Source organism: Gossypium raimondii, chromosome 6 (genome assembly GCF_025698545.1).
Source record: "Gossypium raimondii isolate GPD5lz chromosome 6, ASM2569854v1, whole genome shotgun sequence".
Lineage (NCBI taxonomy): Eukaryota > Viridiplantae > Streptophyta > Magnoliopsida > Malvales > Malvaceae > Gossypium > Gossypium raimondii.
Genome location: NC_068570.1, coordinates 15,768,999 through 15,841,087, shown reverse-complemented (window position 1 = coordinate 15,841,087; position 72,089 = coordinate 15,768,999). Strand labels below are relative to the sequence as shown.

Sequence of the window (72,089 nt, the reverse complement as noted above, 5' to 3'; positions counted from 1 at the left end):
ACAGTACTAATACGTTCACTCATTTTGAAACACTAACTTTCTTAGCCTCTCTAAATTGTTTCTGCTATGACTTATGCATTCTAAGAACATTTTCTGCCTAATTTATAGCCTCAGCCCAAACTTGCTACTGTAGCAAAATCGCGTTCACGAGGGCGCGATTTCACAATTTCTTCCCAAATAGCATCCTGGTAGAGGCGATTTTATACTATTTGCTCAGAAACGTCAAAAAAATTATTTCTTACATGACCTACTGTAGCAAAATCGCGTCCACGAGGGCACGATTTCACAATTTCTTCTCAAATAGCATCCTGGTAGAGGCGATTTTATACTATTTGCTCAGAAATGTCAAAAAAAATTTATTTCTTACATGACCTACTGTAGCAAAATCGCGTCCACGAGGGCGCGATTTCACAATTTCTTCTCAAATAGCATCTTGGTAGAGGCGATTTTATACTATTTGACCAGAAACGTCAACTCGAAATAATTTATTCTGGGACCTAAAAACCCTAAAAAGCCTGAACCCTAAACCCTAAAAGCCAAAAAAAACCAAATGTGAAAAATGCGTCAAAATCGCGTCCCCAAGAACGCGCCACGTGACAGGGCATCGCGTCCACGTCAGCAGGTCGTGCTGACGTGGACGCGATGTCCTGACACGTACCCTGGCATCGCGCTAACGTGGACGCGATTTCCCGAAAAATGGCCCATTCTGGTAAATAATCAAAAAATCGGCCCATTTCGGTAAATTTTGAAACAAAAACGACTTTTTTTGGTAAATTGCCCGTGTTTTACTTTCCATTTAGAGAATAGGAAATTTGAAAATAACCTACGTGATGGGACCATATTGGGTGATTTTTTTTCCCTCCAACTCCCATTTCCATCCCATTTTTATTTTAGGTTTATATATATTAATATTTAATTTGATATTAAATCGATTATATGATTAAATAAATATTTGAAAAATATATTTTAAAAAATTTTTAGATAATTGAAAATAAATTCAAGTACTAAATTAAATATTAAATTCAAATATCAAATTAGAATAAAAACTTTTACCAAATTTAACATTGTATGAAATACCATATTAACCTATTTATTATATATGTTTATATTTGAACTCGATCTGCTTCAAATATGATACAGATTCAACTTCATAAATGATTTTATAATAATTTTTTGCACTCCTAAAATTTTACAAAATATTTTATGTTTAAACTCTACCATCCCAATTTAAAATTGAATGAATTATACATTTAATCACTTATATATTATTTGAATTACGTTTTAGTCACTAAACTTCAATATGTTATGATATAATTACTAATGTTATCAATTTGTTACATTTTGGAATCTAAGATGTCAACGCTGTAACAGTAAACTGACGTGATACGTTATATCACCATTTCAAGAAACAAACTTGTATTCAAAATAATGATAAACTGTCCGGCATTAGGAATATAACAGTTGAGAAAAATTTAACACAACAAAACCGGAAAATTTTAAGTTAACTTTATGTCTCGTAGAAGTCGAGCAGCCATCGAGCCGTATCTTCTTGCGTGCCATTCATTAAGCTTCCCATCAGGGAGTCTTGTCACCAAGAGATCATCAACCGAAGAACTACTTTCAGTCTCGTTAACTTGGTCGTCAATTCCCCAATCCGTTTTCTCCTGCTTCTCTGTGCTAACAGCACTGTCTGCCGTAACAGGTGGGGGCTTTAGTCCCATAATGAAGAGTTGAATACTCGGATGTTGGTACTTACTGTCCATCTGCATGAAATAAGTAAGAGTTCCGAAACAAACAAAGTTAGAAGAATATCTTATCCGAGGCTCAAACCTGTCGATAGAATCAAGAATAGAAGAGTTTTGACATGTTTCGCTAGAAAATAAAAAGGCGGGGCGTCCTTGAATTGGTCATCAGAATATCAATACACATTTATTAACCAAAAATGATCGTGCCGGCTGTTCACAGCAGTGGCCTCTGAGTTGACATCAAGAACGACAGAAAATAAATCTTGTGCGTTTCATTTCACATTCAAAAAGTGGATAAATTGTGTACCTTGGCTTTTGAGACAATCTTCACTTCAAAGAAATTTTTCCAGGTCAGAAGCATCTGCTCATGGACACTAGTAGAACGGATCTCATGACCCAACTAAACAGAACGTTTAAAGCAACAATGAGTTCCATCGCTGAATAAATCAATTTCAAACGGAAAATCAGAAAAGGTATCATACCATAATTGTGGTTTTGGGGCCTGATAATGCGATTATTGTCTGCAATAAAGGTCCCACGAGATGCTCCGCGTAAACCTTAAAAGGCAAAATCAGTACACCACATTTGCAACTATTCCACAAAAAGCGTTACGTTACTACAAGAATATATGCATCTGGAGAACTTACAACATCTGTACCAATAACGTAGTCAAATGGTGGACCAACAGCTTTTATATGATCTTCATTTCCCCAGTCCAACTCCGCGACCTTAATTGATCCAAATGAATCTAAAATAATCACGCTACCAATGTGAGATAGAGTACAACCTGTCATTAATTTCTACAATAGCATTGCTAGGTAATTGTCAAATAATTCCGCTATTACTTAAGCCAAATTGTTCAGTCAAGATTTGTTATGGCACATTGGTGGGCAAAAGAAAAAATATATATGAAAAATGAATCGTGTAAACTAAATTAGAAGAGCTGAAAAAAGGGCACCTGAACAAGAATTCATCTGCAATATCCTTGAAGTATTGCGTTCTACATTTCTCCTCAACAATGGCACAACCTCGATTTGGTCTGTAGAAACTACATCACATCCCAGCAATGCCATTCCTGGAAATCACAGTGGAGTCAGATTCAGCACGGTCCGAACAAATAATGCAGAATCATAAAAGACCTCCCCTATAAATATAACCTGACCATGAGTGTTAAATGTACAGAATTAAAAACTCACCAAACCCCGCTACTCCACAACCTGCTCCAAGTTCAATAACGCGCTTTCCTTTAAGTTTAGACGGGCAAAACCTTCCCTTTCTGCAATTCTTCTCCTAAACAATGAAAGAATTTTGCACCATGAATTTCAATACAGAAGAATAGTTGGAAAAATTTTAAAAATACCTTTTGTGGTGTAAAACCGTGAGACTTTCGGGTCAAAACAAGCAAAACCTTATAAACTGGGTACAATTTTTCACAATTGGTACTAGATCTATATCGCCAACATGAAATGTGAAAGCTAAGTGCTGTACCATCGGAAATATGGGTGTATTTAACTATCAACATCAACTTAAACTCAACTCAAAAAAAGGCCTCAGCATCAACAACTTGAATATCACTAACATAGTTAAAGAGCCACAATAAAGACTAAAATGAATACCAGAAATTTGGCAAACACCATTGATGTGTCCCAAACTGTTGTTCCTAAATGTTTGGAATTAGGATCCTGCCACAATTGTAGGAGACAATAAGATAACAACAACTAAAAACCTGTAAAAAGGAACAAAGAAGTACTGCACAAGAGAAAAGAAGAAAAATTACCTGAGAGAAGTGTAGTTGATGACCCAATACTTCAAAAGTAATTACGGATGTACTTGGAGAATTCAACCTAACACAAAACATTAACTCTATATTTAAAAATTAAAAAAACACCCAAAATTTCTTTTTATTACAACAGAATGCAGGAAACTAATGATGAATGGTTTTTTCACCTTTCAGCCTCCATTTGATCGACGATAAGCAAAATTCCAAGACTCGAACTTTTAACTCAAGACAATCTAAAACTTCCAAATGCTTGTTATTAACTATATTAGTTCTTGAATCCTTGATTACCGTGTGAATCAAAGTTCCTTTCTTTCTGGGTGCGTGAGATTTTGAGTTTCAGACTGCTATGCAATGAAAATCGTAAGCCTTTCCCCTTTTACTCCATGGTTATGGATGGGGCTGGCTGGCTTTGTTTTAGCCAATCCCAGGCTAAATCAGCCCACTCATTCAACTAACAATTTGGGTTCCTTATGGCCCATGGATTTTGTGATCTACCAGCCTATAGCTTTACTTTGTCACTAAAACAAAAGTAATTGCAGCATATATTCACAAATAGAAGTGCTCATGGGCCAGGCAGCCTGGCCCGGCCTGATAGCCCGCCCGAAATATGGGAGGGTTTGGGTAAAAATATAGGCCCGAAATATGGGCTTGGGCAAAAAAATAAGGCCCATTTAGAAAATGGGCCGGGCCTCGGGCTCCACTTTTTGGCCCGGGCCCGGCCCGATATAATAAATATTTTTTAAATTTTTTTAAATTTTAAAATATTTTTAAAATACTTTTTTTTATTTTTAAATTTTAAAATATATATTTTAAAATACTTTTTAATTTTTTTTTAATTTTAAAATATTTTTAAAATACCTTTTTTAATTTTTAAAATAAATTTTTGGTATTTATTAAAAAATGGGCCGGGCCGGGTCGGGCCCGGGCTTATGATTTTTTTCTCTGGCCGGGCCTAGGCAAAATTTTAGGCCCATATTTCCGGCCGGGCCGAAATTTTTTTATGGGCCCAGCTTGAACCCGGCCCATGAGCACCTCTATTCACAAATTATAATATTGATTTAAAATGATTTTTAAACTTTTAAAAAATTTAATTTATTTGTAAAGCATTCCTATCTTATCAATTAGAAATTTTCATCTCTCTAGCAGAAACATTGAATGCTACATTGAATATAATATAAAACATATTCAAAATGCATGAATCAAATATTGAATGTTACATTGAGTATGATATAAAACATATTCAAAATTCATGAATCAAATTTTAAATGCATGCCCTTATCGCATAATTTAAATTTTAAAGATAATTTTAAGATAAAATAAAATATGAAGTTCACATTTCGTATCACAACTCGAGCTTCTTATGATTTGAGCTTGGTTATACCTCAACGCTATGATCTAATAGAATTTATTTTTCTTTTGCCCATTCTATTTCTATACGCAAAATATAGCAATAGATAAGATAGGTATCTACTAGAGGTAAAAAAATTCGGCCCGGGTTCTAGGCCCGGGCTAGGCCCAGCCCGAAATATGGGCCTGAAATTTTGCCCCGGCCCAGCCTGGGAAAAAAATATTAGCCCGATCCCGGCCCGGCTCGGCCCATTTCTTAATAAATACCAAAAATTTATTTTAAAAATTAAAAAAAGTATTTTTAAAATATTTTTAAAATATTTTAAATTTAAAAAAAAATTAAAAAGTATTTTTAAAAAATTTAAAATTAAAATATAATAAAAAAAGTATTTTAAAAATATTTTAAAATTTAAAAATTTAAAAAATAAATATATTTATTATATCGGTCAATGTAAAATGCCTGGCCAAAAAGTGGTGCCCGAGGCTCGCCATTTTCTAAATCAGGCCTCGTTTTTTGCCAAAGCCCATATTTCGGCCTATATTTTTACCCAAACCCTCCCATATTTCTAAGTAGTCGTCGGGTCCGAGGTCAGTCACTCGCCCATGAGCACCTCTAGTATCTACCATTGCTAAACAAAACATTCAATTACCACATAATATTATCATATAATTTGAGTCGCATGCATTTAAGTATCGTGCTAATCACATAGTGTATTACTATTGATACTAGTAACAACAACGAGGAGAAGGTGGAGGAGGTAGGTCCAGTCCACTCGTACAAGGGAGAAAGTCGGAAATGGAAAGGTAGAAAGAATAAAGATAGGAGGGTAAAACTAACTTCAGGACAAGAGGAATAAGAATAAGATCCTTTTTCTCTCGTATGCTTATGTAACACCCCTCGCTCCACCTGATCGTCGGGTCCAATCTACGGAATGCTACAATTGTTGCCAAAGCAACTACAATCGAATAACATGTAATGTAAACATAAATCATCCAAACACAACCAAAACAGATCATAAGTCATCATATACAACCTTTCTCGGGTCTATACGAGCCTATGTATACTCTAGAATTAACCATGAATCACATTAGGATTAATTTGCAACATTTTCAAAATTTCAAAATGATGTCATGATGTGAGGGGTTCCTCATTATGCCGTGGCCCAAAACTCAGATCTCATCGCGACAACCATTGCTTGACGTCATGACATGAACTCTGTTTTTGGCACAAAATAAGCCTTTTAGCATCTACTTCAACCAACCAAATCATTTTTCACATTTGGTGCACTTAGCACAACATTCCACCTTCATAAAACATGCCATAATACATACCAAAGAACCCACAACATCATTTCAATTGAATCTATCCGACATGTATTCATTTGAACAACAAAAGATAATAAATTTGCTTAATCAATTCAATATAATCATCAATGAATTTTACCATTTCTTACCATCACATTTACTACCGCATTTCATACTCATCTTATAATTTTAAATGTCAAAGACAAAGTCACACAAGTTACCAAAACATACATTCTCACATTTGAGCATTAACACTTTATGTTTCAAACATTAACCAAGTCCAAAGCAACTATTCATCCAAAGTAAACTCATATAAATATAACACCTATGACGTCGTGTGCTTATGTGGCATGCCACATAGGCTACTATGTTGACCTACAGTTTGATTAATGGTCAACTCACATTGACCATTAAAAGTGGGTTGATTTTTGAAAAAATCGTAACGTTAAGGGTGTCAATCAAAAAATAAAAAGGTTAAAGGCACAAAACCAAAAGCCCCCAAACGTTGAGGGTTTTTTTACAATTATGCCAAAAAGAAATGTGAGTTGGTTTATAAAGGCATGGAAAAAAAACTAATTTTTAAAACTTGGTGAAATTCCTTATGGGCAATTTTCAAGTTTGACCCTTTTTCAAATTATTCCCTTTCCAATTAAAACACTTTTTTTCTTAAATATTTTTAAATCTCATTTTATTTTTAAAATTTGTTTTAAGGCGATTACTTTTCAGACACTTAATATTAATTTTCCAACCTAATTTTAGACCCAATTATTATAATATTTTATCCTTCTTAGTCACTTCGAATTTAAGTCCAGGACCTAAATCGGCTTCCCGAACCACTAACCTGAAACTACTATTAGATCAAATTTTGGGATGTGACATGTTATGAAGTTGAAAAGGTAGCTTCTCACACATATTACGTGGTCGGATCATAATACGAAAAGACGACTTGTATTAATAGATGAACCTAAACATGTCCTTAGTCTAATCGAAAATGAGCAAACCAATTAAAAGACTAATATGTCATATATCAAGTCCAATTAGAGAGATGTTTTATCTTGAGTACCAGGGCGGATGACTCCCAAAAGATAGAAATATAGATATAGTTGTCTAAACTGGCAGTACACCGGACAAGACCCAAGAAGAATAGATCCTAGATTCGTTTGTGGATTTATTCACTTGTGGCATTCATCAGTATTGTCACATCCCAAAAACCAGGATAGGAGAATGGAGTAAGTAAATTGGGGGTTAGTGAACTAGAAACCGTAATTAGATTAAATAATTAAATAATTAGGAATTAATTAAATAAAATATTAAAATAATTAGAATTAATAATTTTAGGTTAAGAAATTAAATTTAGGTGGTCGAGAACTAATTTGGTTAAAATAGATTTTAAAAATGAGGTTTGATTTGAAAATAATTTTGAATTTGGTGTTAATTGAAAAGTAAGGACCTATTTGAAAAAGGGGGAAAATTAGAGGTGGTTAAATGGGCAATGACCCAATTTTTAAAAAATGGGTTGTCTCTTTAACAACCCCCATGTCTCTTTCCCTCCTATTCTTCATCTTCTTCAAAATTTTGTCAAACACTAAATCAGAGTTTTTCTCCCGAAATTAGTTCATCCTTTTTTTATTTCTAAACTCTCTAAACACAAAATCTCTGTTTAATTTTGAAGAAGTCATGTTTTCATCCTTAAAATCCTCAAGAGATCTTCATACATTTTAGCTTGAATTAGCTCCATAGTTCATCAATTTTGCAAAAATGAGGTGAGATTCTAACTTTTATGATTAAACTAAGTGAGTTGTTATTTTAATTCAAGATTTAAATGATTTAATCAAGATCTTAATATATCACTTGATTTTAAGTTGATTTTGGCTTGAAAATGGTAGATCTCATATTTCTTGGCTAAGCTTTGGTTTTAAAGTGATTTCTAACTCATTTTGATCTAATAAAAGATATTTAATCTTAATTTGACAAATCCTTAATGAATTTAAGCAAATTGAATGTTTTCACCTTTTTAAAAGATCATATAAACTTATTTTTTGAAAAATTAAATTGATGAAATTGGGTAAAATTGATGGTTTAGATATGTAATTAGATGATATTTAGGATGTAAGAAGTTGAAATTCAAGCTTAGAATTGAGAATTTAGTGGTTAAACACCTATTTCGGCAAAACTAGTTAAAATTTCAGTATAGAGGTTAATAGGCTTTAATCTATGATTTTGGAATGATTTAATGTTGTTTGTTGATGTTAATAATGCCTTTGTAATGTGTTTGATGTGTATGAAAAGTGTCAATTCATTTAGGAGCCTCTACAACCATGGATAAAGGCAAATAGAAGCTTACTTGAGCATGGTAGTTGAAGCAATTGTTGCTAAGGTGAGTGGTCTGATATACTGCGTTTAAACTCTATTACGCAGGCTAAGGTAACATATGTGAACCCCTACTTAATTAATATGTGAACCTTGATTTCTTCTGGTGCAAACCATTGCAATTTTTTTTAAGTGTAGGGTATGCATGCTATGCGATTTTAATGAGCCAAATGCATGAATTAAAAATGTGCATGTAGTTATAGGAATAAAATAGGCAAGTCGTAACTATAAACTATGTAATTTGATGTGACAAGTGTGTGAAATTGTGCACTTAAAGGTTGCGTATGTGTGCATATTAGTAGGTGTGAGCAGTTGCATAAGCTATTGTACTAATAAATAGGTATATATATAATTTAAACATGTGGGCATGATCTTGTTATAAATATAATATGTAAATATAAGTAAAAGGGTCCTGCTATATACATTATTAAACCTATATATGTGTGGGTTTTGTTATATATAATATATGCGTGGATTTTGTTATATATACAATATATATGCGTGTAGGGTCTTATTATATAATATATATGTGTGTTTAATGATTATATATGTGTATAGAGGAATTGATTTATATCATATATATACATGTATATGACACTTGGAATGTGCTGAAATTTGATGTGACAATGGGGTTTTAAATAGATATGTATATAAAATATATATTTATGAGTCTTGTTATATATATAATATATATGTGTAAAGGATCTTGTTATATATATAACATATATATGTGTGGATGAGTTTTGTAATGTTTGCGAATTAATATAAAAATAATATAATTTGCCATGAAAGTTATATTATTTGTGAACCATGCTCTATTGTGAATTGTGAATTGCGAACTATGTTATAATGTGTGATCTCTGCTTAATTGCGAGCCCTATTATACTGAATATTCTAAATGTGTTAAAGAGATATGTTGGCATGTCATAAGATTGTGAGTCCTCACCCTCATTCTTGGGATGGGCATTGTGCCTAGAGATAGCGTTGGAGAGATAAGGGAATGTCAAGCATAGCTCCATTCAACGGAGATAGCTAAGGCTCTATGAGTCATAAGTGTTGGAAAGTGTGAGCATCCGTGCTACACTTATACCGGAGACAGTGTAGGGCTTTTTGAGTCCAAAAGTGAGGCGTTATAAGGAGATCTGTTTATCCAATGTGTGGTGATAGACTCCCCTATATATTTCATAATCACAAAAATGTCAATTTATCATTATTTAAGATATATGAGTTACAATATGGTATAGATGAACTATTATATTGTATGAACTATTATTATGCATGAACTGTTATTTTATGCGAATTGTCTATTCTATGTGAACTGTTTAATTTGTGTGAACTGTTATTTTGTGTGAGTTGTGATAAAAAATTGATCATTTAAGTATGTCTATTGCACCTAACCTGATTGATGTGTTTATTTGTAGTATGTTTAAGCACCCACTCAGTTTTCATAAGCTCACCCACTCTTTTGTAATATTGCAGTGACTTATTTTATGAAGAGGTGTAAGAGTGAGTCATCCAAGTGATCTAAATCGAGGCTATACCTGGGTATATCGTTGTGTTCCCAAACCCAATGAGGAAGGCAATGTGGGACCAAATTATGGGATCTAAAATTAGACTTAGTTGTTAATGTCGGGTTGTAATTGGACATTATGGACTCTTTAATTGGTTTAATTTGGAACTTTTGTTAGTGCTTTAGATAGATGATTGAATGGTAGATTATGATTGTTTGATGAATGCTTTGATTAATTGATCGACTAACTCGTAAGTACAGGTGGAAGAGCCGTTGGAAATTGAGGTAAAACTTAGATGTTAAAGATGTGTTTTAGAAAACAATTGAATGTTTAGTATGCATGACTGTAAAATTAGACTAACTATGTAAATTGTTAGTTACCTACAAACTTATTAAATGACAAATTTTATGAAATTCTGTGTAATGATTTAATTGATCTTCTGAAACAAGACTTATACGTAAAATCATATAACACTATTTTCAAACCTTGTGAAAAGGAGTTTTTCGATATTTTACTATATTACGATTTAAATCTAATTATATGTTTTTAAACAAAATGGTTTTTCAAGTCCCTACAAATAAAGCCCTTTTAAAAATACCCTACCGCATGCATGTATGTTTAACTAAAGTTTTTGAGGTAATTTTTTGTTAAATATTAAATTGTGAATTAGTTGTTGATTGTTGATCAAAGTAGCGTAACGTGTAACACCCCAAATTTTTGGGCCTAGAAGAAATAGGTTTTGAACAAGGGAATAGTTAGGAGACTGCACATAAATATTTAGTTGTGCAAGGAAATGACATAAATGAATGTCTGCTTCAGTGGTTAAGTGATTTCGGTGTGTATAGGAGTGTTTGAGAAGCCTGGGTTCAAGTCTTGGCTTTTGCAGAATTTTTAGTTTTGCTTTTAAATGAATCTGGACATTGGCATACAGGTCATATAAATAATAGTGCTTGTTTTATGACACAAAAATAGCTTGTGGTCTAGTGGCAAGGTGACGTGTTGTTTAACTGTGAGGTTGCGTAATGAAGTATTTATTTTACTGCTTGAGCTGTGTAGGTAGTGGAGTTGGACTGAAACACATCAAAGGGGAGTTTGAATGGAATTTGAATGGGTTGTTGGGGGAGTTAAGGAGAAATCGGTGGAGTGATTCAAGGAGGGATAAGGGGAGAGATACGAGGAGAAAATCAAGGAGTTGTTTGAGAGGAGAGTTGTGTCGTTTGGGGAAACTCTAGCTTGAGAATTCGGCTGGGGGTATGCTTGTACCGAATTTGGTCATTAGGCATGGAGGTAATCGGTGTTTGGGGTTGTTTTTCTTCTGTCTGTTTTGGTTTCGGTCAGTTTCGTGTTTCATCTATTAGCTTTTGGTGCCGAATTTTGCAATTTTTAGAAATACCTCTCGGGTTTGTTCGCTTTCCTTTTCTGCTTTTCCCTTCTCCTTTTCTCTGCTTGCCGAATACTCATTCCTCTTCCCCTCTCATCTTGTTGCCAAATCCTCCCTTCTCTTTTCCCCTATTCTCTTCTCTGTTGGCCGAATCTCCTTTCTATTCTCTTCTTTTTCTTTGACCGAATATCCTTCTCTTTCTGTTTTTGATTTCTACCTTCCATTATTTTATTTTTGACCGAAAGCTATCTCTCTTTATTGAGTGTGGTTCAACCGAATATCACCCTTCTGTTCTATCACTCTCTGCGCTGATCTTCTCTTCGCTGCTTTTGCTATCCCAGTGCTGCAAGTGTTTCTGATTATCGGTAAAGTATTGATACTCCTCACTTTTTGTTTAAACCGGTTCTCTTCCATTCTTTTTCTTAAAACCGAATACCCTTCTTGGCCAGTTATATAGCCGAACTTAGTTATTGAGATCATTGTTTGTGGTGCAGATAATCAATAAGTGTGTGACCACTTTTGGTTGGCAGTCTTGGAGGAGTAAAGTCGCCCTCTTTCAAGCAAAGAAAGTATGGTGTTTGGATTAAGTGTCAATAAGAGGGTGTTTTACCCTAGTGTTTAAAGGACTGACTTGGGTCATGATTGAATCTAGGTTGGTGTACGTGAAGATCTGCGCTCTTCTCGTAAACAGATGTGTAAACACCCCACTGTAACTGTAGAACGACAAAAGTCGAAAAGCCGAAAATACGGCGTTTGAGACCACACGAGCGTGCGATCGCGCGTGTGGTAAGCCAAACCCATGCATCATGGGCGATAGACTGTGGAGACCTCCATGAGCATTTTCATGGGCTTAGGCCGTAATGGGTCACGTTGGGCCGAAATGGGTCGTGTGGGCTCAATGGGCTCGTGAGCCCTACACGGATGAAATCCATGATTTGTGGCAAATACTAGACTAGGCTATGTAGATCTCATAGCCGTGGCAAAATCTGGGCTGAACGGGCCGCGCGAGCGTGTGGGCCCACTTGGGCCAAGTAATGGGCCTTGGGCTCATTTACACTGTTATGACCATTTAGGTTACCTGAGTCGCTCGAGGCGACTGCAGGCCTTTTGAGAGGTTAATATCTGCACCGAGTCCCCAAAATAGGTAAAATAACCAAAATACCCCCATAAGGTAAAATGACCAAAATAACCCCATAGGGTAAAATAACTAAAATACCCCCATAGGATAAAATGACTGAAATACCCCCATAGGGTAAAATGACCAAAATACCCCCATAGGGTAAAATGACCAAAATACCCCGGTAGGGTAAAATAACGAAATACCCTCATAGGGTAGAATGACCAAAATACCCCTATAGGGTAACATGATTGAAATATCCCCATAGGGTAAAATAACTGAAATACCCCCATAAGATAAAATGACCAAAATACCCTCATAGGGTAAAATGATCAAAATACCCTCATAAGGTAAAATGACTGTTATACCCCTAGAAGATGAAATGATTGTTATGGCCTTATGTTATGTATGGTTGATTTGCTCTATGATATGTATGACTATGATTGAGCATGACATTTTGCATACACGTATGATATTATGTCACGATATATTGCATGGGGATGGGTTGTTATATTTGGAGGAAGTGTACCATACTGATAAGGTTGCACGGGTCGCCCAAGATGACTGTCGACCTACTGATGGCTATATGTCATTTATTTTACTAGCAGCTTTGCTGCAATACTGTTTAGTGCCGCAACCGGTGCTAATCTTGGTGTGTCTGGTTGGGTGGGACGATTTTATCTCCACATGGTATGTTTGGCGGGACGGAGTGGTGTGTAAAGGCTAGATTGGGTAGGATTTCTAACTGCATATCTGTACTGATTAATGATTTTGTACTGTTACTGCATCGATTAATGATATTACATATTGTTCACTGCATGACTGATATCTGTTACTGTTATGGGCAAAGGCCTCACTGATACTATTACTGAAATTGGGCAAAGGCCCTACTAATTACTGGCATTGTGATGGGCTCAAACCCAATTGTTTACTGTTACGGGAAAGGGCTTAGGCCCACACCGAAATGGATCATTCAGAATGCTGCTCAGCCCAAACTGTATTTATTTACTATTTAATTGACTATTTGCTTGTTAAGGGATTACACACTGAGTTTTCGTAAACTCACCCCTCTGTTTAACTGTACAGGTGATTTCTAGTTGTAGGCGGGTCGATGCTGCGAGGGACTCGATGATGGCCACACAACCGCATCAGCTTTCGTTTTTAGCCTTTGATTTATAAGTAACTGAATTTGGGTATTTTTATGTAAAAAGGCCTCTTTAAAGTTATAAACTTTAAATTGGGGTTTTTATTTATTTAGTTTAATATAAACTGCTAGTTGTAGAAAAAGACGGGTTTTCAAAAGGTAATTGTTTTCAAAGACACCACGTTTTCGCAACATTTCTAAAAAAAAAACTTCCGCAATAAATGAGATTTTGGAAAATTTATAACGTTTTAAAAGTGATTAGCTTTTAATGATGCACGCTTGGAAATGAACAACCCATTTTGGAATCAACATTTAATAAAAAAATGATTAATTTATTTTAAAGATTTCAACGATAACAAGTTTTACGCTAAACACCTCAATGTGACACTGCCAGATTCGACCATAACTCCTAGGCCGGGTTTGGGGTGTTACATAACGGAAGCATGGTATTAGGTTTTTATTAAATATTCCATGATTAATTGTGTGGTGTGATTGGTCGATTGGTGTGTTTTGTGGTGGTTCAAACAAAGAGTCACTTCGGTGGCTAATGTGATGTTTGAAATTTGAGTCGGACCATTCCGACCAGGTTTTGGGCGCCACAAGTATGACATACCTTAATCTTGAGTGGATGATGGACTATGTACGCATGACTTGTATAGTTTGATGTAAGTAAAAGTCTGAGTTCAAATACATAATAAACTGAAAGCTAGTGCATGAGGTATACGATTTCTGCAGTATGTAACATCCTTCACAATAAAGGAATTCGTAGCCCAACTAATGGGTAAATGATATCATCTCATTGACATTACATGATACATGAAAATTAAATGTGGTCATGAGTCATTTGTCCTTGTGATAAATGACGCAATGACTATTTAATAGTAACTAACTTTTTTTTTGTGAAGAAATATGTAATGGTTATCATGAGATAAAATAAGATCATATTGGGAGAATGCATTTATCCAAAAGAGATTAAGTTTATCCTATGAGGGTAACACACTAATAACAAAGACATTGGGCGAGCACTGATTGAGTAGCATTCGTAATGATATGTAACTAGGGATAGCTCAGTCATGATAGGTTATGATATTATAGTGGAATGACTTCATTATGAACCCATTGAATAAGGAAATTAAATATATTTCCTCATAGATTCTTTTACAATAAAGTTGTCATGACTTTGATGGAATTAAAATCAGGTTGAGGAAATTATTTAATAGAAAATTGATTAAGTTAATTTGATTTATTTATTTATTTATTTATTTTGGAAATAAAAAAACAAATATTGGGTTAAATTAAATTATAAAATGTTGGGTCGAAAGTCCAAGAAATACATATAATTAGACCCAATACATGAGAGCCCCAATTTCCGTCATTTTACATGTGAGGAGCAGCAACCTTAATGCTTTTATCTAAGGTGTCCCCCCCCCTTTCTAGTTAAACTAGGAGAGTATTTTTTATTAAATAAATATTATTTGTGTTATATTTATTCAATTCTCCTCTCTCTCCCTATAAGTAGATGGCATTGGTAGAGTTATTAACATATAAGTTTCATATATTATTATTATTTTGCCAAAAAGTAGTGGAAATTTATTTTCTTAGAATAAATTCTACTTTTGGGGAATAATTATTTCTAACAGTTTCTATTGAGAGAATTACTTTCCTATTGAAAGTAGTTATATCGTTTCTAGTTCTGTGTTTGATTTGTATTGCTTGAGTTCACACCCAGCACAATTCGAGGTATGAGGATAGCGGAGAAGGTCATTCGGTTGAAAGTCAGGAATGATACAAATCTGTCTCGCACACAGCACAGTAACTTTTCGGGAAAAATTATTACTATAAATATCACAAATTGACTCAGTTTTCAAAATTTTTAAACTTTTTTTGTGACTGAAAACCATTTTCTAAACTAGATTTTTCCAACAAAAACTATATCATTTTTCTTTGTGTTTGACTTGTTGCGATACTACAGAGGCTAAGTACCGATAATAAGGTCCCTAGAGCTAAAAATTAGTCCAAGAACACTCTAAAATATCAACACTACCAATTCATATATATGGATTTCAAATCATTAAATCAATTTGTAACATTTGAACTAAAAAATACAAGCCATTAACACATTCAAGGTAAAAACCAGAACAAAGCTTGATTAATAACGTAAAAACTGACTTGAATTACAATTCAAAATTTTCAAATACAATATTCAAAAATAAAGTGATGGGAAGCTCCCAGGCCAAAACCTTAAATGTTGTTTTAAATAACTAACGTGTGAGAAGTTTATTTCATCTCTCACATTATTAAGACTCAAGTCACTTGAATTTAGTTGGATTCATTTATTTTCTTTTTTCAAATACGGTGGCTACCTCTTCTATTATCTTGCTCCTCGAATCAGAATTCATTAATAGCGTTCATTCCACAATTTACCTACTTAGCTCTTTTGTTATTACCCAAGTCTTGTAGTTTTCATTTTGACATCCTGTAATTCATTTTATAAACTAAATAACAATGTTAAGTTTCAACTTCTTTTCCTCATTAATTTTCTCTTTAGTTTCACTTTTGGTACCTATTAATTTTTTACCAATAATAATAATAAAATTTTGTTTACTTTAAGTTTAAAATCATATTCAAATTAAAACTCGATCTTATGTTTCGTTAACTATTTATCAAACTTTTTAAAAAAAATTGAGCTATTATTGCTCTATATTAATAAATCTGAATTAAATTATAAATACAATTTATAAATATCACTCATACTAATAAAATGTAAAATAAATTACGTTATCTACATTCAATTATGTTCAACTTGGATAGATAAAATGTCACATCCGTAATTATTTAATACTTTATTCTAAATTGTAAATAGATTTATTTGAGTTTTACTAATAATAGTAATTTTATTATTTTAAATGGATGTATTATTTAATGATGGTAGTACTACTAAATTACGTGAAAAATAGATTTACTAAAGTTTTTATTATTTAAATATTATTTATTTATTTTAAATTTATTTATAATATTTATATTTAGATGTTAGCTTAGTAATATGATTGAAAAGGTTAATGTTAAATAATTATTTTAAATTATATTATATTTATATTTAAATGCCAATTAAGTAATATCACTCGTCTATTCAAAAAAGATTGAAACTCGTGTTTATATATATTAACAAATCTTATTAGCCAAATATTAATTCATTTCTCCCTTAGTGAACTCTAGTAAAACATGACACAGACACTTGTAACTCCACCCAAACTCTTGACCTATTGCACTCAATGTGCACCCAGCCTTAACACCACACATATATTGAAGTATGCCCAAAGACCAATCAAAAGATAATTGTAAGAACATATTTATTTACCTAGTTTATTAATCAAGGTGTTGCCATTATTGGTTTGAGTACTTATTATTGTGTTAAAAAAAAATTGTATAACGATAAATTCCTAAAAACATATCATTCCTAAATGTCTTTAGTCAAGTATTATTGTAGGCTTGGACAAAAATAATGCATTGAGAGTAATATGTGTTTGATTGATGACAAATGTTGTTATAGATATGTGATATCAAATCAAGACATAAGTATATGTTAGAGAACAATATACTGGACTGACCCACCATGATAATGCTTACTGGATTATTATGTAATAGTCACAGCATTTCTCATAGTGATAATTGTGTGTATGATCCTTAAACTTAAAATCTTCATAATCCCAACAACGTGAGTCGTGTGCTTTGACACAATTAAATGTATTCATAATCAGAACAATATTATCTTGATTGAGCTCTCCCTAATTACATACTATTACGAAAGCTACTTAATAAGTGTTCATTCGATAACCTTATCATAAGTGTGTTACCCTCATAGGATATCCTTAATCTCTTTGGGATAAATTCGTTCTCCCAATATGATTCTATTTTATCTCATGGTAATCATTACATTTTTCTCTATGAAAAGTCAATTACTATAAAAAAAACAAATTAAGTCACTTATCACAAAGACAAACGACCAATGGCCACGTTTACTTTTCATCTATCATGTAATGTCGATGAGAGGATATCATTTACCCATTAGTTGGGATATGAATTCCATTATTGTGAATGATGTTACATATTGCAGAAGTGTATACTCAACGCACCAGCTTTCGATTCCTTATCTATTTTAACTCAAACATTTACTTACATCAATGTACGAGTCATACATACATAGTTCATCACCCACTCAGAATTAAGGTATGCCACACTATGAACGTCACAAGTGAATAAATACATAAACAAATGTATTTTACTTGGGTCCTATATAATGTACTATCAATCAAGTCAGTCACATCCATGTCTTTATCTTCTAGAAGCCATCTGCTCCAATGTTAAAGGCAAAACATCTCCCCAATTGGACTTGATAGACGACATATTAGTTTTTTCAATCGGTTTTCTCATTTCCAATTAGACTAAGGACATGTTTAGGTTCTTCTACTAATACAAGTTGTCTTTCCATGTTACAATCTAACCATCTAATAGCACTTAGTATTAGTTAACATTAGATAACCAGTGAACCAACATTAGAAAACCAGATGACCAGTGAACCAGTGCAAAAACATCGAGGACAATATAAAAAGGGTATTAATGTAATTAAGAGTGGTATTACTGAACCAATTTGTTTTAAAAATACAAGTATATAAAACGAATATACTGCACTTAAAGCACCAGATCCAACAGTCTCTCACTTGACCTAGTGAAGTAGATGAGTTATATATTGCATTATCATGCTCTTTACGTGTTTCTTAAAACTCCTAGTTGTTAGAGTTTTCATAAAAAGGTCTACAACATTGTCCTCTGATGCGACTTTGACTATATCTACTATTCTTCCTGCTCCTGCCTCCCTTATGATGTGATACTTTCTATTCATTTGCTTCATCATTTTGTGGTTTCTGGTTTCTTTGGTATTAACTACAGCCACATTGTTATCACAATAAAATGTGATAGTTATTTTCCATACAAGGAACGACTTCAAGATCCGTAAGAAACTTTCAAACTCATATTACTTATTTTTTTCTTTTCTAAACACTTCTCCACACTATAGAGCCATCGCCTAGGGCAAAAACATAGCCCAATTTTGAATTCTTCGAATCTTAACACATTTGGAAGTCAGAATCGGTATACTCAATAGGAGTAATATCCCTATGAAATACACAAGCATATAATCCCTCATTCTCCGTAAATACTTGAGTATATGCTTAATTGCTTCTTAGTGCCTTGGACCGAGATTCACCTTATATAAACTCACCAAACCTACTGCAAAATAGATATCTAGACATGTACGTTTTTGGAAATTTATAGTTCGAATATGGTTTTCTTGCACCGCAGAAAAATAAAAATTTTAAAAACTGAGTCGATTTGTGATATTTAAAGTAATATTTTTTCCCGAAATAGTACTTATGCTTCGAACGTGACGGATCCTAGATGTTCCCGTCTTTCAATCGAACAGCCTTCTCCACTATTCTCGTACCATGAACTACCTCGAGTGTGGGCTCGAACAATTTCGAATCAAACACAGAATCAAAACTAATTTTCTTATTTTTAGTAGGAAAGTAAATCTCTTTCATATAAAAAAATTAATGGAATTTTTATTCCTGGAAATGATACAGATGTGTGCGGAATAGGATCGTAAAGTTTGTACAAGTTGCAGATTTGACTTAGGGCTCTAGACAGTCAGAAAGAAACTTTGATTTTGACACAATCTAAAATTCAATCGAATCCAAGTCAGATAAAATAATTAAAATAAATTACTAAGATAAATAAAATAGAACAATAAATCAAAGATTAGAACAATCAAGAAGAAAATAAAGAAGATAGATGGAAAAGACGGAATGTGGTGTGTAAAAGTCTTGGAAACAAGAAGAATCCACAACCCCCTTCAAGCGGCTCTAATTTCCCCTCCAAGAAATAAAACTTGGCAAAAAAAGTTTGAAGATGATCCCTACAATCTGGAAAGATTGTTAAAATTCTTCTAAAAGAAAACTCAAGAAAAATAATTGAAAAGAAAAACTCAAAAAGAATTTATTAACTCAAAGAGAAGTTAAATAATAATCAATTTTTCTTTGTGTACAATGTAAAGGTCTTTATATAGGCTAGCTAAATAAATTTAAATAAAACTCTTAAGTATACTAGAACTCTAATTAACCTAAACAAGAACTAGTTTTAAACTAAACTTTCTTATTGACATAAAACTCCTAAATAACTTAAAATAATTAATAATTATCAAAAATTTGGAATAATAAAATAATAAGAATTGATAAATACAATATTGGGCTCGTATATAAAAATTAAGCATAAAACACAAACCCAATATTATTTAAACTCAAATTAAAAGCCCGAAACTCATAATTCCCGTCATAATCCCGTCCAGAAATTCTGCCCGCGCAATCTTAATTAAAGCAGTCATAACTTGAGCTCCTGAACTCAAAATCAAGTGATTCAAAGTTCGTTCAAAGATAAGAGATAAATTCTCGAACACCATTAAGACATCTTAACCAAGAAATCCCTAGATCCATCCAAAAAGTCGTCTCGAGTCTATTGATTCCCCAAACTTAAAAACAGGCAACTTTGATTAATGGAATTTAATAAATTTCACTCATTTTGTGCATGTCTCATTCCTCGTTTCCTCAAAAAGATTCATCCTCACATATTCCCTTTGATCGAATCTTGGTTTGATTTGTTTGGCCCTTAATCTTATTATTGGGCATTGAGGTAGTGTCAGCCCATCACATCTATGGGTCTAAAATTAAGCCTTGAAACTTGTATCAAGAAAATAGAATTTATACTTAGAAATAGAATCTGACTTATTTTCAAACATAATAACAATATCTCAAAGTTGTATATCTAGCCCTACCAGCGTCATCCATTTATAGGGAGAGATAGAGAAACCGTAGTTGTATTAGTAGAATACAAGTAATATTTATTTAATAGAAAAGCCAATCATCTAGTTGAACTAGGAGAGAGGGGTGGATAACCCTAATTAATAATACTAGGATTGATGCCCTTCATACATAATATCAAGGGTTTGGGGCTTCTCTTGTGTCGGGTCCAATTATATGGGTTTCCTGGACTTTTAACCCAGCATTTTATAATCTAATCCAACCCAACGTACATTTTTTTATTTTCCAAAATAAATATTATTTATTAATTTAAATAAATTAATTTTCAATTAAATAATTTTCTCAACCTAATTTTAATTTCATTAAACTCATGGCAACTTGATTTAATTATATTTTCAAATTTTAATTATTTAATTAAATAATAATTTGAAAAACTTAAATTAATTCTCAAGTCATTTCCATACTCAATGAGAAACCACATTCATTTTCGAATGTAGCACATTTCTCTTACTTTATCATTTCTATCCATTTCTATTTATTTGATTCAACATGCAATTCATTTCTGGTTTCAACGAGCTAGTGGAGGGACCGATTGGACATATGTATTTAGGGCTCAATGATTTATAATTAAGTTTCAATGTTTCGCCTATTAATTATAAACTAATTTAGTCATGAAGTCATTCCAGTACTATAGTGCCATGACTGAGCTCTCCCACATTAGATATCATTACAAAAGCTACTCGATCAGCACTCGTCTAATGACCTTGTCATAAGTGTGTTATCCTTATAAGATATCCTTAATCTCTTTGGGATAAATTTTTTTCTCTCAATATGATTCTATTTTATCTCATGGTAACCATTACATTTTCCTTCATGAAATGTCAATTACTATCAAATAGTAATCAAGTCATTCATCACAAAGACGAACGACCCATGGTCACATTTACTTTTCATCAATCATGTAATGTCAATCAGAGGATATCATTTACCCATATCTTGGGCTATAAATTCCACTGTTGTGAATGACGTTACAGACTGCAGAAGTCGTATACCCAACACACCAACTTTCGGTTCCTTATCTATTTGATCTCAGACTTTTACTTACATCAAAGTATACGAATCATGCATACATAGTCTGTCATTCACTAAAATTTAAAGTATGTCACACTTTTACTTGATAAAATCATTACTAATATAATGTTCATAGACTTCGCACCTACCTTCAAAAACTTATATTGCTTTTCCAAGGCAGTTTCTTTCTGGGTAGACAGACGATGGACAATGCTATCACGGTCCAGGAAATGCTACACTCCCTTCACCGGAAGAAGGGCCAATAGGTAGTGTGAAAAAGCCTATGATAAACTTGGGCAGAGCTTCATTGGAGATTCTTATCCTTCTTCTAGTTCTCTAAATCCTAGATTGAGCTTTTCATGTATTGTGTGTCTTCTACATTTGCGTCGGTAATTGTGAATGGATATTGACTTCCAAATTTCAAAGCATCTCAAGGGATTTAGCAAGTGAACCCACTATCTCATTACCTATTCATTATTTGCATGGAATTTTTTAACCTCTAAATCCTATAAGCAGATGATAGAACACTATGGAAACTAATCAAAGACATCTAGGAGGGGTCCGAAACTTACACATCTTTTCTTACGAATGATGTAATTTTTTTTCTCAAACGGATAGAACTTCGATTACTACTATATGTAATGTTCTAAAGATGCTCATGAAGGAATGGGGCCAACTAAACTTTTCCAAATCGAGAGTTCTTTTCTCTCTTAATACACCGAATGCACAACAGAATCATGTTTTAAGTGTGATCAACTTATAATCTACAAAGGACCTGGGCAAATACCTGGGATTCTTCTCTCATTTTATAGAGTCGAAAATAGGGATTATGACTCTATAGAGGAAATCTAAAAGAAGCTGAGTTCAAGGAAGGCAAACACTATGTCCTAAGTTGGTCAGCTCATCCTTATTCAATCCCAAACAGCAGCTATCCCTATTTTTTACTTGCAAAGCAGCATGTTTCCATCGAGTAAGTGGAGACAACTAGGGGTGAGCATTCAATCGAATCAAATCGAATCGAAAATTTTCTAGTTAATCAAGTTTTCAAATCTCATTTTATCATCCTAACTTTATTTGAAGTTTTCTCGAGTCGAGTCAAGTGAGATGGAATTCGAAATGAATCGAATCGAATATATTTGTTCGAGTTAAATTTTAAAAAATAATTTTGGGTCTTGTAACCACTGTCACCCATCGTAATAAAGTTTGTCCACCTTAATCAAATTTTTTATTAACTTTCATCACCTCATAATTTATTTATTAATTTTTTATATACTAGTTAGCTTCTTTGCTTGCTTAGTTGTTTCAATTATCTTGATTCTTGTCACTATGTATTTTGGAATTAGAAAATATATTAAATGTAAAAATATGATTTTTAAATAAAATTTATTTTAAAAATAAAATGTGAAATTGATATCAATATAAAATTTTAACATAAATATTTTATGGCATAATTAATAATTCAATTTTAATATAAATATTCAATATGACTAAACAATTCAATACTATAAATAATATAAAATGTGAAATTTAATTTAATAATATAAATAGTAGATATAAATAAAATTATTACTATTTATGTTTAGTGACTTTTTTTTTGGATAATTTTGATTTTTTATTTGAGAGTAAAGGGTGAGAAGTAAAAGTTTAGGGGGAAAATAAAAAGTTTTGGGTGAATAAAAGTAAATAGGGGGGAGTAAAATTTTGGAGGGAAAATATTAAAAAAATTTGGAGGGGGGAAGGTTTGGGGTAGATGAGAGGTGGGATGAGAAGGGAATAAAAGTTTTAGGGAAAAAGTGGGAGGGAGTAAAAATTTTGGGGAAAAATAAAAGGTTTTAAGGGTTTTTGGGAGTAAAATTTTGAGAAAAATTAAATGGGAGAGTAAAATTTTGGTGGTAAATGAATTTTGGGTAGATTGAGGGGTTGGGAGGGGAGGGGAGTAAAAGTTTTGGGAGGGAAGTGGGAAGGAGTAAAAGTTTTGAGGGAAAAGTAAAAAGGTTTTGGAGTTTGGGGTAAAAATGTAAAATATTATAGTTTGATATTCGAATTATTCGAATGATTCGAGTTATTCGAATTCAAAAACTCAACTCGATTCAAACTCGAAATTTAAAAAAAATTCGAGTTGATTCGAATAACTCGATTAACTCGATTCGTTTAACTCGAAATTCAAATTTTTTTCGAGTCGAATCGAATTTTGCTCACCCCTAGAGACAATTGCATCAAATTAACAAAAATTTCCTTTTTGGGATGAGGGAAACCTTCACGAATATGCACTTCACTTTATTATGACAAAAAGAGGGTCTTGGCTTGAAAAGAGCTAAATTATCGAACCATGCACTCATGCTTAAGCTTAGGTGAACACTCTTCTATGAAAATGATCAACTATGGGCACAAACACTCAAAGTCGAGTATGTTTTGAGTTCAAACAACACCCTTTGTACTAGGAGTGTCTCTCACACTTAGAGTGACCTTAGACGGATAAAGCTCTTATTTAAGAAAGGCCTAAGGTAGATTGTTCGGAATGGTAGAACAGTTTGATTTTTGGCCGACAACTGGTTGGGGCTTGAAGCACCTAGGCAATTTGTCATGATACCATTATTACTAGGTGAAGATGAAAAAACCTTCCAACAGGTTAGGGAAGAGGGGGATGGGGGTTCCCATGAAACTTTTTCCATGAAGCTTCCCATCAGCAAACTTAATTGTTTATTTAAAGTACCACCATCTTGACGCATATTTGAGATCGTGATGGTATATGATGGGTCAACTCAAAGAATGGTATGTTCACCCTCTCTAATGCCTATAATTTTGAAGAAAATAGAAGTCTTGTAAATTGTGCTAGCAATCAAGTGCATTCGTCAACCCTTTGAAAATTGATTTTACATCTTAAACGCAACTTGGTTATCCTCCTTACTAAGGCATGGTTGCACAATAAGGGCATGAGAATTGATTTGACGTGTTCGTTGTGCGACAACCACCAAGAAGATATCAATTATCTTCTTACCGACTGCCCAATTAGTGAATTTTGGTGGAATAAACTCCGTAATAGCGAAAGCATTAGTACCCCGAACAATGAGGATTGGGTTCACTGTGTTGGAAGTGTAATGAAAAAAAAATTACTAGCTAAAATACTACTTTTATTATACACAAATAAACAGAAATACAAATACAAACTCTGTTTTTTTTCTATACTAGCTGCTGCTAGTTTGTTTCACTCCTCACTTCACTACATTTTTCTCTCTTTTTCTTACTTTCAAAACACAAACACGAAATATACATACATATATATAAACATAGTTTACTGCCTTAATGATTACTTATACTTTTAAGTATATCATGCAACTTTCAACATGATAATGTTTATTCATTGTGCAAGCCAATTTGCAAAGTTACATGCCACTTTGCAATTCAAATTCGAAGCCACGTTTTCATAAAGTTAGAAGCCAATTTGAATAGCAATTCTTGGTACAATTTTTATGTCGACTTTGAAAGTCGGTTGGACTTCAACATTCCCCTCAAACTGAGCTTTCATCCAAGCTTTTCTTTGAATTTATGGAATACGTCCACTTTCAATGGTTTCATAAAAATGGTTTCAATTGATCTTCTGTTCTACAATAAATTAACTTCACATTTTTATTCTTCACTTGCTCTTGAATAAAATGATACTTTGTATCGATATGCTTGCTTCGATTATGTGACACCGAATTCTTTGCAAGAGATATTGTGGACTTGTTATCAACTTAAATTGTAATTAGACCTTCTTATATAATAGATAATTCACCCAAAAGATTCTTCAACCAAATTGCTCGACACGTGCATGTTGCAACAGCAATGTATTCTGCTTCACATGTTGAGAGGGCTAGTGTTTGTTGCTTTTTTGATGACCATGAAAATGTCACGGAGCCAATATGAAATAGATATCCGGATGTGCTTTTATGATCATCCAAGCCACTACCATAATCACTATCTGAATAACCAACCAATTTTGAACTTTGTGAGTGTGTATAAAATAAATCATGATCCATCATACCTTTGATGTATCTTAAAATTCACTTTGCCACAATCAGGTGATCTTGTTTTGGCTTTTCCATGTATCTGCTAACTATTCCCATCGCGTACATGATCTCTAGCCAAGTGATAGTCAAGTACCTTAAACTTCCAACGATACTTTTAAACAACGTTGGATTTACCGGCTCTCTAAATGAATAACATTTAATTTCATGCCTGGTTCTACTGGCGTGGCTATCGGCTTGCAATCTTTCATTCTGAATTTTCTTAAAATATGTTCTACATACTTTTTTTGAGACATAAATATTCCATCTTTCATTTGTTTCACTTCGACTCCAAGAAAGTATGACGTTTCACCAATATCTTTCATTTCAAATTCTTTAGTCATAGCTTTCTTAAATTCATTGAACACTTGGATTTTTTCCCGTGAAAAACATATCATCTATGTATAAGCACACGATTATCATGTCACCAACTCCATTTTTCTTCGTATATAGGGCATGCTCGTATGGGCTTTTCATGAACCCATCCTTCTGAAAGTATTCCTCTATTCTTGTGTTCCATGCTCTCGGGGCTTGCTTCAGCCCATATAAAGCTTTCTTTAGGTGGTAAACTTTGTCTTTTTGTCCTTATCCAGGTGGTTGTTTGATGTAGACTTCTTCCTCTAGGTATCTATTAAAAAATGTTGACTTCACATCCATCTGATAAATCTTCCTTTTATTTTGTGATGCAATTGTCGTGAGAAGCCTTAAAGTGTCAATTCTGGTGACCGAAGCAAGTACTTCATCATAGTCCACTCCATATTTTTCTTGTAGCCTTTTGCAACTAGTTTTGCTTTGTATTTCTCCACTTTTCCTTCTCTATTGGTCTTCATCTTGTACACTCATTTGACTCCAATTGGACTATGTCCTTTTAGTAGACTTGTTAACTCACACGTCATTTCCTCTTATTTGCTGCAATGTCTTCATCCATTGCCTTCTTCCATTTGAAATCTTCAATTACATCTTTTTATGTTTTTGGATCACATTCTGACATTAAGTAAAATAAAGAATAATCGAGTGTTGTTTCTATAGGTTTTATGATATCATAAATATCACGTAAACTGTGCATTCTTGTAGGTGCTTCCTCCGAGCTGCTAGTACTGCTGCTGATTGGTGATAACGATGTTGTAGGAGTTGCTGCAATAAGACTTAGTGGAGGGATTTGATCATCGCCTCATTCTTGATTGATGAAATCATCTTCTTTGTCATCATTGAAAAATAATCCTTCAATTTTCTTTTCTTATTCACTCCATCTCCAATAATCAACTTCAACAAATTCAACATCTCTTGAAATAATAACTTTCTTGGTGAAAGGGTTGTATAGCCTATATGCCTTGCTTTCTTTTTCATAACCAATGAAAATGCATTTCACTCCTTTGTCGTCGAGCTTCTTTCTCGTTTGGTCAAGAACATGAGCATATGCGATGCATCAAAAAATCTTGAGATTCTGACTCCTAGCTTTTGATTACTCCAAGCTTCATTTGGATTCTTATATTTCACACTTTTTGTTGGACACCGATTCAACAAATAAATAGCATATTGAACAGCTTCAACCCAGAATGTTCTTGGTAAATACTTACCTTTAACCATGCTTCTTGCCATATCAAGAATAGTGCAGTTCTTTCTTTCAGCGACACCATTTTGTTGTAGTGTGTATGCAGTTGTCAACTGGTGAATAATTCCATGCTCCTTGCAAAATCTTTTAAATTGCTTTGAAGTATATTCGCCGCCTCTATTAGTTCTGAGTATCTTAATATAATGTCCACTTTGTTTTTCTACCATAACTTTGAACTCGATAAACTTGTCACGTGCTTTTGATTTTGTTTTAAGAAGATATATCCAATTTTTTCTACTAAAATCATCAATAAAAGTAAGATAGAATCTGTTTCCACCAAGTGGTGGTATATTAAAAGGACCTGCTATGTCGAAGTGCACAACCTCCAATGGTCTCCTAGCTCATCAAGATTTTCTCACTTCAAAACTCTATTTGTGTTTTTTCTTTTAATGCAAGTTTCACATAGTTGATCGGGAGGATTAATTTTTGGTAATCCATTTACCATCATTTCTTTTGACAATAACTTTAGGCTAGAAAATCCAAGATGCCCGAACCTTAAATGCCACAACCATGAATCATCTTTGATTGCATTCTTCATACACTTCACCTCTCCAGATTCAATATCAATAGTGAACAGATGGTTACATGTCATATCAACTTGGGCAATAAATTCACCACTCTTATTTTTAGGGCGAGCATGCAATCATTCATATGTACTTCATATCCTTTTTCTAGAAACTGTCCAAGGCTGATGATGTTGCTTTTCAAAGTTGGTATGTAATAAACATCATATATGTACTTCTTCTTTCCATTTTTTTGTGTAATTCTGACTTTGCCTTTTTAACTGATTAAACAAGTCGTCTATATAAAATATGAGATATTCATTCTTTATCTTGAGTTTATTTCCTTATCAGATTTAGATAGAAATCTCGTAAATTCTTCAGAAAATAGACTAAGAACTCACTGGAAAATGGTACATGGTTAATCTCTAATCCCAATTTTTTTATGTATAGAGTAGGCGGATATTTATATATACCGAAAACGTTTACATTCATTTCAAATCATTTTCGTACAAAAATAATTAAAATAACTCTGGTTGTACTATTTGATTTACGAGACTCAACTATAATCACTACACCAATCGATATTTCAATCAATTCATTTCAGTCTCAGTTCAATATAGTATTATATAACTTTAGCCAATCTATTTCTAGAATATTACCAAATTCGTGAAATGGTAGTAACATCATATCTATAGGAAAATCACATTCTTAGATTTTCAAAAGACAATTTGACATACCAAGATAACCCTTATACTTTATTCCAATAGATTATGACCTGAGCATTAAGGGTTCAGGAGATAGATCCTTATCCATTACTAATACAGTGCAATGTATGAATAAGTTGTCCCAATAGAAATCAGTGCATACACAATAAATAATATAGAAGGAATAGAACATACCAAAAATAATATTGGGCACAGTAGTTTCAAATCCAACAATTGTGTCTTCGATCCCACTTCATTTAACTATGCTCAAGGGGTAGAGGTTGTAAGGTCACTGAATTGGCTTACACCAATTCTGTGAACCACTGACTTATTAAATCAAAAAGACATTTTGATTTCACTATTAGAAATTTACAAACCGATAAACAATAATTTACCTTCTGTTTAGAAGTCAAAATATTACTATCGACCTCATCAAGGTCAACACAATTAGCTTCTATTAACATTCATTAACCCAGAAATAAAATATTCTTAACCTCGCTTTTAGACATTTGTTACTGTCAAAATCAGTAGTCAGAATGTTACTTTTAACCTCATTACTTTTCATCGCATTCAGAATCAGATGACATCTTTAGAATCTACAAGAAACCAGGGGTTAGATCAGATCAATTATCACACTATCACTAATTTATATGGCATGTAATTTCTAGACTTTATTCACACTACATTCAGTCCAAGAATCAACTAAACCTTAGCTTTGATACCATTAAACTTAACACCCTATACTTGGCCCAGTTGTCGAACTAGAGCTATAGGACGCTACAATAGTAAACCAAAATATTCACAAGTAATTTATTCGATAATACTCAATAATCAATAAATACAAGTAAATTCTATGTTAAACATGCATTACAATCAAAACCGAGTCTTAATCGGGCTTACAAAAGCCTTCGAACAAGTTTAGACCTAAATCGAGACCTGTAACATTCATATCCCATTTTCGTTGCTAGAATAGGGTTACGACACGTATTAGGACTTCTCATAATAACTGGCATCCAAATATCAAATAAATTCCATTAATATGGATATGTTTGAAAATAAATAAAATATACATGTACGAGCTTTAAATCGGGCCTTCGAGGCCCTAAAATAGTTTACGAATAATCGGGGACCAAATCGGAACAAATTAGCACATTTCAGGCAAAACTAAAAATTTTTCACCTACAAAGGTCACACGGCCATATGGCTCTTACACACGCCCATGTGGCCATCCCACACACTTATGTGCTCAACCGTGTGCCAGATCGTATAACTCACTGACTAACATGCCCAGACACACGACCGTGTAGGCTGCCCGTGTGTGACACACAGCCATGTGACAGTCCATGCCCCAGGCCATGTGCACCATTAATTAACCCAAATGCTTGTGTACCTAAACATACCCAAAGTACATTCAAATAAGCTCAAAATATGGCAAAGCAATTTGTCTAAGTGTCAAACCAATGTGTCATCAATGACACCACAACTCACACACCTAGACAATTCATTACTTTAAATTGACATACAAGTTACAAATGCACATCCAAGTTCATGCTTCCACAACCAAAATGCCTTACTTATTTCATACTCAAACCATACCAATTTCAAACTCATTCAACATACTTGTGTCAAAGGTTGTGCATGGGAGCCCGCAACCATGACGACCATGACGAACTTGTACAATCCATCGTATTCGAAGGAGGTCATTTGGCTCAATCAGACTGGTCTGTTGCTTGGAGAAATTGAAAGCCCATCTCCAAAGCTTGGAAAATATGGAAGGTGATCTTCAAATATATGTGATCTTAGATATTAAATGTAATCTTTAGAAGGTACGATTTTGTAATCTTAGAGATTTGATATCTAGATAGCTTTTAATCTTAGCCATTGATGTACTTTAATATATACAGTTGATTTTGGGGAGGCTCAGCTATAAATAAAGGCCTCTCCCCCTCATTGTAATTCACTAAGTTATTAATAGAATTTTGAGAGCATTCACTCAAACTCTTCTCTCAAGAGTTCTTACTTTTCTGTGGCTTTTGTTCATCTTTCAAGTTCATTCTTACTTTGTTCTTCTACTGTTCTCCATTGGTGCCTTAGAAGAATTCTGTTGAATCCTCAATTGTTGCGAGTTAGGCTGACTTAGGCGTTTTTTAGCAAAGAAACTGCCTAAGGCCGTACGGATCGCGTGGGAAAAATCTAAGTCTGCGACAGTTGGTATTCGAGCTAGCGTTTGAAGGCACCGTTGAAAGATGTCAAAAGAAGTTGCTGAGAATATTGAGGGAATGGAGACTCGTAGAAGGGCTAGGAAGGCTAGTTGTTCAAGGGACATATTGTAGGCTTTGGAAGATCGAGTCGTCACTCTTTAGAAATCCATAGGTGATGTCAATGAGAGGATTGGTGATATCGATGATAGGGTCAATAATAGGTTACTGTCCATGAATGAGCAACTTAAAGATTATGTGTTGGACTCTGTTGAAAATCTGACTAGTAGGGATAATATCATTGAGGCTATGATAACGGCCTTGAAAGAGGAGATTACGGAGCTCAAGGGTGAGCTCACAATCTATAAGGTTACTTTGGGCAATGGAGGGTTAGCCGCTGTCGCACCCAAGCCCAGTGTGGATGTTCTCAAGCCCAAGGAGTTGAAGGGAACAAGGTCTGCAAGAGATATAGATAATTTTTTGTAGGGAATCGAGCAATACTTCTATGCCAAAGGCATCAAGGACGATGCCACTAAGGTAATTACTGCTGCTATGTATCTTAATGACGTTGCTTTTTTGTGTTGGCATCGTAGACCCACCGATGTGAGATGTGGTGGGACCAAAATTGGGACTCGGGAGGAGTTCCAAAGTGATTTTAGAGCACAGTTTTATCCAGAGTATGCCGAGGATGAAGCTCGAGCAAAGTTGCACCGACTCGCGCAACAAGGCACTTTGAGGGAGTATGTGCAGGATTTTAGCAAACCCATGCTTCAAATTTCAGATATGGGTAAGAAAGAGGTATTCTTTTTTCTTTATTATGGGTTGAAACTATGGGTGAAGCAAGAGTTACAACGCCGAGGAGTCCAAGAGCTTACCAAGGCCATGTCTTTGGCAGAATCGTTTATCGAATTCGGTGGGATGAAAGACAAGCCTGAGTCCTCCAAGACTAGATTCAAACCAAATGGCAATGGTGGGAGATACAAAGAAGGGCCCACTAGGAATGGCAACGGTAAAAAGCCTTGGGACAAAAAGAAGAATGGCCCTATAAGTTGTTTCCATTGTGATGGTCCACATATGATCAATGACTATCCAGAGAAGGCTACACTCTCTGCTATGGAAGCAAAAGAGAATTATGATGAGGATGATAATAATCTTGGTTCGATATTAGGGGGTGTCGAAGACAAGAAGGGTCATACGCTGATGTTTGTAGACATTATGGTGGCTAGCAGAAAATTGAATGCGATTGTCGACACAGGTGCGTCTGATTTGTTCATGTCTGAAGAGGCTGGGCATAAACTTGGCCTTAAGATCGAAAATGATTCGGGCTGGATCAAAACAATAAACTCAGAAAGTATTCCAATCAAGGGGGTTGCAAAGGGAGTGGACCTCCAACTTGGCGATTAGACCGATAAGGCATCCATTAAGGTAATACCACTTAATGACTATGATTTTGTGGTTGGATTAAGTTTCCTTGACCAATTTAATGCGTCTATTGTTCCTTCTGGTAATTACATGGTTATTTCATATTCAAACCATCAATGTATGGTAAGAATGACAATGAAGGGAAGCATTGAAGGAAAGACCTTATCGACAATCCAATTTGCCGAAGGAGTACGTAGAGATGAAGTCTCCTACTTAGCCACCTTGAAAATCGAGGAAACTATTAAGTCCATTGGTGAGATCCTGAAAGAAGTGGGCCAATTGTTACAATCTTTCTGAGATATGATGACTGCCCAGTTGCCCAAAAATTTTCCACCCAAGAGGGAGGTGGACCACAAGATCGAGCTAGTGTCCAACATAGTGCCACCAACAAGGGACCCATATCGTATGTCTCTGCCGAAATTAAAAGACCTACGGAAACAACTAAAGAAACTTTTAGATGTGAGGTTCATTAGGCGATCTAAATCTCCATATGGTGCGCCAGTGTTGTTTCAAAAGAAACATGATGGGTTGTTGAGAATGTACATCGATTATCGAGCTCTAAACAAGATCACTATGAAGAACAGGTACAATATTTCTCTTATTACGGATTTTTTTGAACAGCTTGGTAGTGCGAGATGGTTTACCAAGTTGGATTTGAGATTGGGGTACCATCAAGTTCGGATAACCAAGGGGGACGAGCCAAAGACAACTTGTGTGACGTGATATGGTTCGTATGAGTTTCTTGTAATGCCCTTCGGACTTACGAATGCCCCAGCTACATTCTACATCCTCATGAATAAGGTACTTCAACCTTTCCTTAATCGTTTCGTGGTTGTTTATCTTAATGATATTGTGGTGTATAAGTCTCTTGAGGAGCATGTGGGACACTTAAGGGAAGTGTTCCAAACTTTAAGGGAAAATGAGTTGTTCATCAAAGAGGAGAAGTGCCCATTTGCCCAACAAGAAGTGTCATTCCTAGGCCACATTGTGGGAGGTGGCAAGATCCGAATGGATGAGAACAAGATTCGGGCTATTATTGAGTGGGAGCCTCCAACCAAGGTGACAGAGATGAGATTTTTCCTTGGGTTGGCGAATTACTATCAACGATTCATTGAAGGCTACTCTAGAATTACCACACCCTTGAAGGACATGTTGAAGAAGGGGAAGGTATGGGATTGGAATCCACAATGTGAGAGGGTCTTTCATCAATTGAAGTTAGTGATGACAAGAGAGCTCGTACTTGCTTTGTCAGATTATTCGAAGCCTTATGAGGTACACACATATGCATCAGATTATGCCATAAGGGGAGTACTGATGCAAGATGGGCATAAAATTGCTTTCGAGAGTCAAAAGCTTAATGAGACAGGGTGAAAGTACACAATCTAAGAAAAGAAGATAACCGTTATACTACATTGCTTGCGCACTTGGACACATTATTTACTGGGTTCCAGGTTCGTGGTCCTTACTGATAATGTTGCCAACAGTTATTTTCTGTCCCAGAAAAATTTATCTCCCAAATAGGCTCGTTGGCAGGTTTTTCTAGCAGAGTTTGATTTCACAATGATGTATAAGTCGTAGAGTGCCAACATTGTGGCTAATGTGTATAGTTAAAATATGGAGTTTGCGGCAATCAGCCAACCTGATGGTTCCTTATTGGAACGCATTCGAGTGGATTGTCTCATGATCCCACAGCCAAAAATTTGATTAAGTTTGCCAATGAGGGGAAAACGGGGAGATTTTGGCTTGATGGGGAGCTGCTATACACTCATGAGCATTGTCTCTATATGCCCTATTATCAGAAATTACATAAGGAAGTCATGAAGTAGTGTCATGACTCAAGATGGGCGGGCCATCCAGGGATGCACTGAACCTTGGCCTTCTTGGAGGATCCTTATTATTGGCCTCATATGGGTGATGATATGGAGAACTATGTAAAAACTTATCGAGTATGCCAACAAGAAAAGGTCAAGTTAAAGAGTCCGATCGGTTTGCTACAACCCTTGCCCATTCTGAAAAGACCATAGGAGAGTGTATCCATGGATTTTATTTTTGGTTTGCCTAAGTCTGATGGGTTTGCAAGTATTCTTGTTGTGGTGGACAGGTTTTCGAAGCACGTGACGTTTATTCCAACTACCAATGAGTGCCCAGCTAAGGAGGCAGCTCGTTTATTTCTTAAATACGTGGTGAAATATTAGGGAGTGCCACTGTCTATTATCAATGATCAAGATGGGTGATTCACGGGCCAGCTCTAGACAGAGTTGTTCAAGTCAACAGGCTCAGACTTGAACTTTTCCATGAGCATACATCCGCAAACTGATGGGCAAACCGAACAAGTGAATGAGTTGTTGGAGACATATCTTTGGCACTATGTGAGTGCCACACAAAGGGATTGGCCTAAGTTGTTGGATGTGGCCCAATTTTCATACAACTTGCAATGAAGTGGGGCCATGAATCAAAGTTTGTTCGAGATAGTGACGAGCCAACAACCACTCAACCTAACGCTGTTGTGACCCATCATACAGGATCAAATCCAGCAGCTTATCGATTTGCAAAGGATTGGTAAGAGCAGAATGACTTGGATAGGGCTTGTTTACACAAGGCAAGTAAACGCAACAAGAAGTGGGCCGATCAAAATCGAAGAGATGTGCAATTTCAGGTAGGTGACTCAGTCCCTGCCAAATTATATTTGATTTTGCGATATACAGGTTTGTACAAGGGGCTTGTACAAAGGTATGAGGAACCGTTTCGAGTTGTGAAGAAAGTAGGCAAGGTGGCCCACAAGCTTGAGTTATCAGCAAATATCAAATTCCACCTAGTGTTTCACGTAAGCATGCTTAATCCATTCCATGGGGATCAAGAGGATTCGAATCGAGGCAAGTTCGAATAAGCACCAATAGGGGTAAAGGTCTCCTATGATCGTAAAGTTGAAAACATTGAGGCAGATCATGTGATCAGATGAAATTACCATAGACCGCGGCATGAATACTTAGTTTGATGGAACGGACTTCCCGACAGCGAAGCAAGTTGGGAACCTGCTGAGGCATTATGGCAGTTCCAAGGAAATATAGACCAATTCTATGAGGAGGACGTGACGAGGGCATCACTAGAACAAGTGGGAGAGAATGTCATGGATTGCGCATAGGAGCCCGCAACCATGACGACCATGACGAACTTGTACAATCCATCGTATTCGAAAGAGGTCATCTGGCCCAATCGGACTGGTCCGTTCCTTAGAGAGATTGAAAGCACATCTCTGGTGCTTGGCAAATATGGAAGGTGATCTTCAAATATATGTGATCCTAGACATTAAATGTAATCTTTAGAAGATACGATTTTGTAATCTTAGAGATTTGATATCTAGATAGCTTTTAATCCTAGCCATTGATGTACATTGATATATACTGTTGATTTTGGGGAGGCTCAGCTATAAATAGAGGTCTCTCCCCATCATTGTAATTCATTTAGTTATTAATAGAATTTTGAGAGCATTCACTCAAACTTTTCTCTCAAGTGTTCTTGCTCTTCTGTGGCTTTTGTTCATCTTTCAAGTTCGTTCTTGCTTCGTTCTTCTACTGTTCTTTGTTGGTGCCTTAGAGGAATTCTATTGAATCCTCAATTGTTGCGAGTTAGGCTGACTTAGGGCTTTTTTAGCAAAGAAACTGCCTAAGGCCGCACAGATTGCATGGGAAAAGTCTAAGTCCGTGACACTTGCATATGCTACAACATGACTCATGTTATCAAAAATGTACTTACCTTGGACCAAAAAACCCCAAGCAACCAAGTTATACAACAATTTATACATAATCAGTCACAAAACATTTTCAATAGCCCAATTACATGCCATATAAGCCAAGTTGTTTCAAAATCTACAAAAGGGTCCTTGAGATAGTGTGATGCTGCAGGTTGATTCAATTTCCCACCCCAAAACAAAATCTACAAAACACAAGCAAAACACAGGTAAGCTTAATGAAAGCTTAGTAAGTTTGCCAAATTAACGATAAATCTTACCAACAAACTCAACAGTTCAATTATAAGAAATAACAATGTAATCCCTGTCAAACACAGTTCACAACATGTAAGTATTATACCATACCATAACTCAAATTCTTCCAATTTCGGTAATGTATGATCTAATTTAAGTAAGCACAGAATCTCGTTCGTTTGAGCTAGTTACAGAGTCTTGACCGGTTCATGAAGCTGCTCACAAAAGCTAACAAGAATCCGCAACGTATGCAGGATCTCAGTCATTATAATGATCGATTTCATCAGTACAGAGTATTCATTCATTTCACCAATTCACGATGCTGCTCACACAAGCTGTTGAGAATCTGCAACATGTGTAGGATCTCAGCCATCGGAACGATCTATGTCATCAGAATAGAGTAGCCATTCAATTCACCAATTCACGATGCTGCTCATACAAGCTGTCGAGAATCCGAGACATATGTAGGATCTCGGCCATCATGATGGTGTATATCATCAGAGCAAAATATTTATGTAGTATTCACCAGCTCAAAGCGTGATAACATGTCAGTTGATCATGTCTTAGATATTTTCAATCAATCAATTATTAAGCATATTATGAATTTAATTATATAACAAATAATGTATAAAAAGAATCATTATATTATAGAAAAAATAGTACGAACTTACCAGACTGATTTGCAGTAACTGCCAAAGTACAGGGACAATTCAACAACTTCTCTATGCCTCGATTTTTAATCCATTCTTAATCCAATCAAAGAAGCAAAGCTAGGCTGAATATTTTCAAATTCTTCTTTTAGGGTTTTGGTTTGTTCTCCATGAAGAAGATGAAGTCATGTTCATTATGTTTCTTTGTTTTAATAATTATTCACCTAATTACAATTTTTCCCTTAAAACTTAAAGCAAATTTCACTCAAATTAGCATCTAGAACCGTCCACTACCATATTAAATGGTTTATTTACCACATAAGTGCCTTGACTTACCTTCCCATTATCATTTGATACCTTTAACCTATAGAACTCAACTTTTGCAGCTTTTTCAATTTAGTCATTTTTATTGAATTAACTACCTAAACGATAAAATTTCATATCCAAAATTTAATACAACAATAATGACCTCATAAATATTTACGTTCTGGCACATCGGAGTTGTGGCCTTGAAACCACCATTTTTTATTATACAAAAAAATAACTTAATTAATAAATCATAAATTAATTAGGATTTAATTGAAATTTATCACAATCTAAAGAATTCCACATCATTTCTATTATTAGGCCATTTAAGGAGGATCCAATTACACAACTGGTCCTTCAATTATACTAAATTCCAATTAACAAACTTATTTACAAGTTAACCAAAAACTAATTAGGACCAAATAAATAAATAACCCTAAAGTTAATGGATGGTAGAGGTGATCATGGGTTGGGCTACCCGGCCCGGCCCGAAGGTCCGCCCAAAAATGGGAGGGTTCGTGTAAAAATATAGGTCCGAAATATGGGTTTGAGTAAAAAAAATGAGGCCCATTTAGAAAACGGGTCAGGCCTCGGGTAAAACTTTTTTGGCCCAGTCCAGCCTGAATTATATATTAAATATATATTATTTTTAATCAAATATACTTTTTAACTTTCATGTTTCACTTTCGTTATCAGATCGTGCCCTCCCTTTTTTTCCCAATTCTAAAATCAAGCTTCAAAATCCCTAAGCCCTAACTCACCACCTCCATCGATCCACCTCCACCCAATTCCAGAATCAAGATTCAAAATCCCAAATTCCAGAATCTAGTAGCTAGCCCTGGTATTTCGTTAATAGGAATTTGTGTAAGCCTGGTATTTTTTTTCTTTTTCTTCTTCTTCTTCTTTTTAGTTCATCTTGCCTAACAACGAAAAGGACCAGTAGCTAGCCAACCCTTTTCTTCCATTCTATTACATAAGTGCATGTATGCATGTATATATGTATTATGATAACACTCCATAATATTCTTTTGTTTTGCTATAATAACATAGAGTTGCAGATAAGGCTGATACGGGTATGGTACTTGTTGTTAGTTGACAAGAATGATGTTTTAGAAGATTTTTGTATTGCCTGTGTCTGTTATATTACAGAATATTTATGAAAAACATACATAGATTAGTAAATTAGTTTGAATTGCATATTAACGTAATTAAGCAAAAAATAATATTAGCTTTAAATTTATATTGTGTGAATCCGTTTTGGTCATAGACCCACCACTCAAATTCCTATTTCTAACTTTCATTTGTAGATCTATATATCAAATCAGATCATTGATATATTTTTTGCTCTCTTATCATCATTGATTAAGTTGTTTCTATTTTTGCAAGTTCTTTTCTTCTTGTTTCATGGGTTAAGCTTTTTGTTGTAATATGGCCACTTGGCGTAAACTCTAGTCATTCCCCCCCCAAAAAAAAACAATAAATTCCTATTGTCTGTAGATCAAAATGGCCTCTAATCAGGTCTAGGTAAATATTAATTCATGTGTGAAGATTCTGGTATTTCTTTCTTTTTTCTTGTTCTTCTTTTTTTTAGTTCATTTTTGTAATTATTATTTGTTTAGATTGTAGATAAAAAAGAAACGTGAGCTTCCGACGGGACTGGATCGTGTTTTTAGTGTCTCTTCGGTAATATTTTCGTTTTTATTTATATTTTTCTCTTTTTACTGATTTAAGTACTGTTCTTTTTATTTATAGAAAATGATAATATAGTTTTTTTTTGTTTTAATGCAATAATATAGTTTATTGAAGTAGCTAAAAAGGGCTAAACTAATTTTAGCTAAATCCAATCTCTATTGAAATAAGTTTATTTTAATCAGGAAAGATCTATAAGCCCAAGTTAGTTTACTTATTTTCCCTGTTCCACAATTATGTCTATATATGTTTTGTCTGCATATACGTAGCCAGTTGTCTCATTACTCTTACTATTGTATATGCATGTTTATGTTGTTTTCCATATATATACATGCAGTTGCATCAGTCTAAAGTAGGTTCTAGTTGTTTTACACATTACTACAAGTTCTTCTGGGTAGGGGTGTAAGAGCTTTTATTTTGTACTCTATTTTATACTCAATTAATACATCTCCAAGCAGGGTGTTCTTTTTGGGCTAATAAATGCAGCCTCCTTTGTAAAGTGAAAGTTCCAATGCAGAGTATATATATTGCGTTAGGTAGCTAGGTTTGTTGTGCTCAAATTAAATTATTTTGATGATCCACATCAAGTTGTAATAAACTCAGTATACCAACTGTACCAGTTTAAAAATTTATTATTGATGATTCATATCTATACAATAATTTTCTTAATGACTTTGTTTTGGTCAAGTTTAATTAATTGAAAGTTGAAACCACTTGTCCACTTCAGTGTGACTAATGCATTGATAATTACTGTAACTAGATAAGATGTAAAATATTTCAGTCTATTTAATTTTATATTTTATTTAAAATTTTGATACTATAATATATAGTTTTATGAAGCTATAAAATTATAGTGCTAAACCTGCAACTTGTTGTAAAGCATCTGTGTTACTACTCATTCTGAGTTTGGATAACATTGATAGCAGATGTGTATACTACTTTTACCCATGCTCCATCCTATACTGTTATCACTGGTTAGTCCATGTGAACTTGTTTTGATTCTCCATACCTGACTCGGTTCTTCGCGTCTTCTAGGTTCTTGCAAAATAACAATCTGACCGACTGCATACCCGATATTTATATGTTTGTCTTTTCTATATATATGTAAATGTGTCAGATTCTGACACACATTTTCTCTCTTTTTTCTCTGTCTTTCTTGTGTTATGCCAATCATGCATTATATAGAATTAATTTTAAGTTGGGCTAACATTTTATGATAGTAAATAATAATATGGAATAATTCATATATTATATACAATTGTTGAACAATTATATAATCTTTTGGTTTATTTGGATTTTAGGACTTGAGTTTTTATGACTATGGCTAGTTCAAACACTCCTATACCTGTGGATGATGGGTTTAATGAGTATAAAAGTGCTTTCAAACGTCAAAAGTCTACCATTTCAAAGGTGTGGGATGAAATGACAAAGCTTGAATGCGAGAACAAAAATGAATTGAAGGCACAATGTAATCACTGTAAGACTATCTTCTCTGCTAAATCTTCTAGTGGAACCTCTCATTTAAGATATCATCTAAATAACTGTTTGAAAAATTTTAATAAGTACATCACTCAATACACCATAGTCACTCAACCATCATTAGGAGGTGTTCCATCTATAAAAAAAACTACAAGTTTGATGCTGATGAGTGTCGTCAAGCTATTTCTACTTTTCTTGTATATGGCAAGCATTTATTTAGGGCAATTGAAGAACTGGGATTTAGATACATGATGAGAATTGTTAGTCCTAATTTTAAGAATATAAGTGGACATCCAACTGCTAGAGATGTCCTAATGTATTATGCAAAAGAGAGAGATCGTGTTAAAGAAGAGTTGGCTAAAGCACCTGGTTTAATTTGTCTAACTTCCGATAATTGAAACTCGGAGCATACTAATGATGAATATATTTGCATTACTGCTCATTAGGTTGACAAAGATTGGAAGCTACAAAAGAGAATCATAAGGTTTAGAGCTTTATTTCCTCCGTATGATGGTTTGAACATAGCGGATGAACTTGTTTTATGTTTATCTAAATGGGCTATAGATAAGAAAATTTTTAGCATCACTTTGGATAATGCTTCTTATAATGATGTTATGGTTTCTTGTCTTAAAAATCGTTTTCGTGCAAACCGAGCATTTTGTGTGATGGTGCTTTTTTTCAAGTTATATGTTATGCACATATATTGAATCTTATAGTTAAAACTGGTTTAGAACTTGCTGATGATGTTGTTGGTAAGATTCGAAATAGAATTAAGTACATAAAAAAGTCGGGAATTCATAGGAAAAGATTTTATGATGTGGCCGACAAAAGTTTTCATTTGAATGTGACCAAAAAGTTGCGTCAAGATTTGTGTGTGTGTGTGATGGAATTCTACGTATTTGATGCTTGAATCTTCTCTTTACTATAAAATGTGCTAGATTATTGAGGCCAACGGGATAAAGACTATCAAATGTTTGCACTTTCTAACGAAGAGTGGAGAAATGTTGCTATTCTTTGCAAATTTTTGAAAGTCTTTTATGATGTGACTTGTGTTTTTTCTGGTTCTAATTATCCAGCGGCTAATCTTTATTTTAGAGGGGTTTGAAAGGTTCACAAGGTCTTGCTTGATACAGTTAAAGGTCCTTATTCGTTTTTAACTCCAATGGTTAAGCAAATGCAAGAGAAATTTAATAAATATTGGGCTGAGTATTCGTTGATATTGTCATGTGCTGCAATTTTAGATCCTCGTTACAAGTTGAATTATGTGCAGTATTGTTTTACTACAATCTATGGTATTCATGCTTCAGATTTTGTTGAAACCATTCTTAGCAATCTTAAACCCTTGTTTGACGAGTATGTTAAGAAATCCAAATCCACGTCTTCCTCTTTGGCTGGGAGTTCTAATGTTTCGAATAAAAATCTTGTTAATTCTAGTTTGGATGAACACAATGTTAATAGTGCTGATTTTGGGGAAGATTTTGATGAGAGTGATGATTATAAATGGTATTTAAATGAATCTAGCACTAGGAGTGAAAAGTCACAGTTGGAATTTATTTGGAAGAACCGGAGCTTGAGTTGAATAGTCAAATAGATGTTTAAGATTATTGGAGCAAAAGTTCAATTCGATACAATGAGCTTTCATTATTGGCTCGTGATCTTTTGACAATTCCAATATCAACTGTAGCTTCCAAATCGGCTTTTAGCATGGGTAAGAAAGTTATCACACCTTTGAGGAGTTCACTTAAGCCAAAAACGGTTCAAGTCGTTGTTTGCTTGGATGATTGGAAGCGAGCTAAGGGATTTTCAACAGGTAATTATTATTCTCATTTTATTGTTGTAATTTTATATTTTTTATCAATTTGATTATCTAATTATTTATTCTTATTTCATGTTAGAAATTGGTTGCAAGAATGATGATGATGATGAGGACGATGAGGATGACGTTTCTTCGATTGCTTTTTAGGTTACCTTCCTTTCTAATTGTTGAAAATTTAATTTAGCTTACAATTTATAGTTTGTTATAAAATTAAATATGTTGATTGGTTAATGTATAGATATTCTGGTTAGTTGATTATATTTTGCAGGTTTTTTATGCTATTTTGGTGTTGTAAAATTTAATATAGGTCAGGCTCATGCTTAGCAATTTTCTTTCAAGCCGGGCTTGGACAAATTTTTAGGCCCATATTTCGGGTCAGGTCAGGCCAGGTCGGGCCTAGAAAATAGGCCTAAAACTTTGTCTGGACCCGGCCCAAACCCGGCCCATGATCACCTCTAATGGATGGTAATCATGTCACCACCTCTTGGACTTTTTGACTATGGTCTAATCACCATTTTGGTCCCTTTAGTATTTTATATCTATATCAATTAACTTTTACTTCTTTTACAATTTAATCATTTTACCTCAATTAAGCAACCAATCATCAAAATTACCAGACCAAATTTCAATTTACTTATACTATGACTCTGTAAATATTTAATAAAATTATTTACAGCCCTAAATTACAGAAACAATGTCCTAAAACCTCATTTTCAATAACCACTTGACTTTTGAACCGAACTTCTTATACTAACTTTTAATTCAATAATTAAAATTTACCAATTCAAAATTCAATATAAAAATTATTATTGACTCATATAATTTAAATACTAATTGTACAAATTTACCGGTCAGATTTGTGTTCACAAAATCACTATTCTTAACATTACTGAAAAACATATGGTTACAATTTTTACGCCGACTTTTAAAGTCGGTTTGACTCCCTCTGAAACCTTCACTCCAAGGCTTGGTTTTCTAAACCAGCTTTATTGTGGAGCCTTGTGTTTTGCCTCCTTCCTATGGGAAATTTGGATCTCACGCAACAATTTTAGTTTTCAATCAACACTTATCCACACCGCCATTATTGAACTCTCCCTTGAGCATACTACTAAGGTGAAACAGTGCACAGCTTCGTCAATGGTAGGTTTACATTGGAAAGCCCTTAGAAGAGGGTGGGCTAAACTTAACTCTGATGACTCTGCACTTTCAAACCCAATGAAGGTGGGTTCTGGGACACTCATTTTTTATGAGAATGGAAGATGGATTAGGTTCTTATCGACAAATACCACATGATATCAGCCTTGAGGTGGAGCTATGAGGGCTTAGAGATTACCTAGAACTAGCCAAGAGACTCGACTTAAGAAATCTTGAAATTGAAATCGAAGCTACCTCTACTATTAGCATGTTACTATCAACTCTAGTCTATGATTGTAGGATTCTCCTATCAAGATTGGAAGGAATGTCAATCAAGCACATGTTCAAAGAGAAGAATAGATGTGTGAATTCCCTTGCTTGCCTAGAAAGCAACTTTTCTTTGTTTGTTTCGAACCTCATCTTTTGTTTGTTTGTAATGTGCCCCATCCAGGCCCTTCCCCACGTTTGATAGCTGATGCCTACGGGGATATTTTGTACCGAACTGTTGGTTAATATAATTATCTAATTTGCTTCTGTTTCGCACCAAAAAGAAAATCTTTGAATTCTAAAAATATTTCCTAGCAAATATGTATGTATGTACTCGTAATTGATTCCTTGAAATTCTTTATATATATATTAGATTTTATTACGGTTGTGTTTGCGTTCTCTTTTTCTCTCTCTCTCTCGCTCTTTGGTATCTTGATTGAGCTGAGAAAACCAGTCTCAATGGGTATCTTTCAAAAGTACTTAAAACATTACATACAACAAAGAACCAATCTTAAATCAAAGCTCACATCTCTTCAGATTTCGTGTAATGAGAAATCAAGAAAGATTGGCACCAAATTGTGCAAGTTTCTCGACAATGTTATATGCAAAAGGCAGCTGCAGGTTGAAGGAAACTCGTCTATTAATGAAAAAGATCGTTTCTCCACTCCCTTGATGGTAGAACAACAGTTCTTCCCTTCATTGATTTCTGATTCAGAAACCGGCGATGGCCATGGCAGCATTATCCCAACTTATGTGTGTGAAATCTGTGTTGAGCCAAAGCCATTGGATATCTCTTTCAACATCAAAGGTTGTTCCCATTTTTACTGCATTGAATGCACAGTGAAGTACATTAAATCCAAGCTTGATGATAACGTGAGTCGGATCCAATGTCCGGTGACAGATTGTGAAGGGGTGTTGGACCCAGATTTTTGCCGTGAGATACTGCCAAGGGATTTGTTTAACAGGTGGGGAAAAGCCCTTTGTGAATCTGCTTTGCTTGGCTCTGAAAAATTATATTGTCCTTACAAAGATTGCTCGGCATTGTTGGTTAATGATGGGGAAAAGAGAATTAAGAGATTCCCATGTCCACTGTGCAAGAGGGTATTTTGTGTGCAGTGCAAGGTAGCTTGGCATTCAGGTGCGGATTGCATCAAGTTTCAGAAACTTAAAAACCTTGGCTCAGATGCTATGTTGGTTGATTTGGCCAAGAGAAAGAAGTGGAGGCAATGCCCTAATTGCAGCATTTATGTTGAAAAATCAGCTGGTTGCTGTTATGTTAAATGCCGGTCAGTATTTTATTTTTTTTAATATTAGATTCACTTAGTTTTGATGTTCACATATCAAAATGCTTTTCTTTTGGAATGATTTTATAGGTGTGGAAATGCCTTCTGTTACAATTGTGGAGCAAAATCAAACAAGGCTACCCATTTTTGCACTAAATGTTATCATTAGTTCTTCAATAAAACTATATATGAAATGTGCTTGTTGGGGGGTTTTATTTGTATGTGAAGAGGTGTAATAATTGGGTAAAGCTACCATGAAGGCCCTTGTAAATAAAAAAATTAGCAAATTAGTCATTGTATATTAGATCAAAAAGCAAATTGGTTCTTCTTTCACTGTTCTTATATGCCAATATAAGGTACACGTGGCACGTCATGTGTAATTGTCTGGTTATTTCGTCAGTCAGGCTAGTTTTTAAAAGTAAAAATTTTAACAAAAAGAACCAATTTACTTTTTGATCTAATGTACAGATACTAATTTATCTATTGTTTGAATAAACAAGAAAAAAATACAATCTAACTCATCTCTACTGTACTTTCACCTAATAATTGTAGTAGACTTTTTAAAATGAAAATAATTGTAGGAGATATTGATTGGTGTTGATTTTAATTTCTAAATTTCTCCAAATTAAATTCACACAAATTTTGTCATAAAAATAAAATGAGATATGTATGATAAATTGAAGCGAAAACTCTAGTTTGTTGATTGAAATGTAACAAATGCTTAGTCTTTTACGGGATTATCATTAACCATGCTTGTTTATATATTTTATAAACAGTAAGAGATAATGTGAATCAAATATATTTGTATTTCGTCATATTTGGATATTCATAATAAATTTGGAATGGATTCAATTTTAGGTCTTATTTAAATTCAAAATATTTTTTTATTTTTACGAAAACGTATTTCGAATTTCCTTTTTTTTTTATGAAATCATAGATTCTAATTTGAATATTTATTGTTTTAACATGTAAATTATGAATTCATTGTCCACTTTAATTTTATTTTTAAAAAATTTAACTTTCGAAATTTTGATATTTAATGGATTTAAATATCTATAAGATAATTTATTTGTATAATAATATTTTAATTGGTGCAGATAATAAATAAATTTTAATTTAAAAATGCATTTTAGAAATTTGATTTGAATTTTATAAAATTACAGTCAAATTACTTCAAGATAAATATTAAAATTATATATATTTTTAATTTAATGTGTAATTAATGAAACTGTCTCATTCAATTATAATAATCACACATATCTTGAATATTTGTTAGCTAGGCTGTGAAAAAAAAAGAATTTGTGTTGTGTCAAAATGTCCACTCTACAATGCTTTCCAAAGCAAAGGAGGATGAGACAGTAAAAGAAATTAAAGATTGCAAGAAGTGTTGTGTCCACTAACACTTGTTTGCATAGGGCAAATGTTTACTCTTTCTGATTAATTATGAAAAATTCAATTTATTCCTCTTCTTAAAGTCAAAAGAGCGAAGAGTCCAATTAATATTTGGGGTAGACTTTAATAATAAGAAACTTTTTTTTCCAAGGCGTCATTGACAAAACTTCAAGCAAATTAGCACATTGGAAAGAGGAGTGCCTGTCTCAAGGTGCAAGGCCGACACTCATTAAATCAACTTTGGCTTCTTATGTTTCAAAGCTCCAACTTAAATTTGTGAATAGATTAACCAAACTGTTAGAACATTTTTCTAAGGTCATGAAGTCGGGGAGAAACTTCATCCATGTAATTGGAAAACTTTGTGCAAGCCCAAAAAGAGGGGTTGATGAATCTTTTGGCAAAATAGGCGTCGAGATTACTAACAAACCAAAGAACAATTATATCATTTGTGTTTAAAGCTAAATAGCATAGGAGTGTCTTTTTCCAGCTAGTTATTAAAAAGCCTTAATATTCTTAGATCTAGAAAGGCATTCCAAAGGAAGTGAGATATATAGGAAAGATGTTCAAATCTTAGGGTAATAAACTACGATGTCACTTCAACTCCAAATCGATCTATCTTCTTAAACGTTGATAATGCAAATATTTATAAATCAATAAGGACCCTAATAAAGCACAATGGACGACAATGGGATCAGAGATTCATAAGCACAATCTTTGGTGAGAAAACCTGTTCCTTTTCATTTTTAGGAGGTGATGACAAAATCATTTGGAAATATGATTCTAATGGGAATTTCTCCGTTAATTCAGCCTATTACTACATAAGTTGGATTTAAAAGAGAATTCTATAAGAAACCCATAAAGTAGTGTCTGGGTTAATTTCTCGTAAACCCATTCATGGATTGAGTTATGCATCCAAGTCTGAATATCCGACCGAAATTTAAGAGAGTTTGGGTAAAAATATTAGACCCTAAAAATGGGCTTGGATAAAAAAATTAGGCATGTTTAAAATATGGATCGAGCTCAAGCTTGAACATTCAAGACTCGAACCCTAAGCCCGGCTTGACCCATTTTTTTTAAGTTTGTAATGTTTTATATTATATTATTTATAACATATAAAAATGATATTTATTATAATATATAATACTACTATAATGTAAACATTAAAAAATATTAAAATAACTATGTATAAAATTTTAGTAAAAGAATATTAGATTAAAAATTAAATAATTTTTTTTATTTTAAAAAAAAATAATACGGGTGAGTCTTAAATAGGTTTTGATTAACTATATATAAATATAGACGGACTTAACAAAACTTTAAGTTCATATTTCGAATTGAGCCGTGCTTAGACGAATATAAAACATATTAATTTATACTTAGACATAACCTAAATCCAACCTAATATGAACTATGAACAGCTCTAATCTCTACAAACTTAAACTTATTATCTTCCCATGAAAATGTGCTACAGGAGCATCGCAATCAGAGGGGGATGGCAAGGAAATCCTTGATGTGACAACTATATATTCCCTTTGTGATGGCGAAATCGAGTCATAGGAGCATATATTTGTTAACTATGATTACGTTAGAGCCACCTAGTTTGGAAGACTATTCTCGTTGAGAATTCAAGCTTTTAGCTTGGATTCCATATGAGATGAGATCTTTCACTGGCAACAAAGATGCGAGAGACAAGAAACTTCCTTGTACTTAATCCACTTAAAACTCAAGACTAGATCAGAAGCTTGTATTTTCTATCATTGAAGCAAACAATGAGAAAATGTTAACTTTCGGATATAGGAATCAAAGAGAACTGAAGAAGAGAGTTTGAACGTCATTTGGCCTTTGTCTCTTGCCATTATAAACAAGGGAGACGTAAGTTGGTTTGGAAGGGCAATCATTATAAGGAACAACAATAATATGATCATGATTTGCAGAAGACTTCTAATCTTTGATTCGTATGCGCAAGCAAAATATTCGATAATTAACATAGAGAAGAAATGAAGAAATATTGTCCAAGGAACATCAAAGACGAATTAAATCATCAAAGACGAATTAAATCAATCATTCAATGATATTCATGCAGGGTTTTCTCAAAACAAGCCAGACAAAAAGGAAAAAGAAAAAGAGGGGGAAAACTGCGAACATTCCTTTTGTGTTCATTTTGGAATTGATTTATGTACCAAAAAGAAAACATCAGCTTAACATAAAAATAATGATAATAATAAAACTGGCGGCTAAAAAGAACATGTTGTCCACCCATTTGATGGTTCTGGCAATCTACTACGAGGACAAAACTACCTCGTTAAATTTGATTGAGTGTTAATAAGAATATGGTTTACTCTTGCTTCAGAATACAAAAATCTTGGAAGAGGGGGGAATTGGAGTCCTCGTTAATGGCATATCATCTATGACTATGGCTAATGACTATATATAAATATATGAGAACAACAATGGAGGAATAAAATACAATAATTACATTTCACTAAGATGGTTATGGTGCCTTAACTTATTTGAAGAAGTAAAAGGGGAATCTAATCTAAAGTGAGTCGAAGCTTGTCTGTCGGTAACCATTCACAGTTTTCTGTGTTTTTTTCTTCAAATTTGAGATGCTACAGTGTGGACAAACGTACTCCAGTCCATCTGTTTTGGCATAATCCTGCATTTCACAATATGAATGCATATTAGAGATGTGAATTCAGGTGAAAATCCCGAATTGAACCGATCCAAATTTTGTCAAAATCAAAACCAACCCGACTGGTCTAATAATGAATACGATGGAAGTAGTTCAATAAAATAATAATTAATGCAAAGAGATCATTGCATGCGCCAAATGGAGCAACCAGCAATCAACTCAAAATTTGCAAACAATGATACCACTTTTCACTTTATACAAGTGTCCTTATAGCTTGGCTATCCACATTCATCTCTTGACAAGAAATTTTTGAGAAGGGTATACATACCTTAAAGGCTCCAAGACCCTGCCGCCTATCACAGCCGAAATGAGCCCACTCACCGCAAACTCCACAATTAACCCAATCGCCTGCTGCACTACTGTTACCATACAAAAACTCTCCAGTGTCACTACTATAAACAATTCCATATATGTATATAGAGAGAGGAAGAAAAGGACCTGTGACACAGCAAGCAGCATTCTCCATCTACATCATCATGAGCCAATTCATACTCTAAAAGGTAGGTCTCATAATGTCTTTTCAGAGTGTTGCCCACTCCCTAAGTAATTAGAGGAAAACAAGAACGAATGCAAAAACTCAGTAGAATGAAATGATGTACAAGTAGCATTGCAAGGGGAAAGCATTCATATGTCATTTGAAATACTTCAAGGATCAGAAATTGCAAACTATCTTTAAGTTAGGGAAAGCATTCATATGTCATTTGAAATACTTCAAGGATCAGAAATTGCAAACTATCTTTAAGTTATGCTTTAAGGCTAACAACGAAAACATACAGTCATTCTATTTGTCAATGTGTGATTGCGCATCTTCGAAAAAACTTGTCCCTTCCAATTTATGCCATTCCCAACATTGAAGCCTCCTCTTGACACCACCTGTATGGGAAATCATTTTTAAAACAATTTGTTTTGCCAGGTTTTCCTTCATATTTAGCAAAAAGAGTATCCTACCTCTCTATATAAGTTAAAAAGATCGAGACGCTTAGCATTCAGAATGGCATCAGGAAACTCGGCTAATCCACCTTGAGGAACAAGGCGAGTATGTCCCCGGAGAATCAGAAACTGCATTACATCTCTCAAGAATTCCTCCTGCCAGAAAATAATCCAACAGGAGAATAAATATATATTACAAGAACAAACAAAAAGAGATACTAAATTATGAAAGTTTAATAATTATTTTGCATCATAATGCAGCCATATTGGAAAAATCTTAACCCAAACTCTGAGAAGATGACTAACCTCTGAGCAAACCTGTATTGAAGCTCTACCACAACCGTGTTTCTTGAGAGGTAATGGATTTAAAGAGATGATCTGCTGGGCCTGGTAAGAACTTGACAAGGTTTTACGATTTGTAACCGGAGTAGGTTGCTTCACAGGAACTACCGGCAAGTTAACCTTTCCCTGGTCACCATCATATTTCTCCACTTCAAAAAGTCTCGAAAAGGGAAGCATTTTATGACGATGGGTGTGAGGAATTGGCCTCATAGCAGCAACATTTGGTTTCGGTCTTGGATTACCATTTATACCTTCCATGACATTACGGTTTAGAGGTTTAGTGCCTTTGCATGGTTCTGATCTTTTACGACTAGGTGCGGGAGGCACCAACCAGCTCGGAGATCTGGAAATTACAGAACTAGCCCAGAGGGGATCTTTTCCATGGCCCGTGCAAAAGAAAAGTAGGCGTTTGGCATCATCTTTTTCAAACGAAGCAACTGATAAACCTTGAATGCTAGCAATCCCCAGCATTACTAAACTGCGGTAGGATGCATCTGGTGCAAGTTGCCTCAAGACCTGTTAAACCATTTCCAGAAACAGATAATGATTTATCCAAGAAAAAAAAATATAACACTAACTCAAACAGAATTACCCTCATGAAGAAGGGCTTCACAGATATTTCTTCCAAGCATAATTCAGTAAAAGTTCCTCCTTCAAACGTTTATCCATACCTCAATCAAATTTATGGTAAAAAAGGATACAAAGTAACAAAGGAGTTCACATAAACATCCATGATAAAACATGAAACACACATGGATGAAGCATAAAGGACATGCATAGAGATATAGAAAAGTTTCAGAGAAGAATAAATTGGTTAAAGAGAATCACACCTGAGAAGCCCATGTGGGAACCTTCATAGACACCTCAAATACACTTGCTCCACAGGCGATCGAGGCTGATCTACGAGGCTCAGATGATGGCAATTTGCTCTCCTCAGAACTTGACTGTGCATGGACTAGCTTACTCTTCTCAATAAGCTCATTTTTTATATGATTTTCTAAAAGCTGAGGCAAAAAAACAAGAGTTTCATGTGTTAATTTAAGGTAATGACACTAGCAATAAACCTGAGCAAAAGTACTTGCCTGATCATTAAAACAAGTCTGTGCACTGCCAGATACTAAAAGTGATATGTGAGCTGAACTACAGGTTGAAAAATCACAACGCATGGTCACTACACCACGAGAAAATGTCCCCGCTTGAAGAGGTGGAGGGGGAGCACTGTAAGAATAGATGATGTTAGTATGACAATAATAAGGACACGCAAGAAACTTGGAGGTACCAGTAGGTATAAAATGTGAACTATAAAAGAAGCGATTGGAGCTACAAGCGCTCAACATCTAAACCTAAACAAAGCAAGAGACCCTCCATCACCAAAGGAACTGTAATTTAGCTCAAAGTTATCAATACCTTGCTCTGTTATGGAGCTTGCTCCCACGTATCTGAAACAAATGCCGCAGTGGATGTAAATAATTATATAAAACAGATTCAGGGTATTAGCACAGATTATTCTCTCACACACATAACATGCTATAACTTTATAATTATAAGAAAATAGGTGCTCTTCTCCACATGTTAGTATGAACATAAAACAATTTACTTTTATGCATGAATTATCATGGCATCAGACCCCATTACAGCTAAGCAATTGCACTTGCAACCTTGTACAACTAAATTTGGAGGCATGTACAGCAGTATTGATCTCATTCTTAATCTATTTCTTATGCATCTTGACTATCAAGGCGACACTGATATGTGCACCCTTGCAAATTGGTGTTGGTAAAACGCTGATGCCGTAATGCTGTTCAGAGAGAATGTGGTAAAGCAAGACCAACTAGAATTATCATTTGAAACCATTAGGAAAAGAGGATGAAGATATGTAACTTTTAAGGTAAAAGGGATCAAGGATGGAGGATATTGTGCTGTCATCAGCATTAAAAGCTCACTAGGTGTCATTCTAAGTAACATAACCCAGATGCAGCCATAACTAATGTAATCTCTTAAATAATGATATTCAAAAGATGGTAGTACAAGCATATAAGCCAAAACAGGGAAATTATAATATAAGTTCAAGAGGGAAAAAAAAAAGGGGGGGGGAGACATTTGAACAAACTTACTTCTATGCTCAATAGGGCATTAAGTCCATCCTCCAAAGATCTCAAGAGGAATGCATCCTGCAGGGCATACAGTTAATAACAAATAAATACAAACTAGGATGAACGAAGTATATGATTATGGTTCAATAAAGGAAGAACTCTCAAACCTACCAATGAGCAAGGAGATCCACAAATGAGAAACCTCACTGTCACATCATCATCATATAACTTTATGGCAGGAAGATTTTCAGGGGAACTTTCTTCCTCTTCCATATCTACCTCCAATTGAGGAACATCAATCCTAGGAGGCTCGCCAAGCAGGCACGGTTCTGGCTTAACACTTTGTTTCTGACTATTAAAAGAGATAACATTGTCGTTCTGCAAACAGTATAATCTAAAAGACGCATGGGCAAGTTGAAATGCATCCCATGTGTGGCTACATGAGCTGCAATAGACCAAAACTACAAAACTTTAGTACTCACTTCAAGTAAAGCTACTTCCAGTTTGTAGATTATATTCTTCAATAAGCCAGAAAAAGGAACGCATAATTTGCCTTATCAACCAAATTCACAAAATTAACTAACACGCTACAATCACTATCAAGGACGGTAGGGAAAATAATCATGCTTTATCTATAATAATAAGCAGAAGTAGGAGATAGTACCTTTGTATCACTGACAACAGTGCTTGACGAAAATGGGAAGCTGCGTAAGGCGAGAATGTATTTTTCCAATATATAACATAAGGGACTCCCTGCCAGAGGAAAAATTACATGTCAACAACTTCAATAAAAATATAAAGAAGCCTACTGAATACTAGCTCAATTGGCACCGATGTTGCTGAAGACTCCTAAGGTTAGCGAATGGATTTAGGCGCGTAAGGTCCTCCTCAGGTGAATAATTAGTTAGAGGTTTGCGGAGTTAAGGGTGGTTTAAGAAATTTATCAAATATATATAACAAGTTTCCATTTGTTCACTTTATGATCATGATCAATAACTTTACCTTGGAATGAAGTGCCTCAGCCAATTTGTCACCGTTGGGAGTCTCTAAATAAACCTGCACAAACATTTGAGAATAAATCAACCAAACATAATAAACTTCAAATGAGCACTGAAAGTCTGAAACCAGCAAAACTAGTAAAAGGAAGTATAAAACAAAAGGAAACATGCATGAAACAATCCCATCGTATAATTTCAGGGAGAATGGGATCAAACTATAAACATTATTAAACAAGTACTACAAGAAAATCATGTCTCACTAACAGTGGTGGGCAATGTGGAACCAAAAAGTCCGTATAAAGCTTCTGGAGTGGACAAGTGAACATCTCCACAAACCAGATAACCAATTTCTTCACTATCAGCATTCTGCTCTCCTTGTAAGTAAACAACATTTGGCTCAGACGATTCAAGAACTCGTCGAACCTCATCGATGCTAGGATTGTTCAGAAGCTGAACCTGCATTTAAATAAGTAAAAGTGCAACTTTATAAGAAGTTCTGCTAAAATGTCAACAGTTAAAAAAGGTTAAAAACTATTAACACGATTTATATACCTCCAAGCGACCTGAAGAAGCAATCTCTGGAAATGGGTATCTGGACTTATCATTAGAAACTGGCTGCTTCTGTTTATTATCAGAAACTTCACCACCACAAAGAATAGCAAGGAGACTGCAATGGTTCCTTGAAGACCTTTGAGCACTAAACATCATTCAAACATGCCAGACTCAGCAAGACCCAAACTTGCCACTAAGTGCAAGGCACCAATGGCCCCTTTAAGAAATCCCAAAAACCTAAAACATTACTCTGAAATCAAATCAAAACCCTAAAAAGCCAACTGCAAATCTTATTACTCGAAACCTCTGATTTTCCAAAATTCTATCACAGAGCAAAAAGGAACTTCACTTTGTATTTGAGACACTTGAAAATCCCTAAAAACCAAAGGTGGAGAGTTCAAAATCTGAAGAAAACCCACCGACCCAGATGAAATAAACAAGGGAATCGAGAACCCGAATGAACAAAATTACCAAACCAGACGAAGATACCGAGAAAATTTCTCAGGAAGCAAATCCTTCCAAAACAAAAATCGGAAAGTAAAAAAAGAACCCTAAGTTTTAAGAAGAGTCAGTCTCCCAAATAATAAAGAAATCTCAAATAAATAAAAAACCCGAAATGACACATCTTTATTCCTTCTTTCACTAACAATCCCCCACTAGCACCGCCTTTGACAAAAAAATTAAAATCAAAAACAAAAAAAAAACCCAAAATCAAAATCAAAATTCGATTAAAATCAAAGTAAATTAATTAAAAATCAAAAAAGCCCAGCCAGAGCCTCCCTTTTTTTCTCTTTGTTGTCAGTATGTATTTTTAATAACTACAGTTTCCCAAGTCAAAAAGAGTGAATTTGATGAACCGTTTGATCAGGAAATCCACAAAAAAGGAAAAAGAAATGCCCATTTCTTAATTGACTTTTTAATAATTTGTTTCTTTCAAGTTACCGTGCTTCAAAAGATATCATAACTAATGCATTATACTCGTTCGCAAACTTTGAGGAGGTGAAAAGTTTCTGTATCTGCTTTTTTGTGTTCTTGAATACTATACTTCAAAGTCCAATACAACCGGAAAACGTTCATTAATGAAGGGTATTTCTAATTTCTTTTCTTTCTTTTTTTTGTTTGGACATGTTCTCATTGTCCAAGCGATCATGACGGTGATCATCATGGGTAAATTTGTGTTGGGATTGAATGATATTATTTACTGAGACTTTAAAAGCCCCGAAAACAAAAATTCTTTTCAGGTAAATATGTTCTTCGTTCAGCACTCGAACTGCTCGCTTTGTACGAACTGGGACCCAGTTCCCTGGATTTGACTCCCCCACTTTCTTTTTCACTCTTCTTTTCATTTGGTTTTATTCTCAATTTCATCTTTTTATTCTATAAAAACTTAATAACTTATCTTTTATTACAATTTCATCCTTCAAAATTATTGATCTCAACATCAGTTGTTAAGTAAAAAAATTAGCAAAAACATAACCATAACAATAATTTATCACCGGCTTTCTGATCCAATTAAAAATTTATTAAAATTTCAAAAAATTTAAAAATTCCGGTTCAATCGATTCTTAACCGATTCAATCGGTTTTTTATTCAATTTTTACCGATTTTCGGTCTAATCAATCCAAAGCCACTTTTCTGGTCGGTCTCTCAACCAGCTGGTTCTGCTCGATTCAAACAACACTGCAATTTATATTTAAAAAATTAACAAAAATCAACGGTAATCAAATTAACTCCTTGGTTTTTATGAGGTATATAAATTACAAGGACAAAACTTTGACAAATTAAAATATAAAGATTAATTTTTTGGGATGAAATTTATAATTAAAATCTTAATTTCTACAACAAACTACTTGCCTTTATAATTCTTGGATTATGTTTTACTTAGGATTAATTGTATCATACAGTTTTAAATTATAGGTTAATTCTAATTTGGATTTTTAATTTTAAAATATTTTAATTGAATTTTTAAAGTATTAGTATTGTATCAATTAGGTTTTTTGTTAATCAAGTCATTAACTTGGGCATTAAATGTGGATCAAATTTAATATGAAGGGTATTTAAACACAACGATCCCAAAATTTGTGTACCTACTATATGAATAATTTGAATCTATTGCATAAAAATAAAAATAAAAACAACCTTCCTAAATTTTATTAATGTTGTCTGTTTTTTTAGCGCTTTAGGTTCAAACTATCAACATAATATATACACGCATGTATAATTTGATTCACATGTTTAAATATATTTTATGTCAATTTCAAACAATCATTTACAGACTAAATTGATTATTAATATTTTAAGAATTCAATTACAATATTTTAAAATCCAAGGACTAATTTAAAATCTAAATGATAGTTTGGAGATGTTTAGCAAAACTAACCCTTTCTCTTAGCAAGTTTTTCCATGAACAGAATTTCACTAATCACGGAAAGATTACATGTTAATGAATATAACATATAATAAATAATTAAAATGTAAAATTTAAAATTAATTAATAATAACAGATATAATATGTATAGTATTAAGTTGGTTTTGAGCTGACTTGTAACACTGAAATAATAATAGTAGTCATTTAATAAAATGGTATATTAGTCATTTCCTTACTGAGTCGATTCCTGATTAACCTATGACATCATCTCAGTCAGTCAGGGGTTTCATTAATAGTATAGAAAGACATTTTATGTTAAAAGTTACTTGTTTTAAGTTTATTTAAGAATTATTGTTGGTGTAGTGATAAAAATTTGTTTATAAATCCAATAAACACAAGTTCAACACGTAAATTTTAGTTTTTTATTTAAAAATATGAAAAGATAAGAAGGTCGTCAAAATAATAATAGTCATTTAATAAAAAGATATATTAGTAATTTCCCAACCGAGTTGGTATCGATTAACCCGTGACACCAACTCAATTAAGGGTTTTATTAATAGTTTAGACTAGTATAGATATCTTGATGGAGGTAATAAAATACGCATAATAAAATTAAAATGTAAAAAATATTAAAATAAAACTTTAATTGAGTGATAAATTAAAGGTTTTACTAATACAATTAATGTAAGTTCAAATCCAACTATATACATATTTTTATTGGGCCTTTTAAATGTGAAAAAGATTAAAATAGCCTCAAATAATATTACTTATTTTTATTACGGAAGGACATTCTCATAATTTACTAATAGAGTTGGTGCTCATTGACTTGTAACACTAACTCATAAATAATTTAAATAATAATATAGATGAATTTTAAAATTAGTTTGCACATATTAAATAATTGTGTTTTGTTGAAGTATTTTACTTTTTATATTTACATAAGGATATAGTCATGGAAAGGTTTATATGTTTGAAATTAAAGTATTTTATGGTTAACAACTAATTAGAATTTAAAGTGATTCTATTAAATAAAACTAGAATCAAATATCATAAAATTCTAAACTCTAAATAAAGTTATTATAAGAAAGACTTGTTTAAATTAATTTCTTAATTGAGTGTTAGTTTGGTTGATATTAGTATTGTTGCTAGTATAGAAGGATGTAGATTCCAGTGTGCTTAAAAGACTTTACCCTCCTATTCAAGAGTTGGGGTGAGATTGTGACAGGGGCGAAGTCAAAACAATCTTTTAGGGGGGCCGAATGAAATTTTAATTTTTTATAGTCTATATCTTTATAATTTTTAAAGGATTAAATCAAATTTTTATAATTTTTGGGGGGTAAAGTACAATTTTACCTTTACTAATTTAAATTTTAAAAAATTTTAAGAGCTTAAATAACAATTTTACATTTTAGGGTGGACCGGGTCCCATGCCAGCCCCCTCTAAATTCGCCACTGGATTATGGGTAATTATAAGCATTGTATCAAAAATATTTTCATGCAAGATATGGTAACATATCAAAAAATAAATTATTAAAATCTCAAAGTAAATAAATAAGATTTACGTTTAAATTATACTTTAATAAATTTAAAATATTAAAAATGGTATTTGTCATTTATTTAAAGTTATATATGTTGAAAACATTAAGAAAATATGGCAAAGTTGGCACAACCAAATTTAAAAAGAAAAATTAAAACAATATTTTTTCATCAAAATCTAAACTAATGAATCTATCAAATAAGAACTTATGTATGGGAGATAATCTTTGTCCCAATAGACCTTTAGGAAGGTGTCTAGCCTTTTTGATCAACTTGAACTGAAGCATAATGTGTTTAAATATTCTACCAATTGATCTTCTCTACTATTTTTAAACTTGTAGATGTTTAAAGAGTGGACTTTAACTTAAAAAATTAAACACAAAACAAAAGCTCGATACTCTCAAGGAGAGTCTTTGCACAAACCCTTATAGTATGTTTGGTTGGTTGTAATGGCATAGCCATTACAACCCTATTCTATGAGCCCCACCTAACCATCTGTGCCCTATTACGGGCTTATTACATTACGAGCATGTTTGGTTAGCCAATACACCCCTAATCAGTGGGTCCCACTTAAGCCCCTTTTATTCCCTTGTTTTGTTCATGGTAATGATATTACGGGTGTAATACATTCCTGACTTAATCGGTGAAATCCACTGATTCGTAATACATCCCCAAAGCTCAGTTTAGGTGCTGCTTCCTTTACCCTCCCTGTTTTACCCTCCCGATTGGCTTCCCCATTGCGTCTCCTCTTCCTTCCTTCTGCCTTCTGCCGATTTGCTCCGTCTGTCTCTCAAGCTTTTCTTTTCTTTTTCTTTACAACCAGTCAATGTCAGCTCGTCCATCGACCGCTTCGACAAAGAACAGAAGTGGAACAGTGAATTTTGTTTTTTAATTTCATTTTCCCTTCAATTAGATTTGATTAAAACCTCGAAAACTTCAAGGATTTGATTTCAAATTCGAGATCATTCAATGGTCGCCTTTTCTTTCTACTCCTTTTCAACCCTACGTTTATCAGGTAATATTTCCTTTTTTTTGCAAAACTCTTTTTACTCTTGTATCGGTTTTCTGTTTGTTTCATGATAAATTTGAGGTAAAACTGAGGAGACTCAACCTTGTTTCTTTACAACTGGCTTGCATTTCAATGGAATTTAGGTTATGTTATGCCATTTGATCTGTTATGTTTAACTCGCATCGTTGAGAAATAATGATCTGTTATGTTATGCCATTTGATCTGTTATGCCAAAAACCCCTGCTTGCACCCAGGCGATGTGCGTGTATTAAGGGCTGTCAATGTACCTGATTTGCACCTTATGGTCGATTGTGTTGTTTTTACATAGAAAGGAACCAGGTACGTAAAGGGCATACTCTACGTTTTCTTGCTACTCTGAGAAAGTGTTTGTTCTTCATTATACTTTGCAAAAGTTGCCTTTTATTTTGTTCCTACCGTTTTAGTGTATGATTCTAGCTTCTTCTTTTTTGTCCCTTATTGGTGGACTTATCATTGATTGTTATGCTGTAGTAAAATGCATGTTTCTTTTCTTCTTGGTGGAACTTGTTGAGCATTTCCTTTACAAGCAGAGTATTACTGAATTGTAGATTAGCTATACCTGTATTCTTTTGCATATTTGTGTTAAATCCTACCCAATTTATGGAAGCTATCTGGTGCTTCTCAGTGTCTTTACACATAATAACAAGATGGTAGGCTTGATTGTATTCTGTAATATTTCACAATGCATGGTGATTGTATTCTGTCTCTTAATAATTTCCAGCTCCTTTTTTCTTAATTGGAAATTTATCATTTCTTTACAAAATGGAATTAGGAGGTTCTGTAATAAATTTATCATTTCTTCAGTAGTGAAGATTCTGGCAGTTCCCTTGGAGTTTTGCATTTTTTCTTTTTATTTTGGTTTCTACCTATATGAAATTTGTTGTTTACTGCAGGCTGCTGAGGGTTTTTGCCGCAGATATGCTGTTCCACTAGATTCTTTGTTCAGAAAGGCAGACGGTGAGTCAATTTTGATTCCTGCATAAGGCTTGAGTCTCAGTATTCTGTGCTTCATCTATTTTCTTAATAAAATTACTTAATATGACGCGTTACAACTTACAATCATGATAAAAACATCAAATAGGAAGGAAAACAACAGGCATTGCGTATTTCTTCATTCATGTCATGTTGTAAAAGAAGTGATTCTTTTTTTTTGGTCAAACGCAAAAATGCATCTTACGTTCTCACTGGTATAAATTTCTCAAATTCAGAGCAATGAATTTCTCAAATTGCATCTTACATTAGAAGCCAAATTTTTTCAGCAACATACTTGTTCTGGTTCTTTTGCCCTGGTCTTTTTTTTTCTCAACCCGTTCTGGGTATTATGAAAAATATGCAGTGAATAGAGCAGTCCCATAGTAGCAGTGTTTGCTTCTACGGGTGTACCAGAATTTCTCTTATTTCTGGAATGCATCTTATGTCTCTTTAGGTACTTATATTGTCTGTTCAATTATATGCAGTCTCGTTTCGACATCTTAAAAATACATTCTAGAAGAATGAATTTGATGAAAGGGATTGATCTAAAGAAGATTGCTGAGAAGATGAACGGTGCTTCTGGTGCAGAGCTTAAGGTATGTTTTCAGATAATAAGATGTGCTTCTGGATATGCAGACATCTTGCTTCCATTCAGAATATGGTTGGCAAGCTGTGAATAGCATCTTTTCTTCTAGTTTCCTATCTCCTTCCCTTACCCCAACTCCCAAACCGCATAGAGAGATGATTTATTTGATGATTTATTAGTACATAAGTTGGATAGTCAGACCCAAGGCCTTAGGCTTGTGATTCTTAACTGGTTTGTGTTTGTGCTAATTTGTGAAAAACTCTATTCCGTTTTTTTGCAGGCTGTGTGCACGGAATCAGGAATGTTTGCTTTGAAGGAAAGGAGAGTCCACGTAACACAAGAAGATTTCGAGATGGCGGTGGCGAAAGTAATGAAGAAGGAGAGCGAGAAAAACATGTCCTTACGGAAGCTATGGAAGTGATTATGTTTTATTATTTATTGTGCTTTCGCGGTTTTGGGGTAAATTCAACCATGGAAACCCGACTTAATATATGAACAATGTATAGAATATTATATTATTTGCCTGGCTAGTACTACACACGTCTACTTTTCTAGACAAGGTAAGAGGACATTTTATGAAATCATATTTGCTAAGTTTTGGATTCATGAGAGTGTCATTGGCAAAACTAAACTGCTTCTAAAATAGTTACTTTATGAACAGGTGACAATAAATAATTGTCTTGCTGTTACTATATTAATCAAGAGAAATTATTTACCTTTCGGGTAGATTATGTACTTTATAACAGTCATTGCCCTTACATTAGTGGAACAAATTATTTAATAATAATTATGTTAATTTATATTTTACAAGATCATATATTATGATTTGAGTAAATTCATATAAGAATATTAATTATTAAGAATTTTATTAAATTATATATTTTAATTATAATTATTTAATAATAATTATGTTTAAATATGATTAAATTATTTATTATTGATATTAATAATCTTATTAAAATTTAAATAACAATAATAATAATAATTTGCCAAAACAAATTTCTGCTAATTATTAAGAATTTTATTAAATTATATATTTTAATTAAAATATATTTAATAATAATTATGTTTAAATATGATTAAAATATTTATTATTGATAATAATAATCTTATTAAAATTTAAATAACAATAACAATAATCATTTACCAAAATAAATTTATGCTAAGGGTATTCTAGTCATTTTAGTTTTTTCCATTATGCTATTACAGCTCTATTCCATTCAACCAAACACAAGATTACTATTACGCCTCTATTCCATTATATTTAACCAAACAGTTAATTTACTATTACACCTCTAATCCAATAGAGCAAACCAAACGCACCCTACAAGTGTATTCTCAAAATTGGCTGCTTAATGGCCAATTTCTATTCCCTTCTAAAAGCAGCGTTTAGCTATTCCTTCCCTCTGTTCTGATTTTCTTTTTCTCATTTTTCAATTTTTGCCCTCAGCTTCATCTTCTGCTTCTGTAACTTTCTTTCCAACCATCTCTAGGTTTCCCTTTTTTGCCATTGATTGCAGAGGAGACATAGATATTTCATTGATTGCAGAGGAGACATAGATATTTCCGGTAATTTTTATTTTTTCCTTCTTTATGATTTTTCTTCTTTAACGTTTGGGTTATAATTTTCCCTTCTCTCCTCTTTGTTCTGTTTCTGGGTTTTCAAGCTAAAAAAAACTTTCAAAAGCTCTCTCATGGAAGGTCTTATATCATGATTTCTTATTATGGTTGCCTTTGGCTCGTTAGCTTGCTCAACCTTGTTTGGTGTTTCGTTCAGGTTTGTGGGTTTTTTCCCTCTAATTAATTTTAATGAGTTGGTGTTTTTCTTGAATCTGATTATTGGATCCGTTAGACTATGGTTGTTTCCTTGACATGGTTGCTTTTTATTTTTATTGTAGAGCAAATTGCAATGGAAATTACTGTAAAAGACTAGCTGATATTGAAAAGTAAAATTAATAATTGATAAAATGAAGGAATTGCTAAAATCTGACATTAGTTATAGACAAAATCTAATTAGTCAACTTATAAGTCAGGCATTTTGCATCCAAATAACAATGTACTTTCTTGTTTTAATTCTTCACTAATTTGTTTAGTTGATATCCAAAATACTCTTTTTGTTCTTGCTTCTATGAGTCTGGGACAACGCAATAAGTAATGCTATTTAAATTAGTGGAATGTAACTTGGGTGTCTTGGTCTCATTAGACAAGGTGCAAAAGTTGTTCGGCAATTTTTTCGCATTGTAAACTTAAGAACAAGATTATTGGACAGGAAAGCTATCTAGTATGAGTTTTTAAGGCGATGCTCCTTTGATGTTGTATCTAAGAACAATGCAGAGAAGCCAATAATGAAAATATAGATCAATAGAATGGAAATATGTATAGTAAAAGCCTTCTTTCTTGAGCTTGTGTTCGATAGCTGTGTCTCTTTTAGTGTGGCATGAGCTAACATCTAACTCATTTACCATTATGAATGGTCAATTTTCCCTTTTTCTTAAGTGAGAGAAAATCTGTTTACTTTATGGTCAATTTTCCCTTTTTCTTAAGTGAGAGAAAATCTGTTTACTTTATCCTTTCACGTATGAATTGTATCTTAGTGATCATTACCAAATAGTGTTTTCTGCTTAACATGGCTTATTTGAAAATGATTTCTGTTAAGCAGCTGGGCATCTTATTCTTTGATAGTATGAATGAGTTAGGTTAGTAAACTATATGTTTTTAGGAAAATCATAGCCATCAAGATTAATGAAATATGATTGAACCCTGAAGATCATAATTCTAGTTGACAGTAACTTTATTTCTCCATGCAGGCCTGGGAATGCACTCCTGGAAAGGAAATGGCATGGAATATCTTATCATTGTTCACAACTTCTGGGATGCTATTCCTGGAAGTTAGCTTGTTGGCATTTCTACTGCAAGGAAATCATGCTAGTGGGTTGCAAGCTTTGACACGGACATTTGTTATTTCAGGGCTTATTGTTGGTTTGGACTTACTTCTCAAGGTATTTATTTTATTCTTAAATATTTCACCTTTCTTGGAAGTTGCATATCTATTGCTGGTGAATCAGATGGTGGTGAAATAACATTACAGGTTCTTCCTTCCTGCAAACTTTACTATTAATAGCAGAGTCACCATTCTTGTGGCCTATAGTTAGATCATTGATCTACTTTAACTTCTTAAGCAATCTCAAATTTGAAGTATGATCGTGCATACTTGTTTTTTAATTGTTTTCATTTTCTACTATGGAAAACACATGATGTTGTTCCCTTTAGTATTTTTCTTGTAGTGAATTCTTTTAACATTTCTCTGTTGATGCTTTATATATTATGATATTAATATTTCAATGTATGTTTTCCCTTCTTTAGGCTATTTACCTATTTGGATTCGGTGTGCCCTTGTTCATTGACAACTCTGAACATCCACGTCAGATAAAATGGGGTTTGTGGGTTGTTCACAGGCTAGTGCTGACTGCTATTTATGGCTCCATACTGTTTATGTACCATTCCAAGTGGAGAGAAAGGTAACCTGGTATGTTCATCTAAGTTACTTACATTTTTTGCAAGTTGCTTAATCATAGACAAATATGTTGCTTATTTGTCCTTCTGCAGCAAGACCTGCATTCTACAAATATGTTGCCTTCATGTTCGTCTTGAATGCACTAGAACTGTTTGCTTGTGCACTAACTGGAAATGGAGCTAGCTTTGGGTTTTGGTAAATACAAGCTTGTTGCCAATTTATAATCCAAATATTATTTATATTAGTATATTATGTTCCTTTTCAAACGGTTTTCTAAAGAGGTGTACAAAACACATTTACAGGTTGTACAGCGCCACAATCGTTTGCTACCATGCCTTTTACCTTCCTCTTCTGTATATTACTTTTCTAGCAGATTTTTTTGAGGTAATAATTTATTTTCATCTTCATAGTAAAAAATGCATCTGTTTAATTGATTTTTAGCACAGATTTATAACATGTAAGCGTGGCCAAAATATCTTTTAATGAATGCAGGAGGAAGACATGCATATAGAGAATGTGTACTACTCAGAGATGAAAGATGCTGGTTTCTTTGATGCTGACTGGGAGTAAGCATCGAATGAACTTTGAATTAGTAGCTTCTCTATACATAAAGCTCTGTAAATATAAAGTGCAGTTCAGATTGTAAAATATCTGCTCAAACGAATGATGGATCTATGTCTCAATATACCAGTATTGTTGTGGGAACAAATCCAATAATGTAGAATGTGCTTTACCTAGAGCTTCTTCCTAAAGATCAGTTAGCCCTTGATTTTTTTTTCAGTATGTACTATGTGTTATCAAGTAGATTTGAAGTTTGAATATCTACATCTAAATTATTTTCATTTCCAAGCAGAGATCTTTTCTGTTCAATTTTCTTGTAACAAAATAAATAGTATCATTGTGTTTGTTATTGTAGAATTCCAAGAGTCTAGTACTGATAGAATTTGATGGAGTTTGAATGGCTCGCTGGTTTGATGGAGTTTATTTTTAATATTTTTAATTTTTAATTCTGTTCAATTATAATTAACACTAAAAAATTATCTCAACAAACGAAACAAAAAAACGATGTAAAATGCTACAAACAAATCATGTTTAAAAAAAAAAGAAGATATTTAAAACACTATATTAATCAAATGGGTTTTTTAATAATAATTATTAAGTCATCAATTAATCAAATCCACAAAACACATTCTTTTCTTTTTGGGTGATTGATAAAGAAATGAATTTCAAGTTTTTATAGCATTATACATTATAAAGTAGATTATATATTATTTTATAGTATTATATATTATTATTTTAGTAAATTCATATAAGAATAATTATATTAAGAATTTTATTAAATTATATATTTTATTAAATTATATTTAATAATAATTATTTTAGATTATATTTTATAGTATTATATATTATTATTTTAGTAAATTCATTTAAGAATATTTAATATTAAGAATTTTATTAAATTATATATTTTTATTAAATTATATTTAATAATAATTATTTTAGATTATATTTTATAGTATTATATATTATGATTTTAGTAAATTCATTTAAGAATATTTAATATTAAGAATTTTATTAAATTATATATTTTTATTAAATTATATTTAATAATAATTATTTTAGATTATATTTTATAGTATTATATATTATGATTTTAGTAAATTCATTTAAGAATATTTAATATTAAGAATTTTATTAAATTATATTTAATAATTATTATTTTAAATTATATTTTATACTATTATATATTTTGATTTTAGTAAATTCATATAAGAATATTTCATATTAAGAATTTTATTAAATTATATATTTTATTAAATTATATTTAATAATAATTATGTTAAAATATGATTAAATTATTTATTATTTATATTAATAATCTTATTAAAATTTAATAACAATAACAATAATCACCTGCCTAAAAAAATTATTCTAAGGGGTATTCTAGTCATTTTAGTTTTTTTTTCCTTATGCTATTACAACATCATTCCATTCAACCAAACACAAGAATACTATTACGCCTCTATTCCATTCCATTCAACCAAACAATTGAATTGCTATTACGCCTCTATTCCATTACAGCTCTATTCCATTACATCTCTATTCCATTACAGCGAACCAAACGTAATAGTAATTCAATTATTTGGTCGAATGGAATGGAATAGAGGCGTAATGGAATAGAGGTGCAATGGAATAGAGCTGCAATGGAATAGAGCTGTAATGGAATAGAGGCGTAATAGTAATTCAATTGTTTGGTTGAATGGGATGGAATAGAGGCATAATAGTATTTTTGTGTTTGGTTGAATGGAATGATGTTGTAATAGCATAAGGAAAAAAAAACTAAAATGACTAGAATACCACATAGCAGATTTTTTTTAGGCAGGTGATTATTGTTATTGTTATTAAATTTTAATAAGATTATTAATATAAATAATAAATAATTTAATCATATTTTAACATAATTATTATTAAATATAATTTAATAAAATATATAATTTGATAAAATTCTTAATATTAAATATTCTTATATGAATTTACTAAAATCATAATATATAATACTATAAAATATAATTTAAAATAATAATTATTAAATATAATTTAATAAAATTCTTAATATAAAACTAGATAAAGCTAAGCTCAATGAGCAGCAAATTCTCTAAAAGGAAATAAATGGTAGGATCCTGACTTACGAAAATTAGATTTCCAATTTTTTAAGCCACTTCACTTGTTTGATATCATAGTAAATAATTTACCTTTTTACACTACTTATAATAATAAGTTTGTATAAATTATTAACAATAAATAAACACCATAATTAACTTGAACCCTGTATTAACTTGATGGATAAAGTATTTATCACCTCAAATGTGATTTGGGTTATCACCTCAAATGTGATTTAGGTTCAAATTATACTCATAGTAAGCTCAAACTTTTATTAATGCCAATGCCAACACTACCAAAACCTTTTGGACAATTATTTCGAAGATTTAAACCAACAAAAAGAAAATCAATAAGTAATAAAACCATAGAAAATAAAAGAAAAACATTGCCTTTGAAGCACATTCAATTGAGCACTTGATTCTCTTTGATATCTCCCTGATTTCTTCATCTTTATTCATAATATCAAACATAGGCAAACACAACGATAACTGTAACCCCTCTACCCCTACCAACATTTTATTGAACTATAACTAACATAGGATAACTAGTTGACCTCTTAAAACAGACAAAGACCAGACCCCAAACCAAACCAAACTGCTAAACAACAAAGCAGACATCATTGAAAAGATCCCATCCCCAGATTGCATCATTTTCAATTTTTAGAAAGGAGGAGCATAGAGCTGGAGAACCTTCTGCCAGGACGGTCTGCTGCTAATATCATCCCACTAAGCACTCACATGCTTCCTGTTGGTTATCATGTATTCCTTTCCCATTTGACCCACAAAGTACTGAGTAAATGGCAGGTGGCTCAGGTCAGCAAGGCTGAAGAAATCACCGGCCAAGTACTTGTTCTTTGACAGCCTCTCCTCATAAATATCCAGAACTTTGCCTAGCTTTTCCTTGCTTTCCTTGATCAAATTTTCATCAAGATGGAACCCCATCTTGGAAGCAAACATCAGATGTAGGGTCAAAGCATAAATTGGTGGGTTGAAATTGTGTGCCTCAACCTCTAGCCAATTTTCCACTTGACCCATTTCCTCTACTGTCTTTCCCAGTAGATTAGTCCCTTGTGATTTGTATTTTTCTGCATAGTACCTTATGATTGCACGGGATTCTGCAAAAACCCAAATTGTAAAAATCATCATTTGGTGCTGTTTAATTATTATGAATATTAAAGTAAGAAAGATTAGTTTTTAAGAAAGTGGTTTAGAATGTCATCTTTCTTTGCTAAAGAATGAGCACTCACAAATTGAAAACTACAGAAACCATTTTCAAGAAAAATACAGAAACCATTTTCAATTGAAAACTTCAACAACAGATTTACATGCAATTGCAAAGCCAGATAAAAGGAAATATGGAAATATATATTACCACTAAAGCCAGATTTACATCCGAGATTTTCATTTACAAACTAGATACAATTCAAACTAGTCCAATAGCTTTGTACCTCAATTAAAGTTTCAGTTATAATTTCATTACAATGAAGAATAAGCAAGAACAATCAGGCATGGAGCCTGGCGCAGGTCTGCACTCCAGCAACTAGAACTGGCAATATCAAACCAAAAAAAGAAAACTCAAAGGCAGTATCCCTAAACCATAAATATAATATGCCATATGATTTAAATGTAAAAACAACCCAAGAGCATAAAATTTGCAAATTTTGTCACAAGATGCAAGGGACAGTGCACTAAGTTGTAATAACATCCAATAAGTATAATGATAAGGGAAATAGCCTAGAGCGCAATATAAACAGATCACAATCTAAACTTCATGCTTCATGGACAATTTTCAAAGCTAACTTCAACACACGTAAATTTTCTTCTTCTTTTTTTTAAATCCAGAGCACAATATAAACAGATCATTCAAGAAAAATACAGAAACCATTTTCAATTGAAAACTTCAACAACAGATTTACATGCAATTGCAAAGCCAGATAAAAGGAAATATAGAAATATATATTACCACTAAAGCCAGATTTACATGCAACAACACAATGAACTCTCTACTTCGGCAAGATGGAGAAAGAAAATGCAAGACCATAGACATGAATAAACTGTCTCAGCAAAGATCACATGCAAGAAAGGGTTTAAAACAAGAAGTAGAAGTAAAAGGGTACAAAGCATATTACCTCGATAATTTTTTCTTTTTAGAAACTAAAGAAACCTACCAGAGAAAAAAGACCCTAGGCAGTACAACTGCACTGCACCAAAAGTAAAAAGCTCTAGTCTAGATAATTAAACTCTTGGAGTCTTCCAGGTCTCAGCCATAAAATTGAGAAATACTTGCCTAATTTCAAAGAGAGAAAAAATGCCAGCATTTTTTCCATTAAAATGTACATTGACTTGCCCTTTTATCATGTCAAGGTTCATCAACTGTGCAGAAACAAAGCAATAAATTCGAGCATGCAAACTGCCAACACTTCTTAATATCTCTCAAGAAACCATAGTTAAATTGCAACTCTTTTCCTATGCAACAGAGGAGTCGCCTGATTGTCATTCTAAAGCTGGAGAAGCTTTCTAGAGGTAGAAGAACCAATATATAACATTCATGGCTAATTAATATTAACCAGCTGCCATCACATTCAATACCCAGATTGATATCATACTTGAGACTCACATTAGCACACAACTCTGCATCCTCTCCCCCCCCAAAAAAATGTAACCATATCTAGCACATATTTGGACATTGATATTAGGAATAGGATCCTCTAAATATATGAAAAATTTTCAAAACAATGGAGTATACCCATATCCGGCACTCACCACCTAATCCTAATCAACATAACATAGACCATAATACATGAAATTGTCACCTATCATCTTGGTTATGGTCAAACAATGGTGATTAATGCCTTCCAAGAATAAAGAATGGTCCCGGCTACAAAAAGCCGAAACCAATATTCTTCAATTTTGATACAACAATAAAAATCTAACACAAAGAAGAAAACATTGAAATCAAAATCATAATATTCTCACAAAACTTTGAAATCAAAGCCACCCTGCAATCAAATAGAACTCCCCAATGGAATAAATGACTCAGACCACAACCATAAATCATAGGAAGCCGAAGACAATGTTGAAGCAAAGATTCATACCTGAAATCAGCCTCCGATGAAGCAGGGGTTACAAAAATCGCAACAAAGAAACGACAGAGAAATAAATCCACTGAAATATAAGAAAAAAAAAACATTGATCTGAAACCAAAATAGAAATGAAAAGGCAAAGACAGACAAAGAAAAAGTTTAAGATTCATACCTCAAAATCAATCTCCAATGAAGCAGTGGATTTCAAAAACCACAAAAAACAGATTCTAGCGTGTGTGTGTTTTGGCCTTTGGTTACCCAAAGCTAAAAAAATGACAGGAAAAAAATTCAAAAGAGACCGAGAGAGAGAATCAGTAAAGAAATGGGAGGAGATTTCGATTAAAGAGATATTGTAATGACCCAATATTGCCCGGCCCGATATAGATAATAAATAAAACCAATATAAAAACAAAATTAAAAGTCCAAAAAACCATAGTGTCCAGATTGCAAATCGACACGGCCCAATAAACTAAATGCTAGGTCCAAATCACCTAACCCTAACCCAACACAACATTTTTTTCAATCAGAAAACCCTAACATCACTGCCCTCCAACCGCCGCAACAGTAGCCTCCCACACGCGCGCCTCCACGCCACGCTCCTCCGTACGACCGTACCTGCACACAAGCAAATAAGAAAAGATGAATAAAAAACAGTAACAAAAAAAAAGAGCAAAACATATTTCTTTTGTAATGGTTTTTCATTTTCCTGGCTATATAAAAGCCAAAAATGCATTGTAAACGTTTACAGAAACACGCATGTTGAAATACAAAAAAAAAAAAAAGCAAAAGTTTCGAAAAGGTGATTTGGTTTTTTTTTTCTTTCTTTTCTTCTGTCTTTTTTTCTCGATTTTCATTTTCTGTTCTTATTAATCGTGTGAAAAAAATAGTGAGAGGAAAGGAGAAGGGTTTACCTTTGCTGGTGCGCCGCCGGAATCCTCGTCCATTCTGTTTAAATCAGAGTCGGATGGGGATCCTAGGGTTTGAAATAAAAAAAAAAGAAAGGAAAATGGGGTATTTAGTTTTTTTTTGGTCAGTTTGAAGAATGGAAAAATGCTCTGATTTTAGGGTTATAAGTGGGCTTTATATGGTGCATAAAACGGCACCATTTAGGGCCTGCTTCAGTGGCTCTAAAACGGTGCCGTATTGACCCTGATCCGTGCGCGACCCGACCCACTCCTTAGGGGATTCGCGTGTTTTGATTAATGGGTTATTTACAACCCTGGTCCCTCCGCTTTTCAAGCGAGCTTCAATCTAGTTCTTTTATCTCTTTTTAAATTTAATATCTTATTTCATTTTTCTTTCATTTTAATCCACGCTAAAGACGTTGCGTTTTGGGGGAAGGGAATATCTCCCATTCGGTCCCCATATTATTCGCGCGTCACGATTTCCCCCTCCATTTTGATTTATTTTCATTTTCTCCCCCGAATTTCTATTTTCATTCCGATTTAATCCTGATTGATATTTTTTCTATTAATTAATTTATTATTATTTTTATATTACTATTTATTATCCTTATTACTATTATATTTGATAATATTTCTATTTACCTATTTATATGTTACTTTATTATCTACTACTATTTTTAAACTGTTTTTATTATATATACGCATATACGTAATATATGTTATTTAATTTTAAACTATATATATATTTTTTATACATATATATAACTTCATTGTAATTATTTTTACCTCACACTCATAATTGATTTCCTATAATTATAGTTATTTACCTTAAAGTTGTTTCTAAATATAATCTGTACACTTTTTATAGTTTTATAATATTTATTTTAAATTCTCTTCTATATCTATATATTTTAAAATTTTATATGATAATACTTTTACACTGTACCCTTATATAAGTATATAATTTTTATTAAATTATTTTATATATGAATATATGATTGATTTCATATTATTATAACTATTGACCTTTAGTTTTCTTTCGAATATGTTTATATGTTTTTAATCAATCTATACAATTTATTTTCAAACTCGACTTTACATATTTGGTTTATTTCAACCCTTTTGCTAACATTATTATATATATCTATATTATTATTCATATTATTATGTTTTTGTATTTAATACGTAATACTTGCTTAAGTCAATATGTATATTGTTTTGTATATTACATCTTTGATTTTATATTTGTGCCATTTCATGTGTGTTAATTTACCTGATGTCTCAATTACCCTTTTTTTTTCGTAATTTGTATGTGATGTGAGATAATTGCCCTTACGTGAATTGTATTGTTTGCTTGTATCTATCGCTTCTTTATTGATTATTCGCGTACATTTTAATTTATGAATCACCACTCCACGTTGTGCGCTATTATTTCATTGTTTTTAAGACTAAGTTTATCATTATTTAAATATCGAAATTATTTTATACCAAAGTCTTTCAAAATAATGAGACACCCAGAATTTGGGATCTTCGAAAAATTGAGCCCTAACGTATTGGGTTCCAATTTTTCTCGTTGAGTCCAAATAATCGAGAATGTTCTTTAATTAAAACATAAATAAAAAGCTCATTCTCAGGAATTCGACACATTGTGTCCTAACGCATTGAATATGACATGTTGTCTTCTCGA

The 72,089-nt window shown here is 33.3% G+C and overlaps 4 protein-coding genes and 2 non-coding genes across 9 annotated transcripts; 3 read left to right on the top strand and 3 right to left on the bottom strand.

Annotated features, from left to right (window-relative positions):
* Positions 1–1,399: 1,399 nt before the first annotated feature.
* Positions 1,400–3,947, bottom strand: LOC105774269 (uncharacterized). 2 transcript variants are annotated; one of them, XM_052632211.1, is made up of 9 exons: positions 3,693–3,947; positions 3,523–3,608; positions 3,362–3,427; positions 2,942–3,035; positions 2,704–2,820; positions 2,393–2,493; positions 2,228–2,302; positions 2,053–2,145; positions 1,400–1,763 (listed from the first exon to the last, which is right to left on the bottom strand). In XM_052632211.1, exons 2-9 carry the CDS (start codon positions 3,601–3,603, stop codon positions 1,497–1,499), a joined length of 894 nt encoding a protein of 297 aa, XP_052488171.1. In that variant the 5' UTR covers positions 3,604–3,608; positions 3,693–3,947; the 3' UTR covers positions 1,400–1,496. The 2 variants fall into 2 exon arrangements, with proteins under 2 accessions (XP_052488171.1, XP_012452162.1); XM_012596708.2 differs by having other exon boundaries at positions 3,523–3,589; positions 3,693–3,943.
* A 39,855-nt stretch (positions 3,948–43,802) lies between these two features.
* On the top strand, positions 43,803–45,292 carry LOC105772321 (E3 ubiquitin-protein ligase RSL1). The gene is made up of 2 exons (XM_012593614.2): positions 43,803–44,734; positions 44,822–45,292. Exons 1-2 carry the CDS (start codon positions 43,908–43,910, stop codon positions 44,898–44,900), a joined length of 906 nt encoding a protein of 301 aa, XP_012449068.1. The 5' UTR covers positions 43,803–43,907; the 3' UTR covers positions 44,901–45,292.
* Positions 45,293–48,390: 3,098 nt separating this feature from the next.
* On the bottom strand, positions 48,391–54,769 carry LOC105773463 (AT-rich interactive domain-containing protein 4). Of its 2 annotated transcripts, none has more exons than XM_012595406.2 (15): positions 53,731–54,769; positions 53,443–53,634; positions 53,183–53,236; positions 52,845–52,933; positions 52,352–52,625; positions 52,202–52,258; positions 51,495–51,526; positions 51,170–51,305; positions 50,918–51,091; positions 50,052–50,603; positions 49,764–49,901; positions 49,590–49,688; positions 49,254–49,354; positions 49,084–49,174; positions 48,391–48,779 (listed from the first exon to the last, which is right to left on the bottom strand). In XM_012595406.2, the coding sequence occupies exons 1-15, from the start codon at positions 53,884–53,886 to the stop codon at positions 48,660–48,662; spliced, it is 2,265 nt and encodes a 754-aa protein (XP_012450860.1). In that variant the 5' UTR covers positions 53,887–54,769; the 3' UTR covers positions 48,391–48,659. The 2 variants fall into 2 exon arrangements, with proteins under 2 accessions (XP_012450860.1, XP_052488700.1); XM_052632740.1 differs by having other exon boundaries at positions 53,439–53,634; positions 53,731–53,879.
* Positions 54,770–59,471: 4,702 nt separating this feature from the next.
* LOC105773464 (uncharacterized) lies at positions 59,472–60,846 on the top strand. Its single transcript, XR_001127067.2, has 3 exons — positions 59,472–59,639; positions 60,140–60,250; positions 60,521–60,846. It is a non-coding gene; the product is annotated as an uncharacterized LOC105773464 (transcript).
* Positions 60,847–61,611: 765 nt separating this feature from the next.
* On the top strand, positions 61,612–64,603 carry LOC105771781 (protein CANDIDATE G-PROTEIN COUPLED RECEPTOR 2-like). 2 transcript variants are annotated; one of them, XM_052632207.1, is made up of 7 exons: positions 61,615–61,809; positions 61,908–62,017; positions 63,048–63,239; positions 63,604–63,758; positions 63,851–63,949; positions 64,057–64,138; positions 64,247–64,603. In XM_052632207.1, the coding sequence occupies exons 2-7, from the start codon at positions 61,952–61,954 to the stop codon at positions 64,322–64,324; spliced, it is 672 nt and encodes a 223-aa protein (XP_052488167.1). In that variant the 5' UTR covers positions 61,615–61,809; positions 61,908–61,951; the 3' UTR covers positions 64,325–64,603. The 2 variants fall into 2 exon arrangements, with proteins under 2 accessions (XP_052488168.1, XP_052488167.1); XM_052632208.1 differs by lacking the exon at positions 61,908–62,017 and having other exon boundaries at positions 61,612–61,809.
* Positions 64,604–66,787: 2,184 nt separating this feature from the next.
* LOC105771780 (uncharacterized) lies at positions 66,788–70,523 on the bottom strand. Its single transcript, XR_008196750.1, has 4 exons — positions 70,409–70,523; positions 69,670–70,112; positions 69,510–69,579; positions 66,788–67,529 (listed from the first exon to the last, which is right to left on the bottom strand). It is a non-coding gene; the product is annotated as an uncharacterized LOC105771780 (transcript).
* Between the last annotated feature and the right edge of the window lie 1,566 nt (positions 70,524–72,089).

Excerpts from the sequence above, each read along its gene's own strand:
- LOC105774269 (XM_052632211.1), bottom strand. The coding sequence starts at position 3,603 with ATGTTTTGTGTTAGGTTGAATTCTCCAAGTACATCCGTAATTACTTTT. Across the intron at positions 2,494-2,703 it reads GCAGATGAATTCTTGTTCAG|ATTCATTTGGATCAATTAAG; the intron begins GTGCCCTTTTTT and ends TGATTATTTTAG. Across the intron at positions 2,146-2,227 it reads GCCCCAAAACCACAATTATG|TTGGGTCATGAGATCCGTTC; the intron begins GTATGATACCTT and ends CGTTCTGTTTAG.
- LOC105772321 (XM_012593614.2), top strand. The coding sequence starts at position 43,908 with ATGGGTATCTTTCAAAAGTACTTAAAACATTACATACAACAAAGAACC. Across the intron at positions 44,735-44,821 it reads TGCTGTTATGTTAAATGCCG|GTGTGGAAATGCCTTCTGTT; the intron begins GTCAGTATTTTA and ends ATGATTTTATAG.
- LOC105773463 (XM_012595406.2), bottom strand. The coding sequence starts at position 53,886 with ATGATGTTTAGTGCTCAAAGGTCTTCAAGGAACCATTGCAGTCTCCTT. Across the intron at positions 53,635-53,730 it reads CTTCTTCAGGTCGCTTGGAG|GTTCAGCTTCTGAACAATCC; the intron begins GTATATAAATCG and ends ATTTAAATGCAG. Across the intron at positions 51,092-51,169 it reads AGACTTGTTTTAATGATCAG|CTTTTAGAAAATCATATAAA; the intron begins GCAAGTACTTTT and ends TTTTTGCCTCAG.
- LOC105771781 (XM_052632207.1), top strand. The coding sequence starts at position 61,952 with ATGATTTCTTATTATGGTTGCCTTTGGCTCGTTAGCTTGCTCAACCTT. Across the intron at positions 63,240-63,603 it reads GTTTGGACTTACTTCTCAAG|GCTATTTACCTATTTGGATT; the intron begins GTATTTATTTTA and ends TCCCTTCTTTAG. Across the intron at positions 63,759-63,850 it reads CATTCCAAGTGGAGAGAAAG|ACCTGCATTCTACAAATATG; the intron begins GTAACCTGGTAT and ends TTCTGCAGCAAG.